Here is a 69,288-nt window from a genome sequence, read left to right as displayed (position 1 = left end):
ATCTATAAAATCAAAATAAATAGAATAATAATTTATTTTACAATAAAAAAACAAAATAAAACAATAAATTTTAAACTAACTTACTAAGGTACTCAAATATGATTTAATATATAAAATAAAAATAATTAGTCTGGTAATTTATATTACTCAATAAAAAAATAATGTAATAATTTACACTACACTTACACACTACACTTACCAAGTTTTACGCAAATACTACTTAATATGTAAAATTAAAATAAATAGTTTAATAATTATAATTTAAGTTAAAAACAAAAATTACACTAAAAATTACACGAAAATTTAAATTAAACTTACCAAGCCACTCAATACAGTTTAATCTGTAAATTCAAAATAAATAATCTAATTAATTTATATTTCAAATAAAAAATAAATAAGAAACAATAAAATTTACACTAAATTTATCAAATCGCTTACCAAAGCACTCGAATTTTTTCTTCCTTCGATGAACTCTCAAGCTTACCAAGCTACCCGTATTTCTCACTTTCTCTTGGCCTCACTCAAATTTCTCTACTTTTTTCTCCTTCACCTTTCACCCAAAATCTAACACCCCCTTATTTTTATAACAACCCGGTGCTCCATTATTGGTGTAATAATGGCATCATTATTATTACACCCGCTCATGCTAATTCTCACGCAATCAGTAGATGTTCCCACGTAAGCCATGCATGCATGCAGCAGTTGCTTCAAAAGTGAAGACGCCGCATATTTCTAAAGTCCTCTGCCTTGCCTGAAGACGCCGCGTATTCCCAAAGTCTTCATTTTTTCCTGAAGACGACACGTGATCCCGGAGACTTTAATTTTGCATGAAGACGCCGAGATTTCCTGGAGTCTTTGGCGTTGTGCTGTAGAAAACACCCTAGATGGGGAAATAATTTGGGAAGTGGATTATCCTAGGAAAAAAAAGATTCTCAACTGCATTATCCTGGCAATTTTGCCTACCAAAGTTGTTAGAAGACCAATCGATCCTATAAGGTAAAATAAAAAAATATTTTATTAGGGGTAAATTGTTAAAAAACAATACAACGAGTTAATAAGCTGTATAAATTATAAATTAAATTATTGAATCTTACTCTCTCTTATTTTATTTAGGTTTAATATAAAAAATAAGTGTCTGAATTTTATCTCAAGATACACTTTAATACCAAAAGAGTTTTTCGTTACAAAAAGGTGTTTAAAGTTTACTCTGTTACACTTTTAAATGTTTAGCTCTAACTACCATTAAAAAAAGACGATATCCAATTAAAATACGACATGTGTCTAGGTTTTTTATGATAATTTCTTTTAAATTCAAATAAAAAATAAAAAATATCATTTAATATTTTTTTCATTTCTCATTTAGGTTAAAAAAACTTAGTGTCCAATATTTTCTCCTCACTTTCTTCCCTTCATCGCCCTCTCTTCTCTCTTTCCTTATTCTTTCATTTTTTTCTCTGTTTTAATTTAGGGTTTAAGGTTAAGTGAATCAACTAAATTGAAGATCTTAAGCGATGTCGAGTGAATCCTAAAAATTCTCTCACAGTTTGAGGGTCATATATTGTTATCTCAAAATGAAAGCCCCCTATTTGTAGTCAAATATGCCTTAAAACAAAGGAAGAAGATTTTATTGGTGTTCCAAAAAAAATAATTTTTTTTTCAAATGTTAAGATTAAATAATTTCAAAACTCTTTTAAATTTTAGAGTTGTTCGATTTTAATAAGGGTTGCCAATAATTTCAAAAATCTTTTAATTTTAAGAGTTTAAGGTTGTTTGGTTTAATAGGTGTTTCCAATAATTTTCAAAAATCTTTTAAATTATTTCGAAAAATAATTTAAGTTTTAAAGAGTTTAGTGTTGTATAAGGGTTTAGGATTATATTTCAAGTGAATTTCAATGGATATTCTGATTGCTATAGATTTTTTTCATTATTTTGACTTGAATTTTCCTTAGAATCGTTGGAAGTTTTTTCAGTGGCTTGACTAGGAAGATAGCACTAGTTATGTAGTTGAAGATTTAATAGAAAAATCAAGTTTGAAAACAATGAATTGAAGGAACTTGTCAAATCCAAAGACTGAGGGTAATGGTGGAAGATCAAAAAGAAAAAAAAAATTAGAGCTTATAAAGTGAAGACAACAAGCATGAGGAACAACTCTTTATTCTATAATATAGCATTTTTTACTTTATGAATAATGTATATTATGATAAAATTAGATTTTTAGATAGCATAAATTTGTTAGATGTGTTAAGACCAAGAAAAATGTTTGATTGTGTATTTTGTGTTTGATATGTGAACAACTCATTATTCTAGTAGACCATGTTTCATGTTTGATATGTATCTCATTTGATAGTTTTTTGTTAATGGAAAAAGGCACCTAAAAGTAATTGGATAAAGGCATCTAAATCAACATTTGCAACAAAACAAATGTTGCCTACACAAAGTAACATTAGAATATGCATGTTTGCACCTGTTTGCATAACATAACATAAATATCATTGTTGCCTACAAAAAATATAACAACACAACAAAAATAATTGTTACCTAAATATCTAACAAAATATAACCGAGAAAAGGCAATAATAATTACTCAATAGTTAATAGTAGCAGAAACATTTAACAGTTAATAGTTATTTCGTAAGGCATCCATATGAATTTTTTATTTGATCTTGTGTGAGGTCTAGAAATCAACACTTGACTTGGTCTTCCAGGTTGATTATATAGAACAAATTTTAGCAACCTTAAGCAAAAACATAAGAAAATGCTTTAGTAAGCCAAATAATTTACAATTAAAATTTGAAGTCCTATTTTTTCATTTGTATTAATGCTTAAACCTTGCATAATTATTCTTCTTTTCGACTTGTGTGTTGTGACATTGTATCTCGGTGTCCTATATGCTGCTTTTATTGAAACTTGTTGTTCAATAGGTTGAGAAAATTTTGTTTGTGCACTATCATAGTGAATCTATCAATTAAAAATTGTCAATATGATATATGGTGCAAAAACAACTTCACAGTAAAATAAAAAACTTACATTGCCTGAATTTTTGTTTGTACATGTTCTCATATTATGTACAAGAAGCCATAAATGCTACGAGTCATTCTTGCTCCTTGCCTAGACCACTTGTTCCCAGTATGCATTTCACCTTATTCTCTTCTTCGTTTTTTGTTTTGGTCTTCTAGGAAAGTTTCTCTTCAATGGTGAATCAAGATTGTCCATTTTGACGTCTTTCCAAAAATTTTACTTAGGATGGAAGGTAGGACAACACTATACAACTTAACATATACATGTTTTTTGTATGTAGAAAATATAAAATCTTCTAATTTCTCACCCTATACAAATAACACATACAATATAGGGTATGAAATACTTGTTAGGTCTCATACTCTACAAGTGCATGACCAGACCCTAATATCAACAACAAATGTGTTTTGATGACACATTGTCACACTTCAAATTAGGTGTCAAATTACGAGTTTCTGAAACTTATGGATAGTTTTAGAAAGTATAGGAAATTTAGGGACCTAGTCCTGAATTTACCCATTTTCTGTAAATGTTGAAAAATAAACTCCCGATCATTTTCTGCAGTTGAAACTAAAAAAACCCCAAAATTATCTCCCCCACCAACCCTCTTTGTTATTCGATTCTGCTATCATCTGGCCATCGTTCGTCGCTCCGACGTTACAAATAGACTCACCATTAAACGATGAACAAAATCCAACCCTTATCCTATCGTAAACCGACGCCGTTTGCCGTAAACACCGCAAGGAAGATTCAGTTTTTAACCCCGATCGCCACTCTTCTTTGCCGATTCCGACCGTGTCCAGTGTTGTTTCACCTCATCATTGACTCCACTGCACTCACCAGTGTCGTGCGAACAAAACCTAACCGGTTTTGTTCACCGTTGATGCACCGTCATCGGTCCGTCATTTGGTTAAGTTATCGATCAGTTGTGGATGAGTTTTGGTATGGTTTAAGTGTAACACCCCAACCCGTATTCGATCCGGATAGGAGTCCGAGATGTCACATTGACATTTCAAAACCTTTATTCTTTCAAAATATCAAAACATTTGAACTCTTCTTAAGAAAATACCACAATATTCTATTAAATCATGTTTCAATATAAAAATTCAAGTCAAAACATATTTATGAACAGTAAAATACGGTATGAACAGTACCGTGAATAGTAAAAAAGTACTGTGAATAATAATAAATAGTACCGTGAACAATACCTAAATGTTAAAATTTTCCAGAATGTCAGAGGGGAACCGATTCCCCTGCTATAGGGAACCAATACCCCTGCTACAGTACTGTTGTAAAATACATCTAAATTCATAAAAATCCAAGGTTTCATCATTATACATTTACCATTTACATATATACATTTAAAACATTTCTAAAACTCGATCAGAGCGTATCTAATACAAATCATTTTTATTACATGCCAACTAAATTCTTTCTAACAAACTACATGTAATTCGATCTACATTTCTGATCTGATCTTCGGTAAGGAGAACTGACATGTATCGTCCCTCTTTACTTCTCTTTTCGCTTTCCAAACCTACGTGTGAAACAATCACACGCTAAGTCGATGACTTAGTGAGGCATATAAAACATATAATATAATCATATACCATTTCATATAAACAAACGACATACATCTGCAAATACTATCATTAATCACTTTTACTTTCCATATATTCATCATATAACACATATATCACTATACCAAGGAATAAACATATCATCATGTAATTTCTATAACATATTTCATATTACCAAATATACATATCACATATAGTGTATTTGTTATTATTTCTTATTAATCCATGTACACATGTCACTAATTCTTTTTATCATATAACATATACTAAACATTTTTATACAGATCATGGAACACATAAATCACATTGAGAACTGAAGGTATGTGAGTACATTGAGGTTGTGCACTAATGTTGTCACTACAGCTCGTATAAGTCCCACTGAGTGGCATATGAAATTTGTCCCGAAGGACTATTATATTGTCCCGAATGACCACTATATTGTCCCGAAGGACCGCGTAGACCCTCGACTCTTGGCATGCCAACTATACCTATAGCTCTCGTATCATATAACATGGGCATTTTTCTTTTGCTTCATATATTAATGTACTCATATCATTGCTCTTATGATCACATATAACATGTGCATATAATCACATAGTTTACTTTTATATCACTTTTCATATGAATTCATATTCATATGTCACATAGCTCGTATCACTTTGCATGGATTCACATAAACATATATATCATTTGATTCATGTCTTATTCTTATATCATCATATATATATATCATTTATGTTTCATCACTTAATCTCATATCATACAACATGCCCTATCCTCTTATGTTCACATGACATATAATGCATACAAATTATATTCACATGTGCCTTTACTCATGAATTCATACATCATACAAATCATGTCATCTCTTGTTCTCATATGTTTCCAATACATCACATACATCACTTTTATTACATTAAAAGATATACATGTAGTCTTATGTGCCCTATCAATACTATATGTTCACATAATTTCATATTACTTTATAAGTAAATACTACTTATTTTATCTCACCTTTTCATTTATTTACATAAACCATTTAGTACTTACAATAACGTATCCACTCATATAATCAAGTATACACACATTTCATGTTATTCATTTCATTTTCTATATCCTTATCACATAACTTATTTTATTTCTCATGTTCTTATGTAAGCATATATATATATATTACACATACATATAATCATATAACTCATGTCACATACAATAACATTTTAAGAGTTTCTTCTTACTATAGTAACTCCGTCACTGGCTCTTCGCAAGTCAATGTTCGTTCTATAAGCACAAATTAAATTGCACTCACCTTAGCCTTGTTTTGATTCAATCCTAATTCTTTTATTGTTCTGGTACTTGTTTAGGCTCAATATCTACATAAATATAACATTTCAAAATAATTATCAGAAGCCTAAACCTTAAACTTGATGTTAATAACTTAAGCCGGTTTAATGAACCAAAATTCTATTTTTTTTCTTTAGGGGGTATCTGTTCCCTCTGCACAATCTGGAATTTTCGTTCAAGCCCAGAAATCACTGTTCATTGCACGAAAATTCACTATTTCCACTTCAATTCTTCATGTTTCATTCACTTTTCTATTCTTAACTCAAATATACATACTTAAACTAATTTATATCTATTTAAACCATCTTTATCTTCCATATCTCATTATGATTCTTAAAATTAAGAATCATACCAAATTTTCAACATGTTCTAATTTTAATTCTATCACTTCATATCTCCTAATTAAGCTTATGACAAGTCGAATTTAACTTCAAATTCAACTTATCAACTCTATTTCAAGATTTCACTCAAGAATTCAAAATCTTTAATCTCTCCTAACTCCTTTATCTTTGTATTAAGATAACTTAAGCTTTCCTGAAGCTTAGTTATCATCTAATGAACAAAACCCAACTTAAATTTTAGCTAATAATCAACAACAACTAAATCTTACCTTTGCTTGAGCTTTCACGGTGAAGAAGGAGAAGAAGATGAGAGAAATGTCTGGAAACATTTGTTTCCCACATTTATCTTCCACGTAACCCCAAATATTATTTTATTATTTTATTTGTTCAATGACCATTTTCCCTTTATTTCCTTTGATAATTACTAAAAACTTTCAGGAAATACTTTCAAATAAATCATTGAACCTTTCAACTTTTCCACTTTAATCACCAAATTCTGAAAATTTACGATTTAGTTACTAACCTGTAGTTTGGGATGTTACATTAAGTGTGATATTGGATTGGTTTTTGATGTAGCTGAATCCTTGGTTGAATTTGGTGTAATCGACTGCCGACCAGACCTCTTTTCGCGCCCCCACGTGCCTTCGGCTGCGCGTGGGCCTTGTCCCCAGCTCTGGATTCTTCTAAAACCGGTCTGGATCGGCCCAAACCAGTCAACCTGTTTTGAACATAACTGACCCGCCTGCCCGACCCTAACTTCTTTGACTCGACCCTTTGACTTGACTCGAGCTATTGACTTTGGTCAGAGTTGACCGTTGACTGGTCAGACTGTTGACTTTGACCGAAAAAGTCAAAATTTTCGAAAAGCCCTATTTTATGTTTTTGATATCCTTAGTCCAAATCCAAAGTCCGTGTTTTCAAATTCGAACCCGGTAAGTCATTTTCAAATTCGAACCCGGTAAGCCGTTTTCAAATATTTACCTTCGGATTCAATATGGTTTCTAAATTAAGTTTAGTTTCTGACATAAATTTAATTGTTTTGTATTCGAGGAAATATTGGATGTTGAATTCAAGTTCGAGAGTGATTGAATGAAGTTTAAAGGGACGATCGATATGGCACGAAAATTGAGGTAATACTCTACTACCCTTTGTATGCTTTTCGGAACCCATTGATAATTGGTTCATGCATGAATGGATATAATTGGTTCATGCATGAATGGATATAATTGGTTCATGCATGAATAGATATAATTGGTCCATGAGATGTAATTAATTATCATTGGACTCAAATAAAATTTGGAATAAAGACGGAACACTGTAAAATCCTCTGATGACTCAAAAAAAAAAGAAATAGGTAGACTGATTGGAAATAAACCTCAGTTCAATGATTTAATTAGTAAATCAATAAATCTCATAACACATAAATTCTGATTAATCTCGTTAAAGGTTAAATGTTGGAAACATTTGGAATGAAATTACAAAAAATAACACCATGTGATAAAATTATGAAAATACCCTTGTATTAAAAAAGGACCAAGACTTCCTCTAGTGGTGAAACTAACCTCCAGCGAGCAAATGAGCAAAGTACTATGAACTTTAATGGAACTGTAATACTTTCAAGCCTAAGTTACCCGAAATAATGCCACTGACAATATTGAATGAAATGGCGATAATACCCTTAAAGAGTCAAAAGCAATATGGATGATTATGATAATGAAGACGATTTAAGAACTTATATCATGATCCATTGGAATCTTGGAATCACCGATTTAACTTCTGGTTTATTTGGAATGCCCCTGAAGTATAATATGATTCGAAACACGTCCAAGCCCTGGAATAACTAATACCCTCAACTCTGAATGAACAAATCAACCTTGAATACCATAATGACTATATTATATGACCTAAATACCCTCAATGACATAGGGTTAAGTGAGTGATTTGGATAAGCCTGTAATCGTTGACGAACTTACATGATGTACCCTCCCTAAGATCATTTCCGCGATGAGTCAAAAGATGATCAATTTAACAAGAATTGTTTGTATTAAAAAGTGAATACTCTAGAAGTGCAACGATTTGACCATTTGACAGGTATCATAGATGAGACTTATACAGTTCGGGTTGACTCGATATTTTGCTAGGTCGACACAAATATTAAATGCCTTGAATCTTCGTTTCTCCCTTATCAACTTAAATCATTTGAGTCCTCCAAGAATCTAATGCCCAAAACGCTTCTGATTTTCCTGAATAATAGAATCACTCTGGTTATATAAAAACACAAGTAACTCAAATGAAAAGGATTCTGAATACCTTTATGATTATTTAGTGCCTCCGAAAAATGTCCCAATACTATATGACCCTGATAAATTACGTTCGAAATAACTAATGATCCCATCAGCTAATGAACTATTCCGATAGTGATTATAATTTATGGCATTCTATTGGTATACTGAAGATCCGTGTTTCCCTGCCCGATAAGATTATCTAGTACCTCCGAATAATATATGTAAACTCTAGTGTGTTCTCTGTTTACATGGATGTTTTCTTTGATTTTTGTTCTAATCTTTGCTCTGATTTCTTATATATATGTTTACTGACTGAAAATGTTTTTAATTGGGGTACTCTGGGATCTAGTATGAAGACTCTGGCAGGTTCAGTCATTGCTAGTAATTCCTTGTATAGGTCCAGCACCGACTGGTAATTCCTATCTCTTACAGGTTCAGTCATTGTTGGTAATTCCTTTTATAGGTTCAACACCGACTTGTAATTCCTTATGGACCTAAGGCGACCCTTGGGTAGGATCTGCGGCCCCGAGAATCTTTCTTGGGTAGGCTCTCAAACCCCAAGGTGCCCCCTTAGGTTATGCAATTCTGGTGAACTGCATATGGCATCCAATTGGAGGGTTTCACTATGATTTTTAAAGATACGTTTTAAACTGCTACTGTTTTAAAAATGATCCATACATTTTCACTAGTTTTGTAGGAACACACTAGATAACCTATTCTGATCTCCTAAACCCAGACATCTGAAATAGTTCCCTCTGAACTGAAAGCTTACTGTCTGTTACTACATGAGATATCAGTGGGACCTCAGCTCAGCCCAAAAGTCTGTAGATGTCTGAAGCAATAAGGAAACATATGTTTATCTGTTATCTATATGTTCTTCAGCATCATCTGGCAATTCTGTATTACTGAGCTTTCTAAAGCTTACTCTGTTACTCACATTTTCAGGTTAAGAGAATTGAACCAGTGTAATTATAGACGTCAGTAGGGGAGTTTCACCAACGTTTCTTGCGGAGTACGGTGCATGTGATTAGGGGGCATGTAGCTTGTATTTTGTTTTTATATCTGAGTCATTTATTTGTTTTATTTTTGAATATTGATAAATTTTACTTTTGTATTTATAACTTGTTTTATGATTTTAAGCGTTTTAACAAAAAGTTTAATATTTCTGATATTTTTACGGTAGGTCGCTTCGGTGGCCCTAATGTGACACTCCAGATCAGATCAGGTCACCCGCATCGGTCTGAGGGGGTTATACACATAACCTTATTCTAAATTACATGACAATATGCACTACTACCCTTTTGAATTTCTAGTTTTTTTCAATCCTAGGGCATAACCCACCTTTCTAGTTAAGTGTTTTTTCTTGTGCTGAACTAACCTAAACATGACATAATGTCTAATGTCCTCAAACATCAAGATGATAGACTTAAGCCTAACCTCTAGAATGATCAAACTAAAAGCCTCTAAAAAATTATTGTCAAATGTTCAAACTTAAACTAGTAGAGAAGAGGGTTTTGAACCAATGATGTGGGTCATTTTCCATTAGGTCATCAAATGCACTCTTTTTCAACCGTCCAATTCTTGATGATGAGTTGTAGCCTTACAACATGACCAAAACATCTATTGAAGGCCACCATCTTTGTGCAGTTTCTTCCAATTGGCGTATATATACCTAGCATAAAATATGTGTTTAACGTTTGGTAAACATTCAATAACCTCTTCAAGTAGCCAATTCACAATCACAGAAAAACAAATCAACATAAGAATTAGACCTAAGCACAAGAATCTTTGTAAATTTTGAAATGGTTGAAAAAACATTATATCGATAAAATTATACCTTGTGCATATCACTAATCAAAGTGAGTTGAGAACCATCTCCCAAGTCCAAGTCATTTTGAATATGTTGAAAAAATCATGTCCACCTGGAAGCTAGGTTCTCTTTTATGTTTGAAACAAACCTAAAATAAAAACTATTAGCTATTGCATAAGCATAAAGAGCATCTTTAAATTGTTGTTAAATTTCAAATATCATTCCCACCTAGAAGCTAGTTTCAATAGTTAAAGCATCAAAAAAACCTTACCCCTTCTCAAAAACATCACTATCTAACTCAGTCTAAAACTACCAACATCTGAAATAATCATTTTCCTCTCCACTAAAGCTTCTTCATTTTCCTCGACAGAAACATATATTCTCCTCCTGTTCAACATCAACACCCTCCTCCTCTTCAACACCAATTCTCTATTCCTCATCAACTCCTAAGTCTTCTATACTGAAAAATTCTTTTTTTTATTTTCCTTTGGACTATTCTGAACTTACTTTTAATTGCAACTATCTCCTTCCTCATCATCAGATATAAATTATTCCATTTAGCCAATATGACCCACTACTATTTCCATCAATATCATTTAAGTATTCATAAATGATCTCATTAACTACTATTTTAGGACCACTGCCAACATTACGTCTACTATCACCATTTGACCCACTGACAACATTCATTTTCTGAAATAAAAGCAAAACAAAGTTAAATTGTATTAAAGTATATTGTTTTTCATGAAACAGTCAAAGTTTATTACTTTATTAGTATCACCAAAGTTAAAGTTAAATTGTATCACCAATATGAATATCCACATAATGTCCACACAAATGTTTATAGTTTAAGAGTTTAAACTAATCAACAGAGAACTTATATCCATATATTCATCAACACTAATTAACAGTAATCAACACATCAGTTATATTCACATTTTATTAATAGTTTAATAATCAACATTAATTTGTTAATAATTTAATCACCAACACAAATATCTACGACACTTATATCCAAAGAACAAACCATAAATCTATATTTATATTCTCTAAAAATATATGTACCTTAGATCCTGGTTAAAATATTCCCCAACAGCAGAAGACTCACTTTAACTTTCTATCTTGAATCCACACTAACATGTCCAAATCAAAGCATTAGATTCTGAATTAGGTTATAAAAAGACAAAAATAATTGACAACTCAAGCAATGTAAATAAGTAAACATTACCTCTGAAAAAAATGGCTCAAAAGTTCTCTCTTTTTTGCAGTTAAGGTTTCTCGTTTATGAGTTTTTTTTAATCCTAGGAGCTTCTTTAATTTTTTTCTATGTAATTTAAACCCTAAATCCTTTATGGGTTTTTTTTTGAAAAAAATCAAAGTCAAATTTTTTGGGTCTAAATTTAAGGTTTGTTCGAAATATGGCTACTAAAGAAGAAAATAGGGAATATTATAAACCCTTTGAGACAACCGAAACCCTTTTAGATGACACAAACCTTACACTAACAAAATCATTACACTGAAGGAGGAAAATCGAGTGTGAAAATGGTGAGGAAGAGATGAACAATTTTAGAGCGAGGGCGATGAGAGGAATTGACAATAGTTTTTTTAGTTTTTTTGCCTTTAGGGTTAAAAGTAAATGAGAAATAAAAAAATTAAATGTTATTTTTTTATTTTCTGTTATTTTATATTTGAATTTAAAAGAAATTATTAGTAAAAAAATTAGACATGTGTCGCATTTTAATTGGATATTATCTTTTTTCAACGACAATTAGAACCGGAAACTTAAAAGTGAAACGTAGGAAACTTTAGGCACATTTTTCAGTAAAAATGTAACATCCTCAATACCGGGTTAGTGACTAAATTGGAAAGTTTCAGATTTTGGTGATTAAAATAGAATGAATGAATAGTATAAAGATTTATATGTAAATGATTGTGTAGGATTAAATTGAAAGGAAGAAGGAATGGAAGGGCAAAAGAGTCATTTGCAAGGAAAATTAATTAAAGAAGGGATAAGGATATATATGAGTACAAGTGGGATGAAAAGAAGAGAACACCAAAGCCTTCCATAGTTATCTTCTTCTTCTTTCTTCCTTGTGCGTTTGAACCAAAGCAAAGGTAAGATTTCTGATTATTGAGTTTCTTGTTAAATTTAATATTGGGTTTTGATTATTAGATGATAACTAAGCTTCAGGAAAGCTTAAGTTATCTTAACATCAAAGGATGATGGAGTTAGGAGAGATTTAAGATTTGAAGTTCTTAAATGAAATCTTGGAATATAGTTCATAACTAGAATTGAAAGTTAAATTTGACTTGTCATCAATCTAGTTTAGATATATGAAGTGTTAAAAGTGGAATTCAAACATGTTGGATTATTGATGTAATTCTTGAATTTCATTTGAAGGATAGGATTTGAAGGTTAAAGATGAAATAAATGAGTATAAATTGGTTTAAGGATGTGTACTAGAGTTAAGAGTGAAAGAGGGGATTAAACATGAAAGATTTAATCTAAAATGAATGGATTTTCGGGTTCCAAAAAGAGGTTCTGGGCAGAGTGCATCGATGCACATTCATAGTTCATCGATGCATCAAGGTTAAAACCCAGAAATTGTTTGAATGTGCACCGATGCATTGGTAGTGCATCGATGCACTCTTTTAAAATAAAGACATCGAATGCAATTCGTGCATCGATGCATAAGTAGTGCATCGATGCATCCCATTAATAGTGAAACATTGAATACAATCGGTGCATCGATGCATAAGGAGTGCATCGATGCATCCCAGCAATAATACTACATCGAATACCTTTTATGCACCGATGAATCAGTAGTGCATCGATGCATACCTTCATTAAAAGATGAAATTGACTTTTCTCTTAGTCTAAAGAGTGAACCATTAGAGTATATTAGTTATAATACTGATATAGATCCATGTGTGATTATGTAGATACAAAAAGTAAGCTTATTTCGGAACGATCAAAGGATTAGAATCGAATCAAAGCAAAGCTAAGGTAAGTGCATACTATATGTATATTATAATGGAATAAGACTTGTGATAAGTCTAATCCCTATGTTGATTTTTATATATATAGTTGTGAACATGCATACATGTAATTGTTGTGATACATGCATAAGACATATATATGATATGTGATATGACATGTGATATGAGAACATGATATGAAGTGACATGAGCTAAATGATCACAAGAGAAATGATATGAGTACATGAACATATGAAATATAAGAATAATGCCCATAGTATACGATATGAGAATTATAGGTGTAATTGGCATGCCAAGAGTCGAGGGTATAATAGTCCTTCGGGACGTAGTCCTTCGGGATGTAGGAGTCCTACGAGACGAATACTGAACTAAGGTTCGGTGCCCCATGAGGTAATAGATACGAGCTGTGGTGACAGCATTAGTGTACAACCTCAATGCACTCACATACCTCTATTCTCAATAATATATATGGGCTATGCAATTGAAATACCGATTTACAGTGAAAGTGATACAAGAAGGTAAGTTTCGTATAGCATTATATGTTATCGTGCGATAGATACATGCATATTGAAATGTCATGATCCAATTGTAAGTATGAACATTCATAAGTTTATTGTTCCATATTCATTTATTGCCTCACTAAGTCTATGACTTAGCGTATAAGTGATTTACACGTAGGTACCAAGAATCAGGAAAAGTGGAAATAGAAGTAGCACGGACAGCAATACTACTAAGAGATCAGATCAGAAGTAATTGACAAAGTATGTACTTGGTTATGTATAGAGTGTTGGAATGTAATAAGTGTTAATTACGAATACTCTGATCGATTTTGTATTTTATGGTCTTATGTAAATTAAAGTATTTCATTTTAATGAAAGTTTTAAAAATTCCCGGGATTTTCTATAAGAGTCAAGGTTTTGAAAAGTCAATGTGACACCTCAAACTTGTATTCGGGTCGGATATGAGTTAAGGGTGTTACATTTAATGGTATCAGAGCTACGGTTTAGTCGATTCTCGGCATAAACCAAAGTCTAGAGTATCTTATAAGGTATACATGCCAACAAAATAGTGGAAACTTCTGATATGCTGGAATAGTAAGTATGTTGTTTTGCTAATAGAACTATATGGTTGTATTTTTATAGATGTCCGGAGAAAGTAGATCTAGAAATGAAGCGGGAGACGATAGACCCGCTGAAAGCAGTAATTCACCTGCCATGGCCAGGCAGAGTGAAGAACAGACATCCTCTGGAATGCCTGTAAATGATCAAGATATTCTTTAGAACGTTGACGCGGTATTGACGCGTTTCCACCTCCTGTTACTTCAACTCCAAAAATGAATGTTACGAAAGAGTTGAAGGGATTGGGAGCTCCAGAGTTTAAAGAGGAAATGAAGGTCCTGTTATTGTTGACCTTTGGCTTAATGACATGAAAGTCATGCTTACGGGACTTCATTGTTCCGATGCTAAAAAGTTGGATGGGATAATTTCATTATTGAGAGGACAAGCAAGGATCTGGTGGACCAATGTTACATTGAGAATGTCTAACGCCCAAGTAACTTGGTCTTTATTTTTAGAAGAATTCAACTATAAGTACATTGGAGATCAATTTGTTCGTCAAATGAAGCAAGAGTTCATGAATCTGAAGCAATGAAATCACACTGTATATGAGTACGAGTGTGAATTCAATAAATTGAGCCGCTTTGCTGCCGAGCTAGTTCCTACTGAAAAGGATGCTTGTGAGTGGTTCGTAGAGGGTTTACGTCCTCGGTTAAAGGAAATGTTGATTGTCTTGAATTTATCATCATTTCAAGAAGTAGTTAATCGTGCCAAGGCTCTGGAAAGAGCTCAGAACGAGAGATTTGAAAATTCGAGAGCTCAGACAGTCAAAAGATCGGGTGCTTCTTCGAGTTCCGCACCATCAAAAAGGGGCAAGATGCTAGTGTTCGACCCCAGGTTAGATCAAAAAGTGGCATCCTCCGCTAAAGGATCAAATCAAGTGAGGGGTAGACAAACTCAGTCAGTGGGATCTGGAGCTGGGAGAACTAATCAGAGTCAAGCCAGACAATGCCAACATTGTGGAAAGAATCATTTAGGGATATGTCGGATGATTTCTGGAGTCTGCTTTAGATGTGGGGATGCCAGACATTTCGTTCGAGATTGTCCAATGTCAAACAGTGAATCTGTACAGCCAGAGAGGTCTATTTCTGTAGCCCAGAGGGGAAGAGGTAGAGGCAGATGAAGAGGTCAGTCAGAGTCCTCTACTCAACAGGAGATACACTCCACTGCTCGAGTGTACAACCTCAAGACCAATGAAGATTGTGATGACCCAGATATTATAACAGGTACCTTTCTATTGTTTGACAAAGGTGTTATTGTATGATGATCCGGGATCTAGATATTCATATATTACTAGTACGTTAGTGAGAGAATTGAACATTCCTTTAGAAACTACTAGTAATGAAGTAATAGTGACGAATCCACTAGGGCACAGTGCTCAGGTAAATATGGTGAGTCGAGGGTGTCCCATACGGATTCAGGGAATGAATTTCCTGCTAATCTGATGGAATACCTTTTGACGAATTCGAAGTGATACTGGGGATGGATTGGTTATATCGTTATTACGCTGATGTCGATTGTAGATTGAAAAGAGTGACATTGAGAAGTTCTGAAGGAATAGAGTTATTGTATTTAGTGGAAATATGAAATCCATTAGCAAGTGTGATTTCAGTGATGACTGCAAAGAAGTTACTACAGGGATGTCAAGGGTTATTGCTAATGTACTGGATGTTAGAACCAAGGAGAAAGGGATTGAAGAGATTCTTATAGTCAGAGAGTTTCTCGATGTATTTCCTGCAGAGTTGCCAGGTTTACCTCCTGACAGAGAGGTAGAATTCCAGATTGAGATAATACCAGGAACAACGCCAATTGCAATGGCACCATACAGAATGGCTCCAAAGGAATTACAAGAATTAAAGATTCAATTAAAGGAGTTATTGGACAAAGGGTTTATTAGACCAAGTGTATCACCTTGGGGAGCTCCAGTTCTATTTGTTAAGAAGAAAGATGATCAATGCGTCTTTGTATCGATTACAGACAACTCATAAAGTGACCAAGAACAAGTATCACTTCCCCGAATCGACGATTATTTGATCAATTAAAGGAAGCTTCAGTGTTCTCAAAAATTGATCTACGTTCGGGTTATCATCAATTAAAGATTCAAGAAAAAGACATTTCGAAAACGGTGTTTAGAACAAGATATGGTCATTATGAATTTATCGTGATGCCGTTTGGAGTTACAAATGCACCAGCTGCTTTTATGGATTTAATGAACAGAATTTTCCAACCGTATTTGGATCAGTTTGCTGTGGTGTTTATTGATGATATTTTAATATATTCAAAGTCAGAAAAAAGAGCATAGTTCATACTACAGATTGTTTTACAGATTTTACGAGACAAGAAGCTTTATGCTAAATTCTCTAAATGTGAATTTGGTTGAATGAAGTTGGCATTCCTTGGACATGTAATTTTTCATAAGGAGTTCGAGTGGATCCCCAAAAGATTAAAGCTATTCTGGAGTGAAAAATTCCAAAGAATGTATCGGAAGTTAGAAGTTTTCTGGGGTTAGCTGGTTATTATCGAAGGTTGTTAAAAACTTTTCGATATAGCATTACACCTGACTAAACTGTTGAAAAAGGAAGTAAAATTTGTTTGGACTCAAGAATGTCAAGAGAGTTTTGAAAGTTAAAGAAGATTCTTACAGAAGCTCCAGTGTTAGTTCAACCCGAGTCTGGAAAGAACTTTATAGTGTATAGTGATGCGTCTCATAGTGGTTTGGGATGCGTATTATGCAAGAAGGCAAAGTGGTAGCCTATGCTTCGAGACAACTAAAACCGCACGAGAAAAATTATCCAACACACGACCTAGAGATGGCGGCAGTAGTGTTTGCTTTAAAGATCTGGCGTCACTACTTGTATGGTGAAAAGTGCTACTTGTATACGGATCATAAGAGCTTAAAATACTTGATGACTTAGAAAGAGTTGAATTTAAGACAAAGAAGATGGGTGGAATTTCTCAAGGATTATGATGTGGTGATTGATTTCCATCCTGGAAAGAAAAATGTGGTAGCTGATGCCTTGAGTCGAAAGACGTTTGCAGCTTTGCGAACTCTTGATGCTAGATTATCGTTAAGAGAATATGGTGCAATTTGTGCAGAATTGACAGTCCAGCCCGTTTGGCTAAATCGAATTAAAGAAATGCAAGTTAAAGATGAAAAGTGTTTAAAGAGGATACAACAGATAAAGAATGGAGAGGGTACGAATTATGAGATTAAGTCTGATGAGAACTTGTATATCAAGAAAGATTAGTAATTCCGGATGATGATGAATTAAAGAATGATTTGTTAACGGAAGCTCATTGTAGTCCATTGACATTGCATCCGGGAGGGAACAAAATGTATATAGATCCTAAGAGTCGATATTGGTGGCCGGGAATAAAGAAAGACATTTCGGAATTTGTATTAAAGTGTTTGACTTGTCAACAAGTCAAAGCTGAACATCAAGTTCCGTCAGGATTGTTACAACCAATTTCAATTCCTCAATGGAAATGGGAAAACATAACGATGGATTTTGTGACGGGTTTGCCTTTAACTCTGAACAAAAAGGATTCAATCTGGGTAATCATGGATAGATTGACTAAGTCAGCCCATTTTATTCCAGTACGAACTGATTCTCCATGGATAGGTATGCTGAATTTATATTAGAGAGTTTATACAGTTGCATGGTATACCTATTTCCATAGTTTCTGATCGGGATCCTAGATTCACATCACGGTTTTGGAAGTCATTACATAGAGCATTGGGAACTCGGTTAAACTTCAGTACAACGTTTCATCCTCAAATTGATGGTCAATCCGAGTGAACTATTCAAATTCTGGAGGATATGCTAAGAGCTTGTGTCATTGAATTCAAAGGATCGTGGGAAAGGTATTTACCACTTGCTGAATTTGCGTACAACAATAGTTATCAGTCAAGCATCAAAATGGCTCCCTATTAAGCTCTATACGGAAGAAGATGTCGTACGCCCTTGAACTGGTATGAACTTAAGGATTGAGAAGTTATTGGTCCTGAGTTGATTCAGAATACAGAAGAGAAAGTTCAAGTAATTCAAAATAATCTGAAAGCTGCAGCTGATAGACAGAAATCGTATGCTGATTTAAAAAGGAAAGAAATTGAATTTCAAGTCGAAGAAAGTGTTCTTGAAAGTGTCTCGTGGAAGAAAGTATTGAGGTTTGGACGTAAAGGAAAGTTGAGTCCTCGGTTCATTGGACCTTATGAGATTACTAAGAGGGTAGGATTAGTAGCATATCAGCTAGTTTTACCACCTGAAATGGAAAAGATACACAATGTCTTTCATGTCTCAATGCTTAGGAAATATAGATCTGATCCATATCACATTGTGACTCCTGAAGAAATTGAAGTCCGACCAGATTTAATTATGAGGAAGAACCTGTTCAAATATTAGCTCACGAAGTTAAACAACTAAGGAACAAGACTATTCCATTGGTTAAGGTCTTGTGGAGGAATCACAAAGTAGAAAGCAACATGGGAACGTGAAGAGGACATGAGGATTAAGTACCCTACCTCTTTGCATAATGAAAATTCGAGGATGAATTTCTTAAGGGGGGAGAGTTGTAACATCCTCAATACGGGTTAGTGACTAAATTGGAAAGTTTAGATTTTGGTGATTAAAATAGAATGAATGAATAGTATAAAGATTTATATGTAAATGATTGTGTAGGATGAATTGAAAGGAAGAATGAATGGAAGGGCAAAAGAGTCATTTGCAAGGAAAATTAATTAAAGAATGGATAAGGATATATGAGTACAAGTGAGATGAAAGAAGAAAACACCAAAGCCTTCCAGAGTTATCTTCTTCTTCTTCTTCCTTGTACGTGTGAACCAAAGCAAAGGTAAGATTTCTGATTATTGAGTTTCTTGTTAAATTTAATATTGGGTTTTGATTATTAGATGATAACTAAGCTTAAGGAAAGCTTAAGTTATCTTAACATCAAATGATGATTGAGTTAGGAGAGATTTAAGATTTGAAGTTCTTAAATGAAATCTTGGAATAGAGTTCATAACTAGAATTGAAAGTTATATTTGACTTGTCATCAATCTAGTTAAGATATACGAAGTGTTAAAAACGGAATTCAAACATGTTGATTTATTAATGTAATTCTTGAATTACATATGAATGATAGGATTTGAAGGTTTAAGATGAAATAAATGAGTATAAATTGGTTTAAGGATGTGTACTAGAGTTAAGAATGAAAAAGGGGATTAAACATGAAGGATTTAATCCAAATGAATGAACTTTCGGGTTCAAAAAGAGGATTCTGGGCAGAGTGCACCGATGCACATTCATAGTGCATCGATGCATCAAGATTAAAACCTAGAAATTGTTTGAATGTGCACCGATGCATTGGTAGTGCATCGATACACTCTTTTAAAATAAAGACATCGAATGTAATTCGTCCATCGATGCATCCCATTAATAGTGAAACATCGAATGCAATCGGTGCATCGATGCATAAGGAGTGCATCGATGCATCCCAGCAATAATACTACATCGAATACCTTTTATGAACCGATGTATCAGTAGTGCATCGATGCATACCTTCATTAAAAGATGAAATTGACTTTTCTCTTAGTCTAAAGAGTGAATCATTAGAGTATATTAGTTATAATACTGATATAGATCAATGTGCGATTATGTAGATACTAAAAGTAAGCTTATTCCGGAACGATCAAAGGATTAGAATCGAATCAAAGTAAAGCTAAGGTAAGTGCATACTATATGTATATTATAATGGAATAAGACTTGTGATAAGTCTAATCCCTATGTTGATTTTTATAATACAGTAGTTGTGAACATGCATACATGATAATTATTGTGATACATGCATAAGATATATATATATATGTTCATGTGATATGATATGTGATATGACCTGTGATATGAGAACATGATATGAAGTGATATGAGATACATGATCACAAGAGAAATGATATGAGTACATGAACATATGAAATATAAGAATAATGCCCATAGTATACGATATGAGAATTATAGGTGTAATTGGCATGCCAAGAGTCGAGGGTATAATAGTCCTTCGGGACGTAGTCCTTCAGGATGTAGGAGTCCTACGAGACGAATACTGAACTAAGGTTCGGTGCCCCATGAGGGAATAGATACGAGCTGTGGTGACAGTATTAGTGCACAACCTCAATGCACTCACATACCTCTAATCTCAATAATATACATGGGCTATGCAATTTAAATACCGATTTACAGTGAAAGTGATACAAGAAGGTAAGTTTCGTATGTGCATTATATGTTATCGTGCGATAGATACATGCATATTGAAATGTCATGATCCAATTGTAAGTATGAACATTCATAAGTTATTGTTGCATATTCATTTATTACCTGACTAAGTCTATGACTTAGCGTGTAAGTGATTTACACGTAGGTACCAAGAATCAGGAAAAGTGGAAATAGAAGTAGCACGGACAACAATACTACTAAGAGATCAGATCAGAAGTAATTGACAAAGTATGTACTTGGTTATGTATAGAGTGTTGGCATGTAATAAGTGCTAATTACGAATACTCTGATCGATTTTGTATTTTATGGTCTTATGTAAATTAAAGTATTTCGTTTTAATGAAAGTTTTAAAAATTCCCAGGATTTTCTATAAGAGTCAAGGTTTTGAAAAGTCAATGTGACACCTCAGACTTGTATTCGGGTCGGATATGAGTTAAGGGTGTTACAATTATGATGCGGTGTCATGGGAACTGTTGTCTCCATCTTGATCCAATTGTTTGCGCAGAAATCTCTGAATCTTCTATTTTTGTACTCTCATCCATTGTTAGACCTCAACCGCTTGACTTTCAAACCAGTCTCATTTTCCACCATGGCCTTCCATTTTCTGAAGGTATCAAAGACTTCTGATTTCTTCTTCAGAAAATAAACCCACACCTTCCTTGTAGAATCATCGATGAAGGTGACATAATATAATGAGCCTGCAAGAGATGGAACTGGAGATGGTCCCCATACATCAGTATGAACCAACTCTAACTTTTCAACCTTGGGTGTCTTACCAATCTTTGCAAAGCTGACTTTCTTTTGTTTGCCAAAGATACAATCCTCGCATAGTCCGACATCTACATTCTTTAGATCCGGTAACTTCCCCTTTGACAAAAGTGTCTTTATCCCTTTCTCGCTCATATGGCCAAGCCTTTGGTGCCATAGGTTTGATTTTCCATCAGCATCTGCTACTGTAATGATATTCTCTACATTTGAGGTTGCATAGAGAGTACCGGTCTTCTTACCACGAGCAATGACGAGTGCTCCTTTGGTAATCTTTCATTCACAGTCTGAAAAGGTTATGCTATATCCTTCTTCATCAAGTTGTCCTACATAAATCAAATTTCTTTTGAGGCCAGGAATATGTCTCACTCCTTTCAACGTCCAGGTGGTCTGGTTTGGCAACTTTAATCGGATGTCTCCTTTTTCGACGATCTTCAAGGTTTCATCATCAGCTAGATGAACATTCCCAAAATCACCATTGACATATTTCTCCATGATTTCGGCATAGGGTGGAGTGGAAAGATGCCCCTGAATCCAAGATCCATGATTCAATCAGAGTGTTGACGCTTAGAATCATGGCATCACCTGTCTCTTCTGTCATGTTGACAGATTCCTGTGCACCGATATCTTTCTTCAATGCTCGACAATCTCTTTTAAAATGACCCTTCTTGCCACAATTATAACAGGTAAAATCTTTCTTTCCTGTTCTTGATTTGCCACTTCTGGATTTCGATCTGCCACGATTTGAATTTCTTTCTGAAGTTCTCCCTATGGACTCCGTGTGCAAGGCTGAGGAGGTTGATGCTTCACCCGATTCTCGCCGTCGAATTTCTTCGCTCAGTACCAGATCCCGAACATCGACGAATTTCAATTTACTATTTCCCGACGAGCTGCTAACTACTGTAACAGTAGCATTCCAACTGTCTAATAGAGATGATAAGAGAATTAAAGCTCGAACTTCATCATCGAATTCAATTTCCACTGAACTCAATTGGGTTGTGATTGTGTTGAGTTCATTTAGGTGTTGTGTCATCGATGCCCATTCCGTCATCCGCAAATTGAATAATCGCCTTATCAAGTGCACTTTGTTTGAGGCTGATGGCTTCTCTTACATACTGGAGAGAGCCGCCATAAGACCCGCCGTGGTCTTTTCCTTTGCTATGTTGAAAGCAACATTACGAGATAAAGTCAGTCGGATAACTCCGAGGGTTTGTATGTCGAGAAGAGCTCAGTCTTCATTCTTCATGCCCTCTGGTTGCTTTCCTGAGAGAGGTTGATATAGATTTTTCTGGTACAAAAAATCTTCGATTTGCATCTTCCAAAAGCCAAAGTCCGCACCATCGAACTTTTAAATTTTCACATTTCCTTCGTCTACAGCCATCGCTCCCACTCGAATCTGGTTTCGTTTGGATCGTTTCTGACAATTCTTGTGAACCACCGTGTATTAGAACACCTTCGTCGACAAACTCATATCGCCGACAAAATTTTTACTATTCACGGAATTCACTATTCACGTGAATAGTAATAAATAGTAACCTCACAAAAAATTGACAAAATTCACAACCAAAAGCTCTGATATCAGTTATTGAGAAATAAACCGAGTACGAGTAATTTCCCTATAACCAGATTAGTGAGAATGCGAAATAAAAGCGGAAAAAATAATACCCGAAATTGATAACGAAGTTCAGCCAATTTACTTACGTCTCCGGACTGCTGCAGATCTTTTACTAAGAAAAAAAATTTACAGGTGTTTACAAAACACTCACTACTCACAAGAAAGCTCTATAGTATTGGGAGAAAGAAATGATTTTTGGGATGGTTTTGAAGCTAAATGAGCTAGGGTATTTATAGTTAAAACTTAAGGACTTAATTTTGTAAATATCCTAAAGCCTAGGGATTAATTGTGATTATCCAATTATCATTTTTCAAAACATCTACCAAACTTTGAAAAATATTTTTCAAGGAAACATTTACCAAACTTTGAAAACCATTTTCAAAAAAATATTTATCAAATTTTAAAAATCATTTTTTCAAAATTGATTGCCAAACTTAAAAACCATTTTAACAATAATTTCAACAACTCGTTCCCATCATCTAAAGCAAACTCCTTTGTACCATCTTCGTCCGTGTTTCTCTTTTTAAATTATTACAAATAACGCATCATGTTGATGATTATAATATTTGATGTCAAATCTGTCTTTTTTATTCGTGTAATCATCTTAGGAGGCCTTTCCCTTTTAAAACACCACTATTGCAAGTTGCAACACACCCAAATTAACTTGGCGCAAACCATTTAACCAATATGTTTCATTGCACATTTCAAAAATCGTCCTCTGGACACACTTTCGTTTTTTGACTTAAAAGGTTGACATTTTAAGAATAATATAGTTTGGGTGCCATTAGATAGAAAATATGAAATGGGTATTATTTTGATAAAATTGCCTAAATCTACTCATATTTTCAAAGCACAGTAGCAAAGCAACAATCAAAATAAAATATAGTGAAATTTTCAACCTTAAAGTATAATATAGAGTGACAAATTAATAATTTAGCCTGCTTTTTTATTAGTATAGGGACCAAGCATGTGCTTTTACCGTCACCAAAAATTTACATGTAGTCGTAAAAGTCTTCGCTTTCTCTTATTTCATATTACAGAAAAAAGGGCGGGAAAGAAACAATGGAGTTGAAATGGATAAATGCATCATTGAAGAATATTCAACAATTCTAATGTTTTCCGGGAAAATAATGAACTGGGGAATCTGAAAGTTGAAAGTTGATATGAGAGTGCTACAATTAGATAATGATCTCACAGAAACATGGAAATGCTCGAAGCAAACAAAGAATTGACTCAAAAGCTCAAGCTGAGCTCCCGCTGTTAATAACATAATTTTTGTTCATCATATCGCATGTCACCCCTTCATGACATTGTGATTCCTTGTTTTGCTAACCTAAAAAGGCCTCGTGTGGCTCCCTCTGGCCCGGCCACACAGAAGAGCGTTCCGTGGGATCGGCAGTTCATCTCTCCATGAATTTGCAGACGAATAAACCCTGAGGTAAAACTGCTGCCCTAAATATTGTCTGGCCCAGTTCTCGGACCTTATATTCCACATCCCCACGTTGTCCAGAGCCACATAGATGGCGGTCCATGACCTCGGATACACCTGCACTCGAACATATCAACAAAACAGGCTTCTTCCAGCTGATGCAACCATGGAAACACAACTATCTTTATACTGCATTTGCATACCTGAGTAGTGCAGCGGGATACCGTGTCTCTCAAGTTGTAGACTTTTCTACTGGAGGGCGTCCATTGGCCTCCTTCCATCCTGATTAATCCAACATTTTTTAACGCGTTTGGTCCTACATAGAAACTTGAACCTAGAGAACAAATATTAAAAAGAAGTTTACCCTACAACAAAGAAGGAATAACCGTCGATATGCCATGACTGCACGGTGTCCTCCCAGTTTTGAAATACGATTTCGACATATTCTCGGAAGTTGGCTGCCATGACAGAAGTCTGAAAGTAGGCATTATTTCCTGAAGGAGGACAGGTAGGAATGCTTCCGAGGTTGAAGACTCCCGAAATCTTGAAGTAATCTGCTAGTTTTAATGGGGTATCTGGTGGAACATATGAGACACCATTGACAGCATACCTCTGCTTTCCATTAATATAAGAAGCAGAGTTTGCAACCATGATGGTGCGGCTTGGGGTGATCATTCCATTGTGGTAGGAGCCTTGGGGATTAGGTCGGGGTTCACTCGCTGTCAGGTTCCGTCTGATAAGGAAAAAAACTCATAAGCGAAATGTTTTTAGATTATATTATAGCTTCCAAAAAAGGATGTAATTAATAAAGTACCGTATGGATCTCGCCTGCATGACCGATGGAGCAATTTGAATTGTGGGAGCCCCAGGAATTGGGCCATAAACTCCCATTTTAGAATTGCTATAGTGAAGAATGGCAGTAATTGTTATGCTTCACCAATATCGCACCATTTATCGAAACATTGAGTTAGTAAACTACATCTTCCAAAGTAATTGTTGTTTTACTAGGAGTCTAGGAAAATGAAATATATGAGTTTGGGTCTCCAACGTTTAACAACGCCAAAATCAGTGCAGACATTACCCTAAAACCATGAAGAAATGTGACAATATACAATCCATATTGTTGTAGATAAATAACAGTTTGCTTATGTGACTCATCATTTTTCATTCTCGATGACGAAAGCCCGATATTCTTCCTACAATTTAAAATTCAAACAAGTAATAAAATTTTCAAAACAACAATATTATTATTATAACTTAAACTTTTAAAAATATAAGAAATAAATCTTACGGAGTCAATTCAAGAGATGAAATATGAACATTGTCAATACATAGTATTTATTCTCAGATAGACATTTTATTGCAAAATCTTAAAAAAATAATTTTTTCTCTCAATCAACTATTTTTCTTCTCAACAAATCACAATACAAACCTTTAACCCTCAAATCCCTATTTATAGTTCCAAATCCAATGACCATAAACGACTAGTTTGTGGAACTCATCACACCCACACGATGAGTTCCAATGGACTACCTGTTATGGCCGTTAGAATCTACTCGTTCAAACAGAACTAATCACATGACGAAATCCATGATTTAAAAAATAGATTTATAATTATTAAATATTATTTTAATTACAAAAAATAATATATTTTAAACTTTCTCGTCATGTGAGCATGGCGAATTCTAGTAAATCTATTAAAAAATTTGATCCCGTGGGACTTACACACCCATATTAATTAAAAAATAATATCCTAACAAACTCCTTATGTAGACGTGACGAATTTACCCTATACTGTAACAAATGTTGTAAATTGCAAATTAATGTTGGTGTTAATCTATTGGGCCAATAATTAATCCGTTTGAATTGTTGGTCAAAATTTTCCACGAAATCACTGCCTAAAAGAGGTTTATAAAATGTTTTCCTTGGCAAAAAAATGTACTTCCCCTCTTAATATTGTTGTCCTCTGTCGGTAACGAAAAGAAGACAGAATTACATCAGACCATTCTTAGGAAAAGGGTGCCATTAAATCACCCTCTACCATTCCTCTAAAACTGGGAAACATCAGGTTGAATTCATCTCGGCACAAGAATTAAACTCCTTCCACTCACACAAACTGTTCAGAAATGCTAAGAAACTTTTTGTTTTAACCAGAAAAGATTCTCTTGAACTTGGCCATAAAAGTGCCAAAACTGATCCCATTTCTCCTGCTTGATTGCATGGTGCAGACTAATCACACTTCTGCTAGTCATCATCGTCAGAGATTTCTTTTTGACTTCGCACAAAATGATCTATTATGAATCAAATGCAAAAACAATGATACCTTTTCAAAAATATATATTTCTATTTTCTTCCTCATCTAGTGGTCACAAACGAAATGAATAGCAAAATACAGAATGCTACAGTACTCGCACTTATTTGGCTGCTGTGGAAAGTGTTTAATTTTAGCCTTTCACCTGCACCATTTGCTTCCGTCGAGTTTAAAATCGTTCCCGTCTTTTTACTGCTTACCTTCTTACTGCAAACAGAAATCAAGAGTTCTTTGTTAGGAAGTAGGAACTTTATGCAATTTGCTCTAACTACATGATGATTTAACGGCACTTATAATGTAGAAGGAATGGATGTAAATAATAAAATGTCTCACCTTCCTGGGAATGCACAGCTCCCGTGACCTGTAAATATACAGCACAAATTTAGAAAAGAGAAAACATCTCAGATTTCTAATATAGTACGATGAAATCAGTGCTAAGAAAATGGAAGGAAAAAAAGAACTGAGAACCAAAGGCATATATAGATTCCATTTGGACTAGTAAAACCTTTCATAAGATACAAGACGATAGATGACTGCAAACACAAAGTGTCATTTTCTTAGGCAACGTAAACATGAAGATGGGCCAGAGGCTTAGCAAGGTAATGCTTTGCAGTGGGGCTCACTAGGAACCAAGGGTCCAAGAAGAATTATAGTTCCCTACTTGAAGAAGAAAATATCATTCCACATCCTTTTTCCACCTTCCAATCACAAAAAGAACCCATGTGATTCTGACAGGTAGAAACTGTGCACCCGTTCTTTCATGGAAGTAACCTTTTTCCCCCCATTGAGTATTCCTACTTGCTTGATTTCTAACTTGGAAGTGCAATATTCCCACAACTTTACTTTCTGATAACTGGGATTTATATTTTAAAACATATCTACTTATGCTTAAGCAATAAGTTAGCTGTAAAGAATACATTGTTGTAGACTATGGTAAATGGACAATAGTTGGGGACTAAAATATCATATTCTTGCAGCTAAGGAACTGTATAAAAGGGAAGCACACAAACAAGACTAATGCTGAATGTCAAATATCCCCATTTCTGATTTTTCATCTAAAATAGTTCGATCACGACATAGGGCTGAGCACTTGTATTACTAGAAACCACTTAAAACGGCCATGAGAACAAATTCAAATCCATTGAGGGGCAATGTATAACTAAAAACAAATGTTGATTTGAGGAATGGATGTGGCGACACTTACTTGGGTCAGTGGTAGTTATCATGGCCACTCCCTTAAAGTCACAGGAACCGGAAGTTTCCCCTTCCTTCTGATAGTAGCTATCAATGCATAAGAAGCATGATTCTTCACATTATTAGGCTGGTAGCAGCTCTCCCCAGGTTGAATCTCACTGCAATTTGACCTCCCAGGACCACAAGCCCAGTCCAGAGCTGTCTGCAATGTCTTTGAATCAACTCCATCCATTGCAATACAAAAGGTTTGGTTAGTTGTATCATTTGCCAAAAAGGTTCCACTTCCTGACACGTGAAGCAAATAAACTGGGGTGAATTCGAATAAAACAATCCCCAATTCGCCTCTGATGTTGGGGGTGACCTCAAGTCCTCGTTGAACAACTCATATATATACACACTGGAAGTGATTTCTGGATGCAATGGGGTTCCACTACGATCTAAGACAAGCTTGATAAGATTCGAATTATAGGTATCTGCATTATCTTTACTAGCATAAGGCTCTTTTGAGTCCCCCTTCGAAGGCCACCCACTCTCACTAACAAGCACCACAACATCAGTAACGTTTAAATTCTTCATAGAAACATATGCGGCATCAATCATAGCATCAAGCACATTAGTGTAATGCAACAAAGTATTTGGATCAACCATTTCTTTAGACGGTGTCAATGGCTTAAACAAGGAATTATCCAAGGGAACCACACCTTTATTCTCCATAAACACATAATAAGGATAAAGGTTCATCATTAAAAAAGACCCAGTTGTTGACAAAAACTGAAGCAAAGGTACCATAACTGAAGTCAAGCTTTGGTTAAAGTAAGCCTGAGAAGGAGGAAAGGTATCAAGAATAATGGAAGCTGCATGGGGGGTTGAAACCTTGATTTGAGTATGCAAATTCGCAGCCACTAAAGCACTGTAAAGAGACTGAATTGCAGGAAGCAGCAAAGGAGCCGAGGACGGTACGGTCGTTAAAACCTCATCTCCAACAGCAATACCGGTGATGAGTGTTTCCGGGTAGTAAGCAACGACGTTTCGACCAACCCAAGAAGCCGCCGTGGTGTTGGATGAACCTATTGCCAAAAGCTGGTTATTTGGTACACTGATAATGACCCGGATCTTTGTCTTCGCCAAGGCTTTGAGTATATCTTGGTTTGCATCATAAAGTCGAATGTGCGAAATTCTTTGCACTTGCAAGAATGAAACCAACTCCGTTGGTGACAGCAGATCTGAGACATCCGTGCCTATGTTAACACCCACAAACGGTTCTTTATCTTGTTCTTGACTTTGCTGCTTAATTTCTTGGACTAAAGCAGATGACTTTGCTGCAAAAAAAAATTGTAAAATTGAAAAATATATTCTTTACAAATTGAACCTTTATCGGTTTCTGTGATTTCTAGTAAGCTAATTTCAACTGGGATTTTTAGAGAAATTACCTGTAGAAGGAACTGTAAAGCAGAACAAAACGATGATAATAAAATAAGTGATGAACTTAGAGTTCGCCATTGAAGAGGAGCTTCAGCTTTATTTCTGCATCCTCTGCTGGAAATCCTAACATTATCTTTGCAAGATTTCTATGGGTGGTCACTAGATTATCCCGTGGCATTTATATTGGTTCTGATTGGGATCTACATAAGAGGTCGACACTACAGTAAGAAGGAAGAAAGGTACTGACATTTATCAAAAGATTAGCAAATTCAAAGACTCTTTTAGGGGCTTAACTGGTTTTCTTTGCTTCCCCAAGGAGGTATTTTTTTTTCCAATTTCTAGCCATGCATTTACCAGAATACCCTTTGAGCCGACAAACTAAATTTGTTTCTCTGTGTTTGTTCTTTTAACATGTTGTGAGAGTTCTGCCCACAGGATCAACAATAGCACATTATAATTCTTGTGTTTGGTGAGCGTTACTTTGGGGAAAGTGCTAAGGCAATAGTTATTGGTTAGAAGCAGTGGCGGGTGAGGAGTGAGGAGGGGCACCATCGTAAATGAGGTCTGGTGAGTTTGAGATGTTTCTTGAAGGTTGATTAAACAATACAGGCTGGCGACTCCAGAGAGACGTCGGCAAGCTGCTCGCGGCGTTTTTAGCTGCTTTCTTTCCTTAGGCCCCGTTGGATAATGCTTCTTCAAAGTGTATTTGGCCCAAAAAATACCGACTACGAGAACCCTAGGCTATGACTCATTAGATTAATACATCTTAGGATGCATAAATTTGCTTTAATGATTCCAACCCCCAACTCCATAAAAATGTTATTTGCACAATTGGGTGGGAACAAAATTCCAGAAGAGCTAAGACAATAACGTGATGAACATGGAGGATACCGCCAAGCATCAAACAAAAACAACACAGCATCTCATCAGCTCAGGTACACCAATACACCATAACAAGCGACTACCGAGTCACGAGCATAATTCACATGTTGGGGTTGCAAATGTCTACCAATAGTGAATTATTTATTCTTTCCTGTCTCCTTGCTTTGATGCTTTAGATATTAGCATTTTAGGGTTGAACATTAAGTACTCAAATGTTGATCAATTTTGAAAATTAGGAAGGATTTTTAACCGTACACGGAAATTTTTTAATTAATTTCAACAAAAATCCATTGCATTTCCTTCTACTTTCTTTGGGAACTGCAGATAACTGGATTTTGTTCTTCCGTGCTTGTGGAAAAACAATGAAAACAGTTCTCTAATTCTCGAGTATTAATGATACTATATAAGCTCAGGTACTGAAGTTTCGGAGGAAAATACAGATTTTAATAGACAACTCATCAATCTCATATGTAGATTTTACAAAAACACACAAAGCTCATTTTGATGCTCTGGGTGCTGGAAGTATATGACAAAATCTGGGTTAATGAGTTTGTTTCTTGCTGAGACATGTTTCGATAGAACCCAACACTCGAATATATATTGAAAACCAGCATGTACCACTCCTCAACATTTGATTCTTGTCAATTCGACAATCCCATCATCGGAGTGCATTAACGAAGGCCATCAATGAATCAACATCCCTCCTCTCAGAGGCATACTTTATTGGCTTAGCTGAGTGTTTGGGGAAGAAGAGTATGGTGGGGAAGCTTCCCAACTGCAACTCTTTCTGTGCGTACTCCTTCTGTTCACCATCAGCTCTGAATTTCGCAACCTTCACGCCAGAGCCTGCCAACTTCTCAGCCAACGCAACATATGATTCTTCCATAGCCTGTTCAAAATTTATACATTGATCCGTCAGATTAAAACCCAAAAACAAACAACATTTTTCAACCTAATTCTGCACACTATGAAGCAGGGTTACCTGGCAATAAGGACACCATGGGGCATAGAGTACAACAATCCAAGGCTCTTTCCGGTTCTGCAACCTGGTCAAATTCTCAATTCCTGCCCTACTCAATGTGACCAAATTCTGGCTATTGAAAATGTCAGTATGAGCGGCAGCCCCATTTCCATTTCCATTAAGTTGAGCAGCACTGTGTTGTTTCAAGTTCCCTTTATGGAGACCACACTCCTTGGCCTTGGCATCCTCCCACCACCACCTTCCTTCCCTCTCATGTTGTCCTGGTAATACTGGTCTAGTGCAAGGCTCGCAACCGATGGATACAAATCCTTGGGAATGCAAAGAATTGATCGGTACATTCATCGCCAGGAGGAAGTTCCAAATGTCTATACCATCAACATTGGCAACCGGGTTCCACTTCACCAAGCTACCAACCCCACCATCCAAACCTTCAAAAACAGGGTCAACTTGAACAACAGGAACCTCCGATCGCGTTCCTGGAGACTGATCTTTCCTTTGACCAGTAATCCAAGCACGTAACCCCTTGAGTGCTCTCCTCAAAGGCCTCACTTTCCTAACTCGGCAGCATTCTTGGTGCCCGTCCACGTAAAATGAGAACAACCCTTTGCTCCTAACCAAGGCCTGAACTTCAACAGCATCCGGAAACATGTACTCGATACGAATCCCGTAATGCTTCTCAACCTCATCAAAGAATCGGTAAGTTTCAGGGTTCAGCCTACCAGTATCAAGGCTAAAAACCCTAAATGGTCTACCAGTCAATTTTGCATACTCGATCAAAGCAACATCCTCCGCCCCACTGCCAAAACAAAATTTAATTAATTAAAATATTCCATCACACTCAAATTCACCATAACATCAAACGAATCTAGCAATTTGAAAAGTAACAGTGGCACCAACACATTAAAAAATCGTATTTAATTTACACTTTAGATCCCACGGTGAAAACATTAGATGAAATTGCTTAGGCAATATAGGTTAATGAAGCTAATAAATTTTGAGGTACCTGAAAGCAATAGCGACGTCGTTTCCAAATTTCTCTAAAGCCTTATCCATGATTTCAAGTGGAGAAGCGCTGTCAAGTTCTTTGGCCAGTTTCTCAAAATCCTCCACCTCAACTTTTTCCGACACTTCTGTTAATCCATAAATAGTAAAACCCGATCAAACATCTATAATCAATATTAATTAACAACTAAAAAAATGAATAAAATTTTCTGCATTTTTACCAGGAGCAGAGATGCTTGCAGCCTGAGGGAGCAGGGAATCATTCCTTTTTGGCTCTGCGTTCACGGGCTTCACTGCGCAACGTTTTTGAGATAGATTCACCGTTGCATGGCGATCCGCCAGTCGGAATGAACAAATTTGCGGGACTGGAAAACCCAAACAAAAACATCAATAAGCCTGATTGATCCCCCAAAAAAAAATTTTGTTAAAAAAAATGAAATTAAAGTACCTTTGAGGTCTGAGGAACTTGAACGAGAAAAGCTGGAAACAGAAATCGCAGCCGAAGAAGAAGTAACAGCAAACGCCATCTTCGAAAATTTATACTTTTGTTTATAAGAAAAAAGGAAAAACAACAGTTTGGCTCCCCTGAGATTCTGGATTTTGTTTCCTGTGTTTTGCGTTTGAAGGAGAGGGTGAGGGAGCTAAACGATTAAATAGGCTGATGAAAGACGGGGAACCAGGTTCATTGAACCCGGACGCAATTTCGGATAAAATGAAATCGCTGACATGGCTGACCGTGGTTGGTTGGGTCTTAATATAGTTGATCATCGCTTCCGTCACGTGGTCAATGTAAAGACAGTTAAAGTTTGTATTTGGAGGCTGGAAAATGGTCCTGTTAATTTCTTAGATCCTTCCTTTTCTATTTTTTTCTGGTTATCCTTTCTTTTTCATTAATAATTTCTGACAAATTTAAATGGTGAGGAAAATGTCTCATTTCATTTTCCATTAAACATTTGCGAGAACCATAAAATTAAAGATTCTGAACAAAAATTCCCACTGCTTTAGCCTCCATTCAGTGATTTAGAAACACACATAATATGTGGTCAACATTATGAAACTTCACGTTTATCCTTTCGGTAGTGATATCCACATATACATAAAAGCCACTGTTTATCCTGGGGGTGTGCACTATCAGATATCGATATTATCCGATTAGAATTTTTGGATATCCGAAAATTTCAGTTACTTAAAGTAATGATCCGTATCTGATCCGAAAAAATCGGATATCCGAAATTTCGGATCGAATATCCAAATATCCGGATCTGATCCGATTTTGACATATATTATTGACCATCTCCTCCAAAACACCAACTACATTTTAACAGATATTGTTGACCATCTCATCGAAAGCAAACCGTCAGTTATTGGACTCTATGAGTGGCTTCAAGCAAAGGACGGAGCCGGAACTCGAGCTCTCTTGGGAAGCCTAAAGAGATTCTGAAAGAGGCTTACAAAATGAGTGGATGATATGCTTCTCAGACTGAGTTTTCGAAACTCCAGAGCCGAAGCATGCAAACACTGGTTTATTGCAAAACCTTAGGTTTTTTCAAGCAATACATCGAACACTTGGTAGTACCTCTTCTCTCAAGTTTGTGTTACACAATAGCTGATAAACTTCAAACACAAACTTCGAAGTCAGAACAAAAACAACTCAAATGCTTATAGTTGAGAATTGAGAGACTCCCTAAAGGAGAAACTATTAGCTTAGCTTAGCCTCCATTCATCTGATAAGGACTTAATCTCTGCCTCAATCCGGTACAATGTCTCCCATATAAGTTCATCTTGGAACACACGAAAAGATTCGCGGGTAAAAATCGCAGCGGCATGGCTTTCAAGGTCGACCAGTTTTGTGATCTGGAAGGGCTTCGTATGGGAACTTAAGTAATCCGCTTTCAACTCGTTCATACGCATTCTACTAATTCCATCTTCAATTGCACGAACAACATCTAAATATGTCTTCTTGTGTTTCAGTGCAATAGCTAGTGAAGCATTCATAGACTCGCACCTTTGTGTTGAGCGAATATTGGCAAAGAAATGACCGGTTAGATATGCTTGTGCCCATAAGTGTCGTGTATTTCCCTTCTCAATCACCCATGGATGCTTTTGGACATTGAATTCTGAAACAACCGAACGCCATTGAATATCAAATTCCTTGGTTGTCCACCAGGAAGCCATGCATTTTGAGAATGTTGCTGTAAACTTTGGGTCACCAATGTTAGCTTGTGCATTGCGAGAAAGATGCCAAGAACATAATCTGTGCTTAGCATAAGGGATAACAGATTTGATAGCCCTCTGCATTGCCCTATCTCCATCGGTGACAACTGAAATAGGTGATTTATTCATCATGGCTTCTAAAAAATTCTGTAGCACACACTCGAAAGATTGAGACGTCTCGTCAGCGATTATGGCAGTGGCAAACACAATTGTGTTATGGTGATGATTGACACCAATAATAGGCATAATTGGTCGACCATACAAATTATCTTGTACGTTGTGTCGAACGCAATTACATCACCGAAGCATGTGTAATCCGATCTCGATGTAGAATCCGACCAAATAAGATTATACAATGCCCCCGATTCGTCTACCGAGTATGTCATAAAAAACCCGAGATCATCATGTTTCTTATAATCAAAGTAGGCAATAAGCGCATTCACATCCCCATCGACGATTTCCTTTGCTTTACCTCTTTGAAGTGCATTGTAGAGGTCTTTATGTGTAAATCCAACATTATGATAGCCCCCTGCCTGTTGCGTTAAATAGTTCATTACTTGTGACGTGCCAACACCGACCTCTTTCAATGTTGTTGCCTCATCGATATCAGCCTTACTTACAGCTATATTAGAACGCATAAATGGTGTCATAGCAAGTGTGCACAATACATGATTATGTTTCTGATCAGACTTACTTATAACCCACTGATCGTTTGTATTTGTTGCTGTAACTACGACTCTAGCCTTATATCCTGTTCTTGTGACTGGCGTATGAGCACGTTGACAATCAACAATATTGACTTTTGATACTCGAAACCCTTCTTTGGAACAACAAAAATCTTATGTCTTCACATTCCCTTCCATGTCAAGCCGTGTTGTTCCCTTACGTGCACTAAACCCATGTTCCCGTGCGAATCCCTTGTAAAAGTACCAAGCTTGATCACGTGAACAGAAGAGCTGACCAACCAATCTGTCAGATTCATCAACATTATGTACTTCATGGCATTCCTCGGTTGGCTTAACATTGTCTACATCAGTATTATCCATGGCAAAAATTTTGTTGTGCAAGTTCAGTGGTCCAGGAGTTGATGGAGATGTAAGCAAAGGTTCATTTTGAACATGTTTAAGTTGTGCTGCTTTCAATAGGATGTGGTATTGGTAGTGGTAGTTAAAGGGTGGGTACAACATTAAATTCGCAGTACATATTTAGGTATGTACAATAACTACAAGTATATATTATCATTAAATTTAGGTATGTACAATAACTACAAGTATATATTATCATTAAATTTAGGTATGTACAATAACTACATATTTATGTATGTACATCTTTTGAGTGAGTTTTAGATATTAATTTAGTAATTATAGGCGTCTAATGATTTATTTTTTACGTTACGGTATATATTATTATTAAATTAAAACAATAAACATATATATTACATATTTAGTATTATCTTTGGTTAATATTGTTAAATTTAAATACTAAATAATATTTTATAAAATATCAAAACAATCAAATAATTTTTTGTGCAAATGAAATTATTAAATTAATATTGTAGGTGGAAAACATGAAACACTATTAAAAAAATTGAAACATAAATTACATAACTTTAAAAAAAGTATCGATCCTTTTTATAAAAAGTATAGACACTTTCAATATAATAGGTAAAAATATGATGTAATAGGTAGCGCTTATATAATGTAATAGGTAGCGTTTATATAATGTAATAGGTAGTGCTTATATTGTAAAGTATCTATCCTTTTTATAAAAGTGTCCATATTTTTTTCACTGTGGAAAACATTAATTTAAGGTTATCTTTTGAGTGAATTTTAAGATATTAATTTAGTAATTATAGGCGTCTAATGATTTATTTTTTACGTTACGATATATATTATTATTAAATTAAAAACAATAAACATATATATTACATATTTATTATTATCTTTGGTTAATATTATTAAATTTAAATTCTAAATATTATTTTATAAAATATCAAAACAATCAAATAATTTTTTGTGCAAATGAAATTATTAAATTAATATTGTAGGTGGAAAACATGAAACACTATTAAAAAATATTGAAACATAAATTACATAACTTTAAAAAAAGTATCGATCCTTTTTATAAAAAGTATAGACACTTTCAATATAATAGGTAAAAATATGATGTAATAGGTAGCGCTTATATAATGTAATAGTTAGCGTTTATATAATGTAATAGGTAGTGCTTATATTGTAAAGTATTTATCCTTTTTATAAAAGTGTCCATACTTTTTTCACTGTGGAAAACATTAATTTAAGGTTATCTTTTGAGTGAGTTTTAAGATATTAATTTAGTAATTATAGGTGTCTAATGATTTATTTTTTACATTAAAATATATTATTATTAAATTAAAAACAATAAACATATATATTACATATTTATTATTATCTTTGGTTAGTATTATTAAATTTAAATTCTAAATATTATTTTATAAAATATCAAAACAATCAAATAATTTTTTGTGCAAATGAAATTGTTAAATTAATATTGTAGGTGGAAAACATGAAACACTATTAAAAAAAATTGAAACATAAATTACATAACTTTAAAAAATGTATCGATCCTTTTTATAAAAAGTATAGACACTTTCAATATAATAGGTAAAAATATGATGTAATAGGTAACGCTTATATAATGTAATAGGTAGCGTTTATATAATGTAATAGGTAGTGCTTATAATGTAAAATATCTATTCTTTTTATAAAAGTGTCCATACTTTTTTTACTGTGGAAAACATTAATTTAAGGTTATCTTTTGAGTGAGTTTTAAGATATTAATTTAGTAATTATAGGCGTCTAATGATTTATTTTTTACGTTACGATATATATTATTATTAAATTAAAAATAATAAACATATATATTACATATTTATTATTATCTTTGGTTAATATTGTTAAATTTAAATTCTAAATATTATTTTATAAAATATCAAAACAATCAAATAATTTTTTGTGCAAATGATATTATTAAATTAATATTGCAGGTGGAAAACATGAAACACTATTAAAAAAAAATTGAAACATAAATTACATAACTTTAAAAAAAGTATCGATCTTTTTTATAAAAAAGTATAGACACTTTCAACATATTATAATGTAATAGGTAAATTTGTAATGCTATCGGTATAAATATACCGATTTACTTATAAAATAGGTCAATATAAGCGCTACCTATTACATTATATAAGCGCTACCCAGTATGTTATTGTACTTTATAATATTTCCGGTTAAATAATATAACATAACCGGTCTAAATTTTAACCGGTCACTTGTTTAACCGGTCACGCCGTATATTAACCGTTTTTTAGACGCCGCACCGCAGAACTACGTTAATAAACTTACCGTTAATTCACTATTAATGTCAAAAAAAAATAAAAACCCCTTCTTTAAACCCTTATCAAAATCTTAAAATCTTTACTAATAACTAGTTGATCTAGTGGGATGAGGCATTAGATCCCTTAAGCAAGGTCAGGGGTTTGAATATTGATGTTTGCGGATGGAGCAAAATGGGTTGTGAAGGTCGCCATCGTCTCTGTAATATCCGATCTGGATTAGTCGGTCAATAGATCATATATCATTGATTAATTCAAAAAAAAAAACTTAAAATCTCTCTTATACAAATCCTAATTTTTTCTGAATATTCTTTCAATCATTTCACCTTTTCTACAACTTTTAGGCTTTAACGATTCCTTTTCTTTGAGCAAATAAAAGCTTATTATCTCGCCTTCTTTCTTCGGCTCATTTTCCCTTCTGGTTCCAAGGTTTTCCATGGAGATTAACTGACGAAACTAAAGTCAGGCACGTCTCTTATGTGACTTTCGACCGCTTTAATGGCTTCCTTGGCTTGCCGACTGAGGACAATATTTTGACGTGTTTTGCAGGGATCGGTTCCTGTTTTAACAAAACTTTTTAATAACAAAGCAAAGGTAGGGGAATCATATGAAATATCAGTATAGTTTTTTAACAGTGTCAAACAGTACAGAATGATTTTGCAGAATAAAACACCGAACAATCAAACAAAATGAACAAAACTAACCAATACATGGAGCAACGAAACAGAGTAAAGATCAAACTCAGATCATAACTTGTTTTAATCCAAAAATTCAAGATTGCAGCTGAATTGTTAATTTTCTTCGGCTATATTTTTCTACGAAAACTCGAACTTAAAAGACGAGAACAATGTCCAACTAGAGAGTAACAAACACAACAAACCATATACCACTTAAAATAAAGGTAACAACTGCACAAGAGAGGCTTTGATATTTGCATTACTAGTTTAATCAAAGAGGTTGAAACCCATATCATCATAAGATTCTTCTCTTCAACCTTCTCTTTTGTGGTCTCGACGACCGATGAAGCACTACGATCACCGCCACCAAATGTAGGAGTATTACCACAACATGAACACAAACGAGATTATTATGAAGTGGTGGAACAGAATTGAAGCCATTAACTTTTATTATTAAAATACTTTGTATGCAAAGTAAAACTAGATCACTATGATACTCACTTGATCATTATTAATTAGTTCATTCCAGTGTTTAAAGCAACAAGCTCTCTCACCTCAGCTTCCAACACTGAGGCTATAATTTAAATCCTGAACTAAAATATTTGACTATTAAGAAAAACATTTATTTACAAATTAATCTCATGTTTGATTGAGAATCAAATCATAAGAAAAATCCTCAACCATCAAAGCTACTCCATGATTCAACAATGATTAGTAAGTTACTTACGAACGAGATGAAATTGTCAGGAGTTATTTTGCATTAAGGGCATATGTGAAATGGGTACAAAGAAAATTAAAAAAAAGATTTGCACAGAGGAGATTTTAAGATTGCTAATAATGAAGTTAGATGAAGGTCTACAACATTAAATATTTTCAATTGAAAAATGCAAAAGCTAATTATTTTTATTCACCAGTACTGTTAGTTTGATTGATGATCCAATGACCAAAATCTTGGATCATTACTATTGGCTGGGTCGCTTTATTAACTTCATGTCTGGGCACGGATTATTGATGATTGGATGTAAATTACTGGTCCACTTTTTAAGTATCGTGACACTGCCGGCAATTTAATTACTCGATCTTACTTCTCAGCCATCTATATATATGTTCTGTGGTCTATAGTTATGGGGCACCATTCTATTTGCATGTAAACGATGAGTGCCTTCAGGGTTTTCACTTTCCTGATTCTCGGTTTTTTTCTTCTTCCCTGTCGTACTGACTCTAGGAAGCTAGGTGTGAGCGAAAAGGAAGTGCATGCAGTTGGTGACAATAAATCATTCTTCCCTTATATCCCGGTGTATGGCGATGGGTTCGGTTGGCCTGGTGCCGATGGGCACTTAGGCGGAGGAGGAGGTGGTGGCGACGATGGTGGTGAAGGAGGGGGTGGCAATGGGGTGATGGATATGGTTTCGGGAGTGGTGCTGGTGGTGGGGTCGGGTCTGGAAACGGAGGGCTTGGAGGCGGAGGATCTCATGGTGGTGGGTTTGGCGGAGGATATGGTGCAGGATTTGGAGGAGGAAGCGGAATACCATGAGTTGTACGGACTATGTTGCTTGGGATTGAAGTAACTTCATGGTACATGTTATGTGGTATTATTAATTTAGGTGTGCATCCCTTTCACAAATGTAATTGTAATCTGTAAGCCTAAACGTGAACTGTGGGAAAGTTGCATGTAATAAACAGTTCATTAACTTATATCAGTGACATCTTAGTGTTTATTGAATTCCCAACACTCTTCTCTTGTACAACCAGGGCCGGTTTTGGGCATGTGCGGGCTATCCAGTCGCACAGGGCCCAATTTATGTAAGGAAGGTCACCAAAATTTACAACACGGCCCTGTGTACAACACAGTTACCATCATACATTCATATACCTAAAATATAATAACAACTTTTAGATTACGATTCCCGCGTTGTGAAGAAGAAGAAAACTTACGCTAAAATATTAAATAGATCTATATTTTTTAAAATTATTTTATCAATACTTTTTTTTTCTTTTTGCATTCAATTATTATTAGATGGTCATGGACATGAATAACGCTTTTAAACCTTGATCTTTGGCCATGATGAGATTGAGTGTTAATCCACATTTAAAATTAGGGTAAACTATACCATTGACCACCTAACAATAGCCTCTTTTCATTTTGACCATCATTTTTGAATTATAGTCAATCAAGTCACCCAACTATTTAAACGTAGTCAATCAGGTCACTTGTCGTTAACATTTAACAGAAGTACTGACGTGCAGTTAATAAAATTGATATAATTACATATTTGATCCTCAATAGTCATATATTTTTTTTAATTTGATCATAATTTTGATTTAATTTAATAAATTTGATCTCCAGTTAGGTGGTGACACATGTCACTACCAGATTAAAAGATATTTTATTAATTCTAATTGTTTAATTTATTTTATTTTGTATACAATAAGGTGGTGTCACCACCTTATTAGATACAAAACATTCCAAAGAAATTAACTTGGCGACCCACTACTCTACCAAGAATGCCCAAACCACTAGGCTAAAACGAAATTAACATGCTTGTAGAGGGATTCAAACTTGGAAATTTAAAAGGGAGGGCAAACATCTTAGCCATTAAATCAAGCCTTATATTCAATTAAAATTTACAAAATTATATATATTTATTAAATTAAATTTAAGAGGGAGTGATTTGATTGAATATATTTAAATAGTTGGGTGACCTGATTCATAAAATTAAAAAATGATGGTCAAAATAAAAAAAACTATAATTAGGTGGTCAGTGATATAGTTTACCCTTAAAGTTATTATTCATCGGAATATGTTCCGTCCGAAAGTGGAACTGTGGGGCTAGCTTAGACGTGAAACAGTGGTGCAATGTAGGTTGAATCGAAATTGGATTGTAATGGTGAATCGAATTTAGATGTTCACATTAGTTTATTAAATATTAGATGGTTCGAGAGGAGCATATGATCTATTGGACAGAAAACTATACGACAGATTCTATGGCAAACTTGCCACTCAATATAAAATTTTTAGGATAAAATTCGCCTAATTATTTAATCTAATAATAAATTATATATTCTATTTTTAGAATTACTACATTTATTATAACGATTTAGAATTCATCACGTGAGCATGATGAATTTTAATAAAATATATTTTTTATTATAACTTGTCATTCTGGTAGGATAAAATTTTAATAAAAAATTATATATTTTTTAAAATTGTCACCTCGACGTGATGATCTTGAATAAAAAATTATTTAGATAAACTCAACATGTGATCGTGACATGTTTATCTTGCAATGTAACATTTACGATAAATCTCAAATAAATTATGAAGATGGTCTAATGGGTTAACATTTTTACCCGCCTGAGTCAATTTCGCCAACTTTTGGTTTTAATTAAAAGGCCTCAAAGTTGACGAATGGATGTGGGCTTAATAAAAAGAAAGCCCAAGTTTAGTTTTGATCTGCATCAAAGTTATGTCCAGTCCATTTGAATAAACGCTAACTCTCTGTTCAGATTCGGTCGAACAATAAACCCCAAACGAAACTCATCCCCCCTAAAACTATAATCTCCCATCCTTAAACCCTAGACACGCGCCTACTCTGCTCCTCTCAAACACCAAGCCACAATGGCGGACGTTGTTCAATACCGTCTCGAGCGCATGGTAGACGAGCTCGATGACCTCGAGCGTCGCGGTATATTCACTTGTCGTGAGATCGCCGAGATAGTCAAGCAACGTCGCAAGTTCGAATACCGACTCAAGCGCCCTTCTCCTCTCAAGCAAGATTTCATTGCCTATATCGACTACGAGACTCAGCTAGATTCCCTTCGCCGGCTCCGTAAGAAAGCTGCGACTCGTGAACTCGTGCGTCAAGGAAAGAAGATCAAGTCTAGGAAATCGGTCTCCGATTTCGCCCCCGTCGCGAGAATCATGGAGATATATAGACTTGCTGTGATGAGATATAAAGGAGACGTGGAGCTTTGGTTTCGGTACCTTGAGTTTTGTAGGCAGAGAAATAATGGAAGAATGAAAAAGGTACATTTTTTAAAATTTATGCATATATATATTTCTGTATAGGTATGAAAAAGAAGAAATTGTTGCCGTGTTTATTTGAGCTTTAGTCGTGATTGGTTTTTTAATTTGTTGAATATTGTAGGTTTTGGCTCAAGTGATTCGGTTTCATCCTAAGCTGCCAGGAGTTTGGATATATGCAGCAGCTTGGGAATTTGATCATAATTTGAATGTTGCAGCAGCTCGTGCTTTAATGCAAAGCGGCTTGAGATTGTGTCCAAATTCAGAGGACCTTTGGGTAGAGTATCTTAGGATGGAGCTTACATACCTTAACAAGCTAAAAGCTCGAAAGGCTGCTCTTGGGGAGGATAAAGGAACCTTGGTCCGTGATAAGAAGGATGCTGATGAGAAGCAATGGAAAGAGGAAAATAAAGATTTGTTTATGTCCCTTGATGATGAAGAAAAAGAAAATATTGATCATGGGTCAGATGAAGAGTCTGGGAAGGAATCAAATTTGTTTTTGGAACATGCTTCGGGTATTCTTAAAACGATATATAGTGGGGCAATTCAAGCAGTCCCTTCTAGTTTTAGCCTCAGGAAGCAACTTCTTGAGATATTGGAAGCAATAGAAGTGGCAGATTCGGAGGAGCTTCGTGGTGAGATTCTGAGTGATATGAAAAGAGACTTTTCAGCTGACCCTGAATATTGGGATTGGCTTGCAAGACTCGAAATGTCTGATGCCTCAAGTACTGGTGAGAAGAATGATGATGCCATGCTCTCTAAGTTGCAAAAGGCAGCTCAGGTGTGAAACTTGTAACTATATATTGCCAAGTACAATTCTAGCAAGCATGTTTACCATATGATATATTATTTCTATGCCATGTACAGGTGTATGAAGAGGCAATAAAATCCGTTCCTTCAGCTACGATGTTCAAATTTTATATAAAATTTTTGTCCGATGTCATTGCTCCTAAGAGTGGGGAAGCAGAAGTGATTTCCTTAACCAATCATACCTCAAGTTATATTACAGACATCATGAAGGTTTATGAGAAGGCTGAAAAAATGGGATGTCTTACGGAAGAACTTGCCTGCCAATATATTTCATTTTACACACAACTTGGGAGACTGGAAGAAGCCAAGAAATTAGCAGAGAAGCTCTGCTGTGGAAAACTTTCAGATTCATTACAATTATGGGTTTTGAGGGTTTCCATAGAAATTAGATGTATCACAAGGAATTCTCTCTCTCCTTGCAAGGCTGATGCATTGTACATCTTTGAGCTTTTTAGAACTGTTCTAACAAAAATGTCAATGTCAGAAGCTGAGAGCTTGTGGATAATGGTATGTTTCGACATTAATTATCTTCTTTGTCTTTTTCTTCTCCCTTCAACGCCCTAGTTGATGTTTATTTGTTGATCATCACCCTTGCTGAATGAACTTGGATCCCCTTATGATTTGCCTAAACATGTTGAATTATGTTTTCTCATCTGCATTGTATATATATATGAAAACTTATTAGTATTTTGTACTTTTATCTCTTCCTCTACTACATTGGAAACAGTAAGGCAATTAAGTCGACAAGTATGAAAGTGCTGGTGTAATTCTATCTCATTCTACAGGCTCTCAAGTTCTTTGGAATTCAAAAGAAATATTTTGAGAAGCTGATTGAGCTTTCTCTCAGAGCGGTTGCTAAATATGGTGGCAGTGAGAATGGATTTTCTCTATCTTCAGCTGTAGTTAATTTCATCCTTCAAAAAGATGGACTTAAACATGCAAGAGAGGTGTATAAGAGGTATGTTATTATGTCTTGAGATGATGTTTTTGGTTACTTTATTTTGCCTCAATTGTATCTCCCCAGGATTTGAAGTTAAGGGTTGCTGCTGTGCTTTTGCATTTATATGTTAAATAGTATAAGTATATTGATAGTAATTCATTTCATGCAATAAATTGCTTACTTTATGTCCTCTGTCAATTGTAGATTCCTGGCTCTACCTCATCCAGGTCTTGCATTATACAAAAATTGCATTGAATTAGAGTCAAATCTCGCCTCTCTTGGCAATGAGGATTCTCTAGAAAATGCCCGAAAGTTGTATGAAGCTGCACTCAAAACTTATGACCAAGACACTAGCTTATGGAAGGATTACCATTCCCTTGAAACTAAGGTGAGCTTTTTGTATTATTTCTTTCATACCGGTTTCTCTGATTTTGATTAGAATCCTGTGCTCTCACTCACCATCTTCCAACCCCCTTTTACAGTTGGGGACATCAGAAACTGCTGCTGCTATTTATTGGCGCGCTCGTAAATCATTAAAAGAGTCTGCTGTAGTTTTTTAATTCCCCTGATCAGCTACAATTTCTTCAGTTTTGATGTCCGATATCTCTATTTATTTTAAAGTTTTGATGTTTAAAAGAGAAAACAGAGGAAACCCTGCTGTAAGCATAAGTTCCAATAGGAAATTGAGTAAATTTTGAATCAGATCTGCAGTAGGGAGAGTCATATTGCATATGGTTTTATGACATGAATGTGGAAAATGTAGTATGATAATAAAAATAATATGACTAGGATTTCTGTTAATTTTTTATGTTAATTATTGTTTTGAGAAAATTGGAATTTAACACATGATACCCGAATAAAGCATCAAACTATGTCATTGCCTTTTCAGTTAACAGATAATCTAGTGATTAGTATCAATTGCAACGGTTAAATTACATAAAAAAGAACAAGCACAATAACAAGAAGCAAAGCGAAATATGTTGGAGGTGAGCCTCAGGATGGCTTGTAATATTTTGTTGGTACAAAAGGCGTTTTGGTGACAACTCCATCATAGGCCTTTCCTCTTACCAAAATCTTAGCTTTAGTTCCTGCCTTGTGTAATCCGGATTTAACGTATCCCATTGCAATGTTCTTCTTGAGGCAGGGGCTAAATCCTCCGCTAGTGATTTCACCAATGTTGTTCCCTTTCTCGTCCTGAATCTCAGTGTGGGATCGAGGAGGTGGGCCTGGGGAGGTGAAGCCAGCACGCCTGATAGAGGGACCCTCTTCCAGTTGTTTACGGATGACCTGAGCTCCTAGGAATCCACCTTCTGCTCTCCTCTTCCCAATGGCCCAGTTCAGTCCAGCCTCCACTGGTGTTATATGTTGTTCCATGTCATTTCCATATAAACACAGGCCAGCTTCGAGTCGGAGACTGTCTCAAGCTCCAAGACCAGTCAACCTAACCTTCCCTTCAGATCTCTCTAGGATTGCTTTAGCAAGATCCACAGCATTTTCCGAGGGAACTGAGATCTCAAATCCATCCTCAAGGGTGTACCTGATCCATAGATTAAAGAGACAACTACCCTCCATAGCCATCCTAACAAATGATAACATCATCATGCCAACCAAATTACTACTCTTTTAATAGAAAAATGGAAGATTACCCGGTCCGAGTGAGAAAGCATGTTGCACCATTGATATCCAATATACGGAACTCCCCAAAATATAGCTTACCAAGATCATCCTTTGTCAGATGTTGAAGAACTGGGGCAGCTAAAGGACCCTGCAAGAGAGAAGACGAATGTTTCAACTGTCATTGATAACAGAAGACTACATTTTCTACGTCTAGTGAGAGGACAAAACACAGATAGACATGTACGAGCCAAAGTAAACATAGTTCACTTGCCTCAGGCAATTCATTCTCTTAAATTCTTAATAACCTGCAAATGCAAGCAGACTGAATTATTCAAGAATAAGAGGAGAACATTTGATTGGGGAGGAACAGTTGCATAGAGTAAAGTAAATATAGAAGCAAAAGTATGCATGCATGTTTGACACAAAATTCACCAGCAAATTGCAAGAATGCAAAATAATGAATCTATACAGAGAATCAGGCGTGGAGACATACAGTTAGAAGAGTTTATAGACTAACCTGGAGAGCTAGAAGAGATCTCTCATCATGGATGTGCCACGAGACATCTCCACCTTTTTGGACTTGAATGCCTTCATATGCTCTTCAATGTGTGCCAAATCTTTATCCCTGCAGCCTGCATTCACAACCAGGTATATGTGATCATCCTTCACTTTGGTGATCACAGAATCATCAACTGCCCCTCCCTTCTCATTTGTAAAGACAGTTAGCGTTCCAGTTCCAGGGGCAAGTCCAGCAACATCAGCAATGACGAGCTTTTCGAACACAGTCCTTTCCCTTAAGGCTCAGCCCACACATATGTGATACATCAAAGAGGCCTCCATTCTCCCTGCAATTTACCGTAGAGTCCATGATGGAGTCCTTGTACTGAATCGGCATGCTCCATCCAGCAAATGGGACCATCTTCCCACCATTAGCAACATGGAAGTCATAAAGTACAGTCTTTTTCAGATCAGCCTCTGAAGCAAAGAACCGACAGCTACAGCCTTCTTGTCAGCTTGAGTAAGACGACATGTAACCGATTGCCCAAGATGCCAAGGACTTCCCCTCATCTTCTAAAGTTGAAATATCTGATGAAGAGTAATCTTCCAGAAATAAGCAATAACAAAACCTTGTAATGCCCAGTCATGTGTAAGGAAAAGCAAGTTCAACAGATGTTACACACGATCGAAGAACTATCAACAGGCAAAAACAGTGTAAAATGAAATTCATTTTAGAACATTCTAAACTGACATTTACATCATTGTGCAATGCTCATCTAAAAAAGTTGTCAGAAATGCCGAGTGTAAAAAGAGAACGTCATTAATATACAAGGCAAACAGAGTGGAAACGTGCTGTAATTCAATGGAAATGCTTCATGTATTCAAAATCACACAGGCAAATGCAATCTCATGAATCATTCCATTTCAATGTTTGCAACCCACCATCATATACCAATCAAATATCATTCGAATTTCTTCACAGATTATGACCCAAAACGATCTAGAAATCAGCATTGAGCTGTTCAAGACATGCAACAAACAACCAGACCATCTCCAATTAATACTCGCCATTGTACCAAAGTTTTTGAGATGCAAACCATCGAAACAGAAAAGGGTGTTTAACAAAAGAAACCAACGCTGTCACGTTATCAAAAGATCAAAATCAAATTCACCGCAAACATCACAAGGACAGAGAATAATGGTACCAGGATTTTGAAGACATAAAACTATCAATGCAGTAAGACAAAACAGGACTATGGAAAAGGCTTACACAGAACCCTTCCCTGCGTTTTTCTTCTTCAAAACTCCCAAAGAGCGCAAGAGACAATTGCTCTGCTAAAACCTAAAAAAAAAGGATAGCCATTTTATATCTGGGTGAACTATATTACTATACATAAAAAAACAAATATTTATTATTATTTTTTAAATGATGAGATGGCTTCGTAGGTAGTATAGTGGGTGGAGGAGGGTATGTCTGCGAAATCCACAAAAAACAAATAACCAACAAAAAACCTCATCGTCAGCGAGTGGTGCTGAAAGGACTTTGGAGCTATACGATCAGTCGGTCGATGCTCATGGCATACTCATAACAGAGCCTTTTTTTTGGCCCAGGGGATTTTAGATTTAAAATTTAGGGTCTTACCCATCCCAGAATTTAATGAGGGGTTTACGATATTTATTACAGTGTCGGGTGAACTCGTCACCTTAAGATGATGAATATTTTAGAATATTATTTTTTAATAGACCCGGATGAGTGAGTCTAACGTGGACTATTAATTTATTATTTTTAAACGACCATTAATAATTTTAAAAAAAATTAGAAATAAAAAAGAGGATAACTTGTCACTTCGAGGTGACAAGTTCCTTCGGATTCAAAAATCTAATTGTTGATCAATGGGTAGTTGTGCAACGGTCACTTGAAACTCGTCACTGAGGTGACGAGTTCTTCTTAATTTTTGCATTATAGTCGCTGGAATTTGGGTTATAAATATGGGGTTGGAGTTTTGATTTTTCATCAAACCCTAAATTCAAAAAAATAATGAAAATTTCAACTTTCTGTGAAAATCTCAAAAAATGGTTTCCCAATCAAACACGTTGTGCCTCGACAACGTCCATATTTCATCGATCGAAAGAAGAACGTAGTATTAGTTAGTGCGAGAAGACTGCAAAAGATTTGTATTTACGAAAGATGATATATCTTCAGCAATCCGTTCTTTTTCCAGTTATATTTGTATGTGGCTTCAAGGTGTACCCGGCGTTGATTGAGTCTCTGATCAAACGTTGGTGGCCTGAGACGTACACTTTTCATTTTCTGAGTGGTGAAACGACGATTACTTTGGAAGACGTTGCTTACCAACTCAATGTTATTGTGAATGGAGCCCCGTGGTGAGTCGTAACAATTACGACATTAGGACGTTGGTCTACAGAGTTTTGGGAAAGATGTCACCATCCGAGTTCATAGATGGCTATCAAGTACGGATGACGTGATTGGAGTCTGAATTCCAAGTGATCAACGACTCTACCGAGGAAAATGTTATTTTTACGCCGCAAGCATATCTTCTCCAATTGATCGAAGGGATATTGTTGCTGGATAAATCTGGTAATTTGGCACACACTTAGTATCTTCGAATATTAAATGACTTCATCGAGTGTCGCAATACCAATTGGGGCTTGTCGATTTTAACTTTCTGTACTGGGAGCTTTACAAAACTACAATTGTTGAGCGGGGTCGAAAAGTCGATGTAGCAGGTTGTATAATATTTCTACAATCATGTACTTTTTTTAACTTTGTTTTTAAATTTGATTAACTTAAATAATTTTTATCTCTTTTTAATCTTTTCTATTTTTAAATATTTTAGATGGCACCATAAAGTAATTGAGACGAAGTTGTCGGATGCCATTACAAAAGATATACAGATGAAGATCAATATCACAGGTCGTTATGCGGTATACATTTTTTTTTATAATTTTTTTTTAAAATTTTAAACTTTATTAATTTTGATATTTAATATTTACAGTTTTCTTGACTTTCGTATACTGACGACAAGATTTACCCGTTATTGTCACCACAATTTTTTAAGGGGTTTGATTTATGGTGTGTCGTGACGTCGTTTTTACATATTGCGATTGCTAAGAACACCTCCTCGGTAAGATGAAGACGGCGACGATGACGATAAGCCCATCACCATATTTCGAATGTGGATCTTAGAGTGTGTTAAGTACATCTCCTCAGCAAGATGAAGAAGACGACGATGACGATCAAGGCCGACGACCCCGGCATACTCTACGAGCCTCGCACCATTATCATTCGACTACTTCTCGACATCGTCAAGAACTTAGAAAATATAAATAAATTTTATTAGTTTGTAAACAATGTTATTTTAATAAAAATTATTATTATTTTTTAATTATTTTATTTTTAAAATTTAATCCGGGCGAACTCGACACATCAACGTGACGAGTTCCATTATGATCGTTGTACAACTACCCGTTGACCAACAGCTACAAAACAATTAGTTTTTTAAATTCGAAGGAACTCATCACGTCGAGGTGATGAATTCCCCTCTTTTTTTATTTCTAATTTTAATTTTTTCCAATAAGAAAAAAATATTTTTTTATTGAACTCGTTACCTCAACTTGACGAGTCCGTTTAAAAATAACAAATTAATGGTCTACGCGGGAATCACTCATCCGGATCCATTTAAAAATAATATTTTAAGTAACTGGTCATCTCGAGGTGATACTGTAGCAAATGTCGTAGATCCCTAATTAAAATCTGGGGATGGGTAAACCCTAAATTTTAAATTTAAAAGCCTTATTGGGTCAAAAAAGCCCAGACCAGACAACTTTGAACCCAGAGACTAGTTAACCCATCTTAAAATAACAAATTGGGTTTAAATTTTGGACCCGAACCCAGTCCAAGCATACAAGGTTGAACACCTCTCTTAATCCTTTAAAAACAGTCGAAATGTCAACATCCAATTGTTATATATTGTTACCTGATTGAAATATTCAGTTCTACTACTTTGAAATTTCATTTTTCTCACTTTATTTATACAATTCTTTCTCTTTGGTTTTGTTGAAGAAGAGTAGAATGCAAAATAACAAACAAATATCAACTTTAAGGGGAAAAAATACACATTGATTTCTATGAAGTATATTTTCAAGTTTCCATATCTAGACAAAATTGTACAAAAAATTATCAGTGAACCAGTGATTAACTAAATGAATCAAAGAATAATGCTTGTACATATGCACATGTTGTGATCATGAATACATGGATTAAAACAGCTTGCTTGCGAATTCATCAATGGGGATTCCTTCTATACCAGAGCAACTGGATTTTTTGGCTACGTCTCTCAGCTGCGTTAAACTTCTTCCCAATTGCAACGCCACCTTCATTTCAAACAACTCCCCGTTTTCTCTTTTACCCAAGTCACCTTCACTCAATAGATTCTTGCACATGTTTGAAGAAGCCAGCGTTGTTCCTATACATCTCAAACACCATACAGACTTGACCACCGTTCTCCAAAGCGTTAACAGCTGAAGCTAAAGCTCCTGCAACAGCTGCCATTATTGCTGCCCAAGGACCATTGGACGAATCCATAAAGGCAGATCCTAAAGCTGCAATTCCAGTCAGAATTGGCCCTGAGGCAGCTAAAACTTTGTTCATCTTCAAAGCCTTGTTGCCTAGTCTCTCGTAATCTTCACTGTCTTTTCTCTTAATCACCTCAACCACTTATCTCTTTTCGCTCCATCCTTTGCTTTCAACGACTTGTTTGTTTGTTTTCTGGGATTGGACCTTAGGCCACCAAACAGCAGGCTCTAAACTTTCTGGGATTTTTTCAAGCATTACACCTAGTAAGGAAGAGGGTAGGCTTTATCAAGGGCCAAGACCTTCTCCATAGCATTTTTACGTCTTCTTTGCTTGGAGAGCCAATAGAAAGTAGGGTTTCTATTTGTCTCTAAGCTGCTTAAACAATCTTGTCGCATTACGTTGCTCTTCCACAAGCTGCGAGGGTTGGATTTTGTTCATCAACACCAACATTCCCGTGGCTGCAGAGAACAAGAGAGTGGATGCAACCTTCAAACTGAAAACAGAAACTCCAGCGCCGCCGGTTGCCATAACACCAGCCATGGTAGCGGCGGTGAGAGTGATCGTGTTGATGGAGTTAAGAAGAAGGGTGTTTCCCGGTGTTGCCCGATGTTGTTGTGCATCTCCACTGTATCGGCAATGGACTCTAAGATAGCATAAAGTTGTATGGTAGCCATTTAAACCGATGAGCTTTCTTCAACCAAAGGTGTCTCAATAACATTCTTTTCAAATGGGATTGTGTTGAAAAGCCCATCCTGGTATTCAAATCCACAGACAACCCTTTCAGGGGCGGATGCACTAAGCCCCTAGCGGCCAAATTCATCCCATTATTTAATAAAAAAAGTGAAATTTAATATAATATGTTAAAGAAAAATGAAAAAAAAAATTTGCACCCCTGTTATTTTCAAGAAAAGAAAATTAAAACTTTGGACCCATTTATAAATTTTTAGATCCGTCACTGAACCCTTTGGTTGCTACTTTTGGAACCGACAACCTAATGGATGGAAGCTTTGGCACGGATAGAGCGGCACTGATCTGATTTGAAGAAGAAGAGAGTAGAAAATTAGAAGCTCGTAAAGATGACTGCATGGACGGTATTACTTTGTTTCCCATTCCGAGTTCTATAGTGTAATAGTTTATATATATTAATGTGAAACAGAGGAGCCCTCTGCACGTACATATATCCCATAGAACCTACCTGAATGAATTTGCAGTTCTGGCCAGTTGTGGGGTGGATAAATCACCAATATGTGCCTTTGCAGTTCCGTGTCATTTTCAGTAGCCTCGTTGCATTTTGCTGGTAAATACTTTGCTTCTTTCCCTCTTTACTTTCACCCTTCAAAATATATAAATTCAGTGTTAAGGTGATTTTTATTCCTGCGAACTTCATTTTTCAGGGGAATATTTCTGAACCTTCGAGCAAGATCTATGACACTGCCCAAGGCTGCACTGCCCAAGAGTAACTGAACGATTTGAAACCTTCCACGTGCTTGGATTGATTAAATACTATCACGTTCACATTCCATATCATAATCTCATTTTAATCTTTATGTAGCTTGAACCTTGTTCTGTTCAACCATGAATTTTCATATCCTTGATCTTAAGTTCGCTACTTAGCTAAGCAATAAAACTTCAGAATCTGTTTTTTCTACTCGGCCTAATATTATTTCACTTGCTAGGAAACTGGTATCCATTACATTCAAGGCATCCCTGTGTACAAAGTTAGGACATCCATGCATTAAAACATGATAGCCAGCCACAAAAGTGAGAACTCGGAATATTTGTAAGTCTTAGGGTCGTTTGTTTACTACTGAATGGAACCATTCAGTGCTTAATGTTGAACCGTTCAGTATTCAGCATGTTTGATTCTCACCTCTGAATGAAGATTATGCTGAATGAAACAGCACAACGCTGCTGAATGATTCAGCATTAAAGTACATTCTGAATCATTAAACACCCGGTATTTTACCATAATACCTATTTTTTCACAAGTTGTCTTATTAAACAATCATATCTTATAATATAATAAATCATTATGGAGGTAAAAATGAAAATATTCATAATTCAGATTGTACATTCAGAACCATTATCAAACATCATTTCACATTCAGAGCCAATTCATACAAGCCTTTGAATCATTCAGGCCATTGAATCATTCAGCGCTTAATCATTTTATTTTATCAAACATCCCCTTAGTCTTAAATTGGAACTGCACCAGATTTTAGCTTAAGGTTCAACGTTAAGTAGCGTCTCACTTTACATTGTAAACAAAGCTTTGCAGCCTCAATGGTGCAAATATTGTCGGATTCGTGGTCCCAAGGAGAATAATTCCAGCCTATACTCTCATGATATGATCCACATTCCACGGGTTGGGCTATAACAATTGTGAATTGTAATGTCCTTATACAATGTTTTCTAACATGATAAATTAAATATTAGTGCACATCTACAAATTATTAGTCTAAGAACTATGTCGTTAAACAACGAAACCATGGACATTATACTGCAGCGTCTCGCATGCTTGTCCTTACTTGGAATACATAATCACATGGTGAACATGTGTTCTATTTTCACATGGCCAATGCAAATTAAAAATGAGATTGATAACAAAAATAAAATGGTGTTTTTATCACACCCACGTGCTATCATGTGGTAAAACTCGATTACATCTAAGGGAGGGTGTAATAGGTGATGGGATGGGCAATTGGGCATATGTAAATATAGGGTAAAATCGAATTATCTGACCAGAAATAAAAATGTCGATGAAATTTTACAATGCTCTCAAAAACTGGTTAGGTTCCTTGTCTGTTTCCTTTATTTCCTTGGAAGAAGTTTATAGAACCTAGATTCATTAAAAGAGATTGCAGCGTGGTAAAAGGTGGATTAAAAAAACACTTATCATTAAAGTAATTTAAATTCATACATAAGATGTAAAATACATATTTACATGCTGCAAATGAAGTTAATTTATGCCTACTCTCATCTCTCTCGCTGTTAGTGGCTAAACTGTTTTGCCCACTATTCTTTGTGAGATAGTAATCAACCACTATTTCATAATCCTCGCTCAGCCTACTTGTAGATTCATCGACGTGTAAAAAGTTATGGTCCAGTTTGTTAGGTAACAGTTCCACTTCCAAATTGACATTGTTCCTCACTGTCACCCAATTTTCATCGTATTCCCAACTGGGTAATTTTGATGACAAAACAAGATTGTCTTCACCCAATTGTCGGATCCTTTCCATTAAAGACTTGTTGGAAGCAATCTGAACTGTCTCCAACTCTTCAACGGAGTCCCAGAAGTGTGGGTGCAGTACGTTGTTGGGTGTCTCCGATATAGAACCAACGGGTTCCTTCGATTCCTTTACGAAATCGTGCGAAAGAAGTTGCGTTGCCGACCATCTCTCGGCAGGGTCTCTCCTCAAACACTTGCTTAGAAAATCCCTTGTCTGTTTCGAAATCATGTTTGGTATTTCCAGGGCATCATTTGAATACCCGATTCTGTACAGTGCAGAAACAGGGTCGCCAACATCAGGCCACGGTGCTCGTCCGGTAGCCATCTCGATTACCGTACATCCAAGTGCCCACACGTCAGCTGAGAATCCTTGTTGCTCGCCACGCGCCACCTCTGGAGCCATGTAAACAGGGGTGCCAGCAACCGACCAAGAGGCGCCCGACGTCCCATCAGCTCTCCTGGCGCAACCCAAGTCGGCGATTTTCACCCCGTCATCGGTGACCAAAATATTCTGGCCCTTGATGTCACAATGCACTATTCGTCGAGAGTGCAGGAATTCAAGCCCGAGTAAAATCCCACGAGTGTAGGATCGAACCATGTCCTCCTCAAGGCAACCACCGTGCTTCTGAATTGCATCGGTGACGGTGCCACTAGGAGCATATTCCAGGAAAAGATTGTATAGAAGCTTACCATTCTCGGACGAAATGACACACCCTTTATATGCAACAACTTGAGGGCAGCTTAACGTACACAAAATGCTCTGTTCCTTTCTAAGAGATTCCGACTGCGAGAGCTCACAAGACTTAACAGCAAATAAATGACCGGACTGGTCAACGGTGGCTATAGAAACGGTGGCAGTGGAGCCGCGGCCAATGGTTCTGCCACGGGTCCAATCCATTAAGCTTGGAAAGGAATGTGAAAAACGAAAGTTGAGTCGGGGAATATGGATGGTTTGGTGGGTAGTGGGTACTAAGCATTTATACGCAATTTTTGGTTGCTAAGTTTGGTAAAGGTTCAGCTCTAATGCGAAAGAAATAAATGCCTCCTTAACAGCACAATTTGTTTTGTGGCCAATGGGCGGCCGCCGTTTCTTTCCATCTTGAAACCAGAGAGTTCAACGTGGCAAAAGGAGGTTGGACTAAAAGCTTGGGCGGCGGCTCGCTTACTTGTGTAGCTTAGCCATGAATCATACTGTTGTATGCTCACATCACATGAACCGCATGCTTAGAGAATTAGAGTGCCGTGCTAGTTCGCACAGTGAGGTCCTTTGGTTCATGAACATTAATTAATTACATTAATCTAATCCCTAGTACTTGACTTCATAGAGCTTCTGTTTGATTAGCTACCACACTTAATAATGATAGACTACGAAGAAAACTATTTTTACATATCAAATGGCTCATGAACTAGTTCAAGTTATCCATTGAATATTAAATTTAGGCTTCATGATGCTATTCGCCCTTCGCTTGCAAGTTCTTTTTTACTCATTAGCATGTGAAAGTGTGAAGCAAAGTACATTGTTTTCTTATATGTTTAAACTTTGAATTAACTCATGTAATGTCTACCTGTCAAAAACATGGTGAAGGTGCCGCGTAGCACTCAACCAATTGATGACAGGTACCTAAATAATTAGATATGGTTAGTTACATTGCTTGGAGTAATATAGGTGCAAAGGCAAAAGGGGGTTGGTACAGTTGGAATTTAGTTGAGAGAAGGAAAGAGAGCAACTTACCCACCAGCCCCCAAACCAACCTTTCACAATCACAAAAAATGTCATAAGTTGGTTGGTTTTGGCGCATTTCATGGCTTCCTTTCCAAGTAAAACACAATCGGAGCACGTGGCAGCCACCAATTGAACTCCTTTTGGCCAATTGGTTGATTCACCTTTCCGTAAAAAAAAAAGGTTGGGGACCCCGCTCTGCTTTGCCTACATATATGTTGCATCATGCATTATCTGATTGTGGCTATCATACCAATTCCCTTTTTCTTTTGGCGCACATACTTGTTCCTTATGTGTTCAAAGAGAAAGTTCTAAGGAATATAACTATAAGGTTCCCACTGCCATACCAATTGCCTAAGCGTAAGAAATGGATATGGAATCCCAATAGTTTTAAAAGCAAGTAAATGCGGTTTCCCAACATATTTATTAAACACTGGCCTGTGCTACAGAGCAAGGACGAAAGTGTTTACAACACAGCATGGTTTTATGTTGTAATAACACAATAATGGAAGATGGAAAGTATTAAGAACTGAGGTCCCACATGGTAGATATTTCAATAGTAATGGCAGCTCACTGTCGACTTGAACAAGGAAACAATAACGCATGCACACATTAAAGTAGTTTGGTGTCTTAATTGTTCATCTCTGGGTAGTTGAAATGTGGGGGTTAAAAACCAAACACAAAATAAATGATATTTAGAGTTCCATCAAGTTAAAGCATTCGCACACTTTCAATATTACTATATTAGCAGTTAAGGCTGATATTCAATATGGTGAACCAGAGCACTGATGCTGTAACAAATGCCCTTTCTTAATCATAAATTTTTTATACTGTTGGAGTTTTTGGGCCAGTCACCCCAGGGCTGATGACATCAATATCCTAATAAATGTTTCGAGATTTATCACCACCGTTAAGGCAAGCCTCTATGTCCATGTGAATGGTCCAAAGAAGACGGTCCACTAAGTATCAATCTAGAGTACTCGCTTTTACTTGGGCTTGGGGTGTTTATACATTGCCCCACTTAAAAACTACTTGTATTGGCCCATGATTAAAAGGATGTAAACAAGTCAAGTTTGAGTATTGTCGAGATCAATTCGACTCAAAAAGTTTACATTTAAATTTGACTAGACTTGAAAACTCGTGAGTTTAAAATTTTCAAGTTTAACTCGAACTTGGAATCAAAATTTAAACTTGACTCAAGTTTGAAAAAAATTATGCAAAACATTCTTAGACTAAGTTTGATTGAAGCTCGAACTCGAATAAAATTCATTTAAATCGAGTATTGATTGAATTTTGACCGAATCAAATTCAAATAATTTTACTATACATCTTGTTTAATTTATAACCCTAAGAAATTAGAAACGTTGAAAGTTGATGCGCCGTGGAATAATCGAACAGTCATCTACAAGACAAAGCTGGTGTTAAAACCACTGGTTTTTCTTCCACATTTGTCAAACATAAACGTAGGGAAGTTACATTGTCAAGAGGTGATGTGCTGAAAAGCCGTGAACAATAAGTATTAGCTGTGATGAAATCACTTTGGGAAATCATACACATGTGCCTTTGAAATCCGCCGAAACTTTTGGGCAAATCGGAAGAAACCGAAAGGCACATGAAAGTTTCCCACACAATTTCCTAGTGAAAGGAAATATGGACGGGTGAACTTGGTAAGTTGAAAAAGGTAGTCTATAATGGCGGACCAATCCCTTAAAATCTGTACCACGTGTGTGAAAGGTATCTTGGTATACCTTATAAGAAGTAATTCGTGTGGAAATTCATTCCCAAGAGTCCATCGTTCACCATGAAAAGCCCATATATGGCTACCCTTTTCTCTTTATTGCAACTGTCATTAAAACATGTTGGGGGGATTGGTTCACTTCCCTCGATTAGAGAATTTCGATAATTTTAAACACTATGAAAAATATATCGTTGTCGGATGGGTTAATAAAAATCCAAATTTTGAGTCAACTATTTCCAGTCTTTACTGGTTGTCGGTTTCTCTATTTATTGCTTATATTAATATCACTCCTTATCTCCTACATAATCGAAGGTATTACTTCTTTCAAATGTTTATCATGCATCTTCACCTGATTGATAAACGTCAACAAAAACCTAATCTCGTAATCATAGTATTTAATTAATTAATTAATAAAATACTTCCTAATTGGAGAATTCCGACATGAAAACAAGCATGAAAACATCAAAAACAGGTAGCTTTTCAAATCTTTTGTCACATTTAATATTTTTCTCTTTCCATGTACAAATACAATCACAAGAGGACTAATGTGTAGCAGTAATTAAGTTAATTAGCTGTTTGTTTGACAAGTCAACAATGACCGCAACTTCTAACTTGTTTTTACCCGATGAAATAATAATAAAAGGGTTAAATTATCACTACTTTTTTTAAAACTTATTATTACTTAATCAATCCGAAGGGGCTACCGTCAAATGCATATGACCAATGAATGTGTGACAAGAGAAAGCAGACGTGTATAATTTTATGAATTTTATATCGTATTTGTATCAATTAGATTGAGGATGTGTGTAAGTTTAATAGGTAATTGACAAGTGTAGAAGTAAAAAGTTATATTTGTTGTGAGTAGTAGGTGATAGTTTGAAACTTTACTCGCCCCGCATTTGCTCACCCCATATCCATCCACTCACTAACTATCTATCATATAAATTTTGGATCATTATGAATTTAGGTATAATTTTAAATATTATTATGTAAATATTAAGATTTTTTAGAAAATGACTTGTAATTTAACCAAATGTTAATGTATAAACATTTTTTGAATTGAAATATATCATTTCTCCTATCTTAAATTGGTGGGTATAGATGAGTACTAAATAAATTGTGGATATCTAATTAGGTAGTAGGCGTCGTAGGTGTGTGAATAGATTTGAGAATGTACATGTTTAGGTGGGTGTTAACTTAAAATTTTACTCGTCATGAGTGGTGAGTAGGAGATATATACAAAAAATATTAGGTGGGGATGAGAAAAGGGTATCCGCAACCGTCTTATCCATTTTCCTATCCCTATGCGTGACTATCGTCAAATTTTCAGGTCACCAAAAGGGTTTGAGATTAAGAGATACCCGTTTGAACCGCATATACGAAAACCTTTAAAAATAAAGAATAATTGTATCTGTGATTAAAAACAGAAATTTGATAATAATTGAGTCACTAAACATGTTATTTAGCTTAATATTTATCATAAAAAATTTATAGATAAAGTCGTTAATTTTATTAAAAATAAAATATCTAAAATTACAATAAAATATTTACTATTATAACTATAAACTAAATTTATAATAGAATATTTTTTATAATCATTAATACAAGAAATTAATCCATCAAGATCACACAAGCACAAGGAAAATGTTTAAAAAACTTAATCAAATAATCTCAAATGAAAAAATAGATAGAAACATATCTAATCGCTTCAATAAATGAACCACAAAAGTAGATCAAACTATTAAAAAATCATCGATAAACTGCTAATCAGAGTCGAATAACATGAGAAAACTATCCACATATGTAAATCACATATCCAATCCAGTTCGAGGGTCTAAAGTAAAAAAGATTATCATAATAACAAATAAGTATGATCTTGATCAGTCATTTCGATGTTAAATCTAACTTTAATAAAAAATAATAATAAAATAATAAGAGACGTATAAAAAAATATCATAAAAGTATATATAAAAACTAAAAGATAAAAGGAAAATTAAATATGTAATTAAGAAAATAAAAGGAAAAAAAACAGATGGCCACTAAGATTGATGTCAGTACCTACCAACTACAGATCAAGAAAAGTTAAGCGGCTATGTTTAAAAAGAAAATGGTTATTATAATTTCACAATAGATAATTAGGAAGGCTTTAATTTATTATAAATATGTTAATTTATATTGTAGTGTGAAAAGTAAATGTAATTATTCCTTGATGCAGCCGTGATAATAATGGTCATTAAGAATAAACATGAAAATTTATTCGTAAATTTTGATATGATATTATCTTATAAAGTCAAGTTATTACATAATTGAATATTTTAAAAAAATAAAATTTGGATTAGATATTCTAATGATAAAATCAAATCAAATCAGGTGTAGAAACAAAAAAAATATCTGACATAAAATAGTAGTATAATTTCTCTTTATATGTTAGGATAATTATTATAATGTATCTCTTAATATTTTTTAAATTGCCTCTATTTTTATTTATTTTTCATATTTTACCGAACAGAAAATAGAGATAATTATTATAATAGTTGTTTTATACTTTTCATTATCTTATATTTTAATAAAAATAGAAATAAAATGTTTGTTTATAATCGAAAATGATTTTAATCTTAAAATACAAATAGCATGTTGAATCAAATTCAATAAAAAGTTTAAATTCTTTTGTCAAACAAAAACTCGACCAAATTCTTCCCTGTACATAATAGTCATAGAATGGTTGTTTTGTTGGAGCCCAAATTATAAACTTTTTTTTGAATATGTGCAGTAAGTATTTTTTTACTCATTCTAGTGTATAATGTTTTAAACGTTATCATTTTAGGTGTTTAGACCCTCAACAGTGTTAATTCTTTCGGTTAAGTAACACGTTTCACAATATGATGATTTAAAAAAATTATTTAAAATTATATATATTTTTAAAAATAAAACACAAAAATTTTGAAACAACCCCAAAACTTTAAATACCTTGATTTCAACCTCTAAACCCACGTCACTCGCAGTTCTTTGTCGTCGATGAAACTCCACCTGACCTCATGTAACATCTTCAATACCGGGTTAGTGACTAAATTGTAAAGTTTAGAATTTGGTGACTAAAGTAGAAGAATGAAATAGTTCAATGATTTATTTTGAAATATTACCTAAAAGATGTTAGTAATTATAAGGTGAATTGAAGGGCAAAAGGGTCATTTGCAAGGAAAATATTTAAATATGATTATATATTAAACACGTGATAGGGAAGAGGAAACAAAATGGTTTCCAGAATTTTCTTCATCTTTCTTCTTCCTTCACGCGTAAAAACCAAGAGCCAAAGGTGAGTTTTCTGATTATTGAGTTTTTGATTAAATTTAAGATTGGGTTTTGATTATTAGATGATAACTAAGCTTAAGGAAAGCTTACGTTATCTTAAAATCAAAATATGATGGAGTTAGGAGGGATTAAAGATTTGAGGTTCTTGGATGAAATCTTGGAATAAAGTTCTTAACTAGAATTGGAAGTCAAATTTGACTTGTCATCAATCTAATTAAGAGATATGAAGTAATAAAATTGGATTTGGAACATGTTAGAAATTGAGTATGATTCTTGAATTACATATGGAGAATAGGATTTTGATGTTAAAGAGGTGATTAATGAATAAAAATGAGTTTGAATATGAGTATGTAAGTTAAGAATAAGAAAGGGGAGGATGTATGAAGTAATTAAGCTGAAAATAGTGGATTTTCAGCATAAATTGGATTTCTGGGCAAGTGTGCATCGGTACACATTCATTATGTACCGATGCATCAAGGGTAAATTTCTAGAAATTGTTCAGTGTGTATGGATGCATCCCTTAACAGGTGCATCGATGCACTCACCCCCAACCCGTATCCGAGTCTGAGGTGTCACATTGACTTTTCAAAACATTTACTTGTATAAAATAGTGAGTAATTTCAAATTTTTATACATATAACTTATTCATACATTTACAGAACCATTCAGAGCTTATACAATATATATTCTTTTGAATACATGTCAACTAGAACTTTATTTATTAAAATACATATTATTCACCTTTCTTCTGATATGACCTTTGGTAAGGAAACTGACTTGTCCTGCTCTACATTGCTCTTTACTCTTCTCACTTTGGTAACCTACGTGTGAAACAATCACACGCTAAGTCGTTAACTTAGTGAGGTAATAAACATATAATGAAAACTATAACTTGTAATCATGCATGAACAATTACTGCTATCACCTCATACCCAAACATATATCCATTCATATATCAAATCCACACATACATATAATTATCTTCTAATCTATCATTATCATATTATTACCATTCATATTTCTATTATGTTCATATCATATATCTTATAACTTATGTTACATATGCCTGTAATCTTATGACTTATTGTTAAGAAACTCAAATAAGAACAATTTCTGAAAATTTACCCTTGATGCATCGGTACATGATGAATGTGTACCGATGCACACTAGCCCAGAAATTCAATTTATGCCCGAAAATCAACTATTTTCAGCTTAATTACTTCATACATCCTCCCATTTCTTATTCTTAGCTTACATACTCATATTCAAACTCATTTTTATTCATTAATCACCTCTTTAACATCAAAATCCTATTCTCCATATGTAATTCAAGAATCATACTCAATTTCGAACATGTTCCAAATCCAATTTTATCACTTCATATCTCTTAATTAGAATGATGACAAGTCAAATTTGACTTCCAATTCTAGTTAAGAACTCTATTCCAAGATTTCATCCAAGAACCTCAAATCTTTAATCCCTCCTAACTCCATCATACTTTGATTTTAAGATAACGTAAGATTTCCTTAAGCTTAGTTATCATCTAATAATCAAAACCCAATCTTTAATTTAACCAAAAACTCAATAATCAGAAAATTCACCTTTAGCTCTTGGTTTTTATGCGTGAAGGAAGAAGAAAGATGAAGAGAATTCTGGAAACCATTTTGTTTCCTCTTCCCTTCCACATGTTTAATATATAATCATATTTAAATATTTTCCTTGTAAATGACCCTTTTGCCCTTCAATTCACCTTATAATTACTAATATCTTTTAGGCAATATTTCAAAATAAATCATTGAACTATTTCATTCTTCTACTTTAGTCACCAAATTCTGAAACTTTATAATTTAGTCACTAACCCGATATTGCGGATGTTACACCTCACCTCCCCCGGTGACCAAAACCTCTATGAAATTGTGATTAATCAACGACGAATCAATGTTTTATACTCCGCAAATCCTAGGATTAAATTGTGATCTCACACGACTCTGACGGTTAATCGGTGACAACTACGATAGCATATGACTAGGTGGATGGCAGGACTACGTCGACGATATTGGTTGTGGCCAGAAAGGCCAGTGATGGTGGGTTAAGTTAGGATTTGGGAATTTTAGTTATTTTGGAGATTTTTTATAATTTAAAAACTATGTTTTTTTCAGAGACGAAAGTGAAATTTTATGTTAGAGGGTGAACTTGAACTTATAAAATTCTAAAAGGGCAAACTTAAACTTAAAAAATTCTAGGAGGCAAAAACAGATTTTCAATAGAAAATACATAGAAAAAACTAAAAATATAAGGTAATTTTAAAATTTTAGAGGGCCACTGCCCCCACGCGCCCCTCGGTCCATCCCTGTTTTTTAATAAATATAATAATATTTTAAATATTTCTTTAAAATTTAAAATTACCAGATTGTGACACTGTCGCTTAACGGAGAAAATTAACGCCGTTGACGGCTAAGACACCTAAAATGATAACGTTTGTAACGTTAGGTACATTGACGTGTTAAAAAATACGTTATACACTTATTTAAAAAAAGATATAATTTAATCACTTGTTTTGATATTTAGACTTGTTGGAATTATACGATGCTAGAATTTGTTTAGTAAAACCCCATCTCCCTATTTTTGTTAAATATCATTTGATCTTTTCAGTCATGTTATATGTATTTTTTAAAATTAAAGTAAAAGAAAACAAAATATTGTAGTTTAGTCTTATTTTGGCCTTTAACATTGAGCCACGTAGGGACCTCCTGATAGTCAACGAAAAATCCAAGTCAAATCTGTTTATTATTCTCTAATGATGATTTTGTATTAGTGTTTGGTTTTCGAAATTTTGGATAGTTTAGTGGGAATGGGTGTTGACATTTGACATTCTCTGTTGCTTGCTTAATATCCCAAGCAACATACATTGTTAAGGTCAAACCCTAATTTTAATCCTTCTTTTGTGTTATTATTTATGATTTAAATTTTTAAGTTTTAATTTGATATGATTTGAAACTCATACTTTTATAATTTGAGGTACAACAAATATAATAATAAATCTGTATTATAATTCCCTACAAATTTATAACTCACTGTTGATCCCTCATAAATAATTGTTGCTTCCTCTTTGATTATATATACAATAAATAAATTGCTTGTATTTAAAACTATTTTAGATTATATTAAATACATATATTTAAAAGCTGCAAAAGTGGACCGAGAAAGTTTCGGTCCGAGATCACTAACGTGGGTTGTCGTTGTCGATCTTTGAAGCACAAGGGTATTTTATTACCTACAAACTTTGACTCCTTATCCAATATTTTGGACTGCGATAAACCCAAAAAAAATACAAAACAAAACAAATAGAATGTATCTTTCTTTTCTTGTGATATATGATTAGATTATAGGATTAGTCACTTTTATTTAATATTTTATGTACTTCATTTTATCAAGTTTTAAAAAATAATTTCGGTCACTTATGTTTTCGTTTTATTAAATTATGATCATTTGAATGTTGATTGTCTTAATTTGATGATCATAGATCAGGAACGAAGTTAATATTCCAACTAAAAGGAGAAAACTATAATAACTATAAAAAGTGAGGGGAAAGAAGTATAATTAATCATGAAAAATAAAGGGATAAAATCAAAATAAACTAAAATTGAAAACCCTGATTTAAAATTTAACCATATATTATTTTAATAATAAAAAATTAGAGGGAGCAATGACCCTTAGACGGAACATAATTTTATCTCTATCATAGACTGTCACATTAGCATCATAAGTTATCATGTCAATATTATAACAACTAATGATTATTTATTTAATCAAAAATTATATTATTTTTTCTCAATCTAATAATTAGATTAAATATATAATAAATTTATAAATAACATATTTTTTATAAAATAAATTAAAAAATTAGAGTGGAAATGAAAAAGAAAAACTACATGTAATATAGCAGATTTTTTAGTCAAATTGTAAATGACTTTTTCCTACCGGTAAACAGTCAACGTATTGAAACGTGGGAGGGTGATGCAACATGGGGCCAGGCCGACGACAGACCAAGCCACGGCTGCACCCGGTCGCCTGTCATACGAGACCTAATCTGTAAAAATGGTTGAATTGGCTTTGAGATCAAATGACTTATTTGTGCAATTAATTCATTCGAGTTTTGTATGGCATTTTTAAATTTGGTTGGTATGACATGAATATAGAAAAATCGGTGTTAAAAAAATCGGTGTTAAAAGAATTATTGTTTTTTTAAGATTTTAAGTTTGAATATCATAAATATCAAATGAGATTAAATTTAGTATAATTTTAACTAGTTAACAGAAAATGATCTATCTCTCCAAACCGTCGCCAATGACCAACAACAACATCCCTCCTACTGTCATCAAATAAGGATTGTAATCCAACCCTAACTTGAGCTCATATGGACTTTATGGCATGCCAATTGTATTCAAATTAACTTATCACATACGAAACTTATCTTGGCAACCAAGTAACATAGTTGAGCATTAGCTCCTTATCATGTCATAACATAACTTAATCATGTTTGTATATCGTATTTTAACTTACAAAGATTATTACTTGGACTTAACATACCACACAACATAAGTGTATTAGTGTTCAAAGGAAATTATCTTAATATATAACATGTCATCCATTGTTCTAATTGAACCCAATAACAAACATTGATGCATATGGTAAAATCATAAAAAAATTATATCCAAATAACATCTCAACATTAATCAAACAACTACACTCAACAAACTTTTAAATCACCATACTAATCTGATAAGCGTGATTCTCCTCTCTTATTAAGAGTTCCCACAATCAAATACATGTTCAACATAGAATCAAATACATGATTTATCAATCACACATTGGTAACATAATATATCAATTTACAAACAAACATGAAGACCTTACTCTTTAAGGTGTTAAAATACATGATTTATCAATCACACATTGGTAACATAATATATCAATTTACAAACAAACATGAAGACCTTACTCTTTAAGGTGTTAGACTTTGATGTTCCAAAGTCCTAAAAATCATGGAAAAATCACCATGAAACTTAGAATCACTTCTATTACAAAGGAGGACCACTAAATTACATAAATCCTTATTTTTAGGATTTATGAATCAAGAACACTTGGACTCTAAACATAACAAAATTAGTATCAAAAGAAAGCTAAGATCAATGGCTTACCAAATATGTACTTGGATTTGAAAATTAATGGTTAGATTGCAAGAAATTGATCTTTAAAGGTTGAAATGTTTGATGAACATTCATCCATGGTGAAAAGAAAAAGTTGAAAACAAGTAAGATATTTTCTCTCTCCCCTTGGTGTTCACATGAAAAACAATCCAAATTTGATAATAAATATAAAATTTTCTATAAAAAATGGTTATAAAATTTCATTTCATGACACATAGGTGATGAATAACCAACTCCATGATTTTGGAAAAACTAAAGCTTTGGCCCTTTAATAAAAATATGCACATGAAAGGGTTTCCTAACTTTACTTGCATTCAAAGATACTAATTTTACAATTCTTTCATTTTAGTCCTTATTTCAAACATTTCAAGATCAACCTAATTTACTTAGGATTTATTCCAAATTTAAACATCTTTATTCGAAAACATGATTAGAATAAATAAATATTCTGATCATCAAAAAAATTACTAGACCAGTTTTAGGGGCGTTACAAGCAAAGAGAATGTTGTTATCCCTAAAGATCTCGAGTTCAAATAACTACGTTTGTAAGGTGTGTATGCGTCAGTGATAACTAAAAAATATTCTAAACAAATAATACATTATAATCACCCAAACTATTTTAGAAAATATTCAATTAAAACTAATAATTATAATACACTATTGAAGTGCATGTATCTTTTTAATAGTTAAAAAATGGCTTAATATAAAAATAAGTATTACTTTTCTTAAATATGTGTCTAATTGTTTCCCGATTAATCTAGGTGTCTAACGTTACAAATATTATCATTTTAGGTGCCCAAACCATAATTGCCGTTAAATATGGGTATTTTCTTAAAAAACCCAAACTTTGAAAATCCTAAATCTAATCTATATACCCATGTCAACCGTCGACCTTGCTATTGTTACTGTCCATCGGACCTCCACTTGGCCACGCCTCCTCCCAACACTATTTTCCCAATGAAGAGCCACTACAATCAGAGCCGACATGAGTTGAATCGAGTTTGTTGTTTTGTCGAATTTACCGTTAATATCATCGTCAGTGTGTGTGTTTTTGAGTGACTGTTTAGGGGAAAATGATCTTTGGGTAGAGGCACGTTCGGGGTAGCTCGTCAACGATAATGACAACCAAAGCAGCAGTCGACGTGGGTATAGGATTGAAATTAGGGTTTTTAGTTTTTAGTTTTTGTTTTTTATATTTCTGAAAATTTTAGGTTTTTAATAAAAATATTTTTTTATTTTTTTTAAAAAAATTAAAATTATCAAAACGTAATATGTGTCACTTAACGAAGTTTTTAACGGCGGTCACAATCAAGACACCTAAAATGATAACATTTGTAACATTAGAAACATATATTGAAAAAAATAAAGTTAAACACATATTTAGAAAAACGAGATAATTTGGATACTAATTTTCATATTAAATCTTAAAATTTCAATCATTAAAAAATATCAATACTACGTCCTCACTATAGCAATAAAATTATCAATAAAATTATATATAAATTAAATATAATAAAATTCAAATATAAAATCTCAATTTTTGAGAAGTTTAACCTAAGTCTATGCCCGAGTCTCATTTGGTTGAATTTTGGAACAAGGTCGATCACAGATCCTCTCATTTCCGTCGGATAACATTTGGTTGTAATTTTAACCATGTGCTATCCTACTTTATTTGCTTTTCCTTTATATTTTTTTCTTTACATTTAAAAAGTAGGGAGTCCAAATAGGGGTGTAAACGAGTCGAGTCGAGTCAACTCGAAAACTCGTGAGCTTAAAATTTTTAAACTCGACTTGAACTCGAAATCCTGAACTGAAGCTCGTGAGCAGCTCGAAAATACTCGAAATGAAAACAAATCTTAAACTTAACTTGATTGAAGCCTCAAACTCAAACCTAAACCTTAAATACATGAAAATCTTATTGTATTTTAAAAAAAAAATCAATACATAAATATTAATATTATTAATAATTTATTTTAAAAAATAAAATCTTAATATATTATATTTTCGAGCTGCTCACGAGCTTTTCGAGTCGAATAACAAGTAGCTCATTTCGATTCGTTAAGAACTAGAGTCGAGTCCATTCGATCTGAGTATTTATCGAGCCTTAATCGAGTCGATCTCGAATAGCTCGCGATCTGTCCCGTCTCATCTACCGCCCTAAGTCCAAACCCTTTCTTGACGCAACCTATTGTTTATTCTAAACTTCCAATACCCTCTGCTCTCAACCGCTCTCTATTCTTTTTATTTTCCCTTCTACAAAATTCAATTATTGTTATTAATAAAATATAAGTTAATTCAATTGATCATATATTTATTCATATTTTAATGATCACCAATTATTTAATTAATTTTTTTTCATTTTCTAAAAGAAAGAATGCCATACCCAAAACATTTATTCATTGGATCTATATGTTCTTTATTTCTAAAATTGTTAGTATGTAGTAGTTTTAATAGTAAGAAACATTAGTCTTTTTAGATTTTAAGTGTAGTAACGATGCCCGTGAATTATATGTACATTATTAACACATTACAAAGTTATGAATAGATATTATTTTATAATCTTATAATATTAAAAAAATTGTTAATATTTATTGGTCAAAACTCAAAACAAATGATATGAAATAATGGCAAAAGGAAAGCGATGTGTACGTTTTCCAGTGATTTCACTGGCTGCCTTGTCCTTTCTATATTTGGTTTGTGAGAGGGGTCAATTTGCCAGATCTGACGCACAATCTGACGTAACAATCATAGAAAAAAATACAAAAATTATAATACGTTGTAGCTAAACCCGGTCTACGTTCCAAACCCTTTTTAGTAGCGATCCCATTGCACCGGTAGAAAGACTTTCACAAATCACAATACATTTCATTTCAAACGCCTTCCCATATCTCACGTTTCAACTCCTGTCTTTCTTTTCTTCTTTTTTGGATCGAAAACTTTGGTCTTCTTACACTTGTAAATATATTTA

General features: G+C 34.5%; 5 protein-coding genes, 1 long non-coding RNA gene and 3 pseudogenes across 7 annotated transcripts in view; 3 read left to right on the top strand and 6 right to left on the bottom strand.

Annotated features, from left to right (window-relative positions):
* Positions 1-24,438: 24,438 nt before the first annotated feature.
* On the bottom strand, positions 24,439-25,462 carry LOC120175558 (L-ascorbate oxidase homolog). Its single transcript, XM_039182153.1, has 4 exons — positions 25,386-25,462; positions 24,936-25,304; positions 24,775-24,853; positions 24,439-24,688 (listed from the first exon to the last, which is right to left on the bottom strand). Exons 1-4 carry the CDS (start codon positions 25,460-25,462, stop codon positions 24,476-24,478), a joined length of 738 nt encoding a protein of 245 aa, XP_039038084.1. The 3' UTR covers positions 24,439-24,475.
* Positions 25,463-26,852: 1,390 nt separating this feature from the next.
* On the bottom strand, positions 26,853-29,825 carry LOC120175370 (annotated as a pseudogene).
* Positions 29,826-30,862: 1,037 nt separating this feature from the next.
* On the bottom strand, positions 30,863-33,003 carry LOC120175371 (5'-adenylylsulfate reductase 2, chloroplastic-like). 2 transcript variants are annotated; one of them, XM_039182001.1, is made up of 6 exons: positions 32,813-33,003; positions 32,586-32,729; positions 32,366-32,492; positions 31,363-32,158; positions 31,032-31,269; positions 30,863-30,933 (listed from the first exon to the last, which is right to left on the bottom strand). In XM_039182001.1, the coding sequence occupies exons 1-5, from the start codon at positions 32,889-32,891 to the stop codon at positions 31,039-31,041; spliced, it is 1,377 nt and encodes a 458-aa protein (XP_039037932.1). In that variant the 5' UTR covers positions 32,892-33,003; the 3' UTR covers positions 30,863-30,933; positions 31,032-31,038. The 2 variants fall into 2 exon arrangements, with proteins under 2 accessions (XP_039037932.1, XP_039037933.1); XM_039182002.1 differs by lacking the exon at positions 30,863-30,933 and having other exon boundaries at positions 31,029-31,269.
* A 9,156-nt stretch (positions 33,004-42,159) lies between these two features.
* Positions 42,160-45,104, top strand: LOC120175369 (U3 small nucleolar RNA-associated protein 6 homolog). Its single transcript, XM_039181999.1, has 6 exons — positions 42,160-42,655; positions 42,777-43,433; positions 43,520-43,969; positions 44,248-44,420; positions 44,607-44,790; positions 44,885-45,104. The coding sequence occupies exons 1-6, from the start codon at positions 42,248-42,250 to the stop codon at positions 44,960-44,962; spliced, it is 1,950 nt and encodes a 649-aa protein (XP_039037930.1). The 5' UTR covers positions 42,160-42,247; the 3' UTR covers positions 44,963-45,104.
* A 291-nt stretch (positions 45,105-45,395) lies between these two features.
* Positions 45,396-47,140, bottom strand: LOC120175372 (annotated as a pseudogene).
* A 3,658-nt stretch (positions 47,141-50,798) lies between these two features.
* On the bottom strand, positions 50,799-52,224 carry LOC120175556 (annotated as a pseudogene).
* Positions 52,185-52,690, top strand: LOC120175446. The gene is made up of 3 exons (XR_005521257.1): positions 52,185-52,205; positions 52,326-52,411; positions 52,509-52,690. It is a non-coding gene; the product is annotated as an uncharacterized LOC120175446 (long non-coding RNA).
* A 1,213-nt stretch (positions 52,691-53,903) lies between these two features.
* On the bottom strand, positions 53,904-55,316 carry LOC120175555 (mitogen-activated protein kinase kinase kinase 18-like). The gene has a single exon (XM_039182152.1). The coding sequence runs from the start codon at positions 55,239-55,241 to the stop codon at positions 53,904-53,906; it is 1,338 nt and encodes a 445-aa protein (XP_039038083.1). The 5' UTR covers positions 55,242-55,316.
* Positions 55,317-69,177: 13,861 nt separating this feature from the next.
* The window catches only part of LOC120175416 (probable WRKY transcription factor 31), a 2,382-nt gene continuing 2,271 nt past the window's right edge, over positions 69,178-69,288 (top strand). Inside the window, exon 1 of the mRNA XM_039182037.1 lies at positions 69,178-69,288. This exon is cut by the window's right edge and continues 335 nt beyond it. Within this exon, the coding sequence (XP_039037968.1) occupies position 69,288 (1 nt within the window). The 5' untranslated portion in view covers positions 69,178-69,287.

This window comes from Hibiscus syriacus, unplaced genomic scaffold (genome assembly GCF_006381635.1).
Source record: "Hibiscus syriacus cultivar Baekdansim isolate YM2019G1 unplaced genomic scaffold, ASM638163v2 tig00112206_pilon, whole genome shotgun sequence".
NCBI lineage: Eukaryota > Viridiplantae > Streptophyta > Magnoliopsida > Malvales > Malvaceae > Hibiscus > Hibiscus syriacus.
Note: the sequence above shows the minus strand (reverse complement) of the source record. Positions and strands in the feature narration are given on the sequence as shown.

Coding starts and splice junctions, on each gene's coding strand:
- LOC120175558 (XM_039182153.1), bottom strand. CDS start 25,462: ATGGGAGTTTATGGCCCAATTCCTGGGGCTCCCACAATTCAAATTGCT. Junction 25,305..25,385: donor ATGCAGGCGAGATCCATACG/GTACTTTATTAA, acceptor TTTCCTTATCAG/ACGGAACCTGACAGCGAGTG. Junction 24,854..24,935: donor TATTCCTTCTTTGTTGTAGG/GTAAACTTCTTT, acceptor TGGATTAATCAG/GATGGAAGGAGGCCAATGGA.
- LOC120175371 (XM_039182001.1), bottom strand. CDS start 32,891: ATGGCGTTTGCTGTTACTTCTTCTTCGGCTGCGATTTCTGTTTCCAGC. Junction 32,730..32,812: donor AAGTTCCTCAGACCTCAAAG/GTACTTTAATTT, acceptor TGGGTTTTCCAG/TCCCGCAAATTTGTTCATTC. Junction 32,159..32,365: donor GACGTCGCTATTGCTTTCAG/GTACCTCAAAAT, acceptor TTGTTTTGGCAG/TGGGGCGGAGGATGTTGCTT.
- LOC120175369 (XM_039181999.1), top strand. CDS start 42,248: ATGGCGGACGTTGTTCAATACCGTCTCGAGCGCATGGTAGACGAGCTC. Junction 44,421..44,606: donor GCAAGAGAGGTGTATAAGAG/GTATGTTATTAT, acceptor TGTCAATTGTAG/ATTCCTGGCTCTACCTCATC. Junction 44,791..44,884: donor ACCATTCCCTTGAAACTAAG/GTGAGCTTTTTG, acceptor CCCCTTTTACAG/TTGGGGACATCAGAAACTGC.
- LOC120175555 (XM_039182152.1), bottom strand. CDS start 55,241: ATGGATTGGACCCGTGGCAGAACCATTGGCCGCGGCTCCACTGCCACC.